The sequence below is a fragment of the Mesoplodon bidens genome (genome assembly GCF_964165515.1).
Source record: "Mesoplodon bidens genome assembly, chromosome: 13".
Classification (NCBI taxonomy): Eukaryota; Metazoa; Chordata; class Mammalia; order Artiodactyla; family Ziphiidae; genus Mesoplodon; species Mesoplodon bidens.
Genome location: NC_138169.1, coordinates 46,961,927 through 47,015,958, shown reverse-complemented (window position 1 = coordinate 47,015,958; position 54,032 = coordinate 46,961,927). Strand labels below are relative to the sequence as shown.

At 37.8% G+C, this 54,032-nt stretch overlaps 1 protein-coding gene across 1 annotated transcript; it reads right to left on the bottom strand.

Annotated features, from left to right (window-relative positions):
- Positions 1–16,170: 16,170 nt before the first annotated feature.
- On the bottom strand, positions 16,171–45,333 carry DSG3 (desmoglein 3; the record flags this gene model as incomplete). The annotated part of the gene is made up of 16 exons (XM_081252595.1): positions 16,171–16,659; positions 17,580–17,848; positions 19,241–19,304; positions 19,606–19,745; positions 23,331–23,594; positions 25,517–25,741; positions 26,764–26,903; positions 28,320–28,588; positions 31,049–31,234; positions 31,511–31,639; positions 32,499–32,665; positions 33,995–34,139; positions 34,727–34,882; positions 36,538–36,669; positions 37,187–37,222; positions 45,286–45,333. The coding sequence occupies 16 exons, from the start codon at positions 45,331–45,333 to the stop codon at positions 16,171–16,173; spliced, it is 2,859 nt and encodes a 952-aa protein (XP_081108721.1).
- Positions 45,334–54,032: the final 8,699 nt, after the last annotated feature.

Here is a 54,032-nt window from a genome sequence, read left to right as displayed (position 1 = left end):
TGCAACTGACTCCTATAGGCAAGTATTTATGCCTCATTATCTAGAGTTTGATCTCTGTTTAGTAATGAAGATAATTGTAGATTCCAGAATGAGAAAAGCTAATGCAAATTTTATTTCTGTTGGAGTATTTACTCTCCCCTGGAGGCCGTCAAAGGCAGTTTCAGGAAAGTATTCCTCTATAAGACATTTATTGTAAGGCTTTGAGAGAAGGTGTCAATACGTGTACAATCCAATGCCATAGTATGTCATTCTTGAATTAGTTCCTCTTTAAAAATTCTGAAACTTATGACTCAGTGAGTTGAAGGGACTTGTTGGAAGTCAGATCATACACAGCTAGTTCTCTAGCTCCTGACTTTTTTCTGCTGGCATGAGAGTCAATCTCTTTCATAAATCTCTTTGCACAAGAACAAATGCCATTCCCAATGAAGTGCTGATTGCTTTAAAATGAAGTGTTAACAAGATGTGAAAGGTTTAACTTGCAGGTTTTTCCCCCTAAATTAGTTGAACATTATGGTAAATGTACTTTTAAGACATGTACTTATAATGCATCTGTTAAAAAACATACTTTGTGCAAATAATTAGCTTTAACATCTAGATATATTCAAAATATCTATCTGGGTTACGTTTCCCAGCATACTTTGTTTCACATGTACACACAGGTGATTAGCTTATTAGAATCATCTCTTAGAATTATCTAAAACAAAAATGTTAAAAAAAAAAGGTTTCATAAAGACCAACAAAAACTGGTTATGGCAGTCAAGAAGCTTTCTCATAGAACGTTGATTAATAAAGGGTATGTGGAACAGGGAATATAGCCAATATTTTATAATAACTATAAATGGAGCATAACCTTTAAAATTGTGAATCACTATATGGCACACCTGTAACTTGTATAATATTGTACGTAAACTGTATCTCAGTTTAAAAAATGAAAAAAATAAAGGGTATGTGGATACAGGAAAAACTATGACATATATCTAGGTAAAGGGAGAAGGGCGAAAAGAGGAGGAGTTTGTTTTCTGGTTTAGTTCTGCTCATTTGTTCATTTATTCAACATTTAGTTTGTCTCTGTTCACCAAACATTTAATTTGCATTTTACTGTCAATACAAAGATAAGTAATCCAAGAAACAAAAATAGATGCTTATGAAATAGTATAGCTATATCTAACATATAGACTGTTATAAGTGCAGTGGTAGAACTATTTGCAAGGTATAAAGCAAACGTAGGGAAGAGAGTACCTAACTCATGCTTTGGACCGCGAGGTTGGGGTGGAGTGGTGTGGTGAGCTAATTCTTAAAGGACGAATAATTGTGAAGGAGACATTGAACCTGTCAGGACAGAGTAACTCAAAGCATAAAAGCTGTTGGTGAAGAGTCAGGGGTTTCAGATTTATCTGAGAAAAAAGCATTTTTTTTTTCATAACGTTGACACAAACAGGAAAGTCAGAAGTAAAGACTTTTTTGTGTGTGTGAAAATTGAATTTGAGATATTAGAGCAATATCCAATGGGAAAAGTCCAGCAAGTAGTTTGAAATGAGAACACATTTGCAGGTAGATTTAGGAGGCAGAAAGAGTCGCCTAATTTTCTTTCTTTTCGACTATTCTTTCTCAATACATTTCTTATTCTCTGCCAACCTGTTAAGCGTTTATGCCTTTTGAGTTCTTTCCTTTCTATCTTTTCTTCTTACTTGGTACCTAGCACAACTCTGTAGCCACTCCCATTGTGCAGATCCATCACAACTTTCTCTTCTGAGCTTCGAACATGGGACATTACCATTTGGACATTTCATAGGGACATCAAACTACCACAATTTTGTAGGGATATCAAATTCAGCATACTGACAAAAAAGATTTCCCTATCCCTCTATACCTCTCCAGCTCAAGCTTGCTACTTCCTCATATGCCTTGTCAACTTGGCCACCCAAGCCAGGAACCTGAGAGTCATCCTCAATTCTCCTTTTTGCATTCTCTCCAATTACTGTACTTAACTTTCCTTTCATTCTCTGTGGCTGTGTTCAAAGTGACTCACACAACCTACATAGCAGCAGTCACACTGTGGTTTATGGTTAGTTCTTTCCTGTCTGCTACTCCGACTGTTTTCCTTTCTCAAGATTGTTACTTCTTTAAGAGCAGAGGCCATATCATATTCATAGTGGGCCCAGCCCCTCGTGTCCAGCACATATTAGATGATCAGTAAAGATTTGTTAGACACACGTAGAGAACAAACGTACAGACACCAAGAGGGGAAAGTGGGGTGAGGTGGGGTGGTGGTGTGATGAGTTGGGAGATTGGGATTGACATATATACACTAATATGTATAAAATAGATAACTAATAAGAACCTGCTGTATAAAAAAATAAATAAATTAAATTTAAAAAAAAGATAAAGCTACTTTACCTTAAGAGAAAAAAAAAAAAAAAGGTTTGTTGAACCAAGCCCACATGGAAGGAACTAATTACAAGTGGAAAAGGAGAGTTACAGGGGGAAGGTGTTTGAAATATCCACTCTGGATGGGTTAATAGTGGATCTGGTCAGAAAATGTTGGTCTGGGATTGTGTGTGTGTGCATGTGTGTGTGTGTGTGAGATGCACATGCATACATGTGCACATACACACATGCACGTGTGTTGGTGGGTGTTTGTCTGTTTCCCCCAACGATACTGGAGCCCAGGAGCTGGAGAGGGGTAGCGGATGGTGGGTGTGAGTCAGAGTTTCACAGTGGCCTGGCTGATAATTAAGAGGTCTGGGATATAGTATCTCCGGAGTTGAGTGCGGCAGAAAGGACATGGACAAGGCAAAGCTGGGCCAGGTTGAGAAGAGAGTGTATTACACTAGGGGTGGAGAAATGGGAGAGGATCATCCTTCCCCTTTGTCCTGGAGAAGGAATCATGGTGTTTTTCCACAGAGGCCAAGGCAAGAGGGACATCACAGACACTAGGTGTCAGGATGTTGAAATTTTCATGGATTCTCCAGTTAGTTGGACCAAGAGCTGCCTCTGCCTTAGGCAGTAAGAGAGGAGCACTGGCTGATTTGGAGGGTGGGGCCTCTAACAACAGGGTGGGAAAAGCTTTGCTACCTTTCTGAGCTAGAACTTACAGAGTAATAATCAAGCCCAGTAGACTGCCAGCCCCGTGGTCTAGCGCAAAGAAGCCAGCTTATCTTTGGTGAACAGTCACCGCCACCAACACCCTGCCTGATAGAGAGCCTCACGTGGTGAGTCACAGGCTCTAGCTGAGCTGTTCCCCAGAGGCTCCTCCTTGTGAGTCAGTAGATGAGGACTGACTCCTCAGATGCAAAGTCCCGAACCAAAATGACTTAAGGAAATTGTCAACAGTGTTCACAGACCAGAGAGTTAGAGGAAGACACTACAGTTGCAAAATGAGATTTGGCTCAGCAAAGAAAACAGAATTGTCTATCCTTGGGTCTAAGTAGAGTGCTCAACCAACATCGTCAGAGATTTTTTTTCGAAATAAATCATACACTAGTTTTACAAGGTGATGAGACTATAATAATGCTGAATTGAGGTGTGTACAAAGCAACGATTGTCGAGAAAACCTCAGCAAGGTCTTCGTGGCCCATCAGAATGCCTCTCCCTCCTACTGACTAAGGTCTGAAATCCGTTAGCTGAAGGTTCCCTTGGCTGATACATGCATATTCCTGGGAGGGTGGCATGCTAATCTCTTATCAGTTATTTACATCGTAACACAACACCACAGATACACCAAGCATGCTCCACCTCAGAGTCCTTGTACTCTCTGTTCCTTTTCCTGAGAAGGTTCTGCTCCAGACATGTACCAGGTTTACTCACTCTTTACCACCCATATAAAAATTATAATTGTTCCCACCCCCAGGGCTCCCCATCGCCCTTTCCTACTTCATTTTTCTTCTTGGCACATCACACTTTAAAAGACTGTGCATTTACTTATTTATTATCTGTCACCATTCATTAGAATGTAAACTTCACGAGGGCTGGGATTTTTCTCTATGAATTGCTATGTATTCAGCACCTAAACAGTGCCTGGATCCATTGTAGGTCTTCAGTATATACTAGTGGAACACGTGAATGAAAGAATAGTGAATATATTGGGTTGGCCAAAAAGTGCCTTTGGTTTTTTGTAAAAATAAAACACGTTTTTCATTTTCACCAAGAACTTTATTGAACAACGTATTCACCCTTCTGCCATTTTTCAGGCAACTTCATAATTCCATCTTCCCCAAACTTTTTATCTTTTTGAGCAAAGAACTGTTCCAGGTGCCTTCTATAGTCTTCTAGGGAGTTGAAATTTTTTCTATTAAGAGAATTTTGTAAAGACTGAAATAAATGGAAATCTGAAGGTGCAATGTCTGGTGAATATGGCGGATGAATCAGAACTTCCCAGCCAAGCTGTAACAGTTTTTGCCTGGTCATCAAAGAAGCATGCGGTCTTGAGTTATCCTGATGGAAGATTATGTATTTTCTGTTGACTAATTCTAGACGCTTTTCATTGAGTGCTTCTTTCAATTGGTGTAATTAGGAGCAGTACTTGTTGGAACTAATCGTTTGCTTTTCTGGAAGAAGCTCGTAATAGAGGACTCCTTTCCAATCCCACCGTACACACAACATCACCTTCTTTGGATGAAGACCGGCCTTTGGTGTGGTTGGTGGTGGTTTATTTCACTTGCCCCACGATCTCTTCTGTTCCACATTATTGTACAGTATCCACTTTTCATCGCCCGTCACAATTTGTTTTAAAAATGGAACGTCTTCATCAGGTTTACGTGGAGAATCGCATGTGGAAATATGGTCAAGAAGGTTTTTTCACTTAACTTATATGGAACCCAAACATCAAAGTGATGAACATAACCAAGCTGGTGCAAATGATTTTCAGTGCTTGATTCGGATATTTTGAGTATGTCGGCTATCTCCCGCGTAGTATAACATTGATTTTCTCAATTAATATCTTGATTTGATCACTATCAACTTCAACTGGTCTACCCAACGGTAGAGCATCGTCCAGTGAGAAATCTCCAGCTCAAAACTTCGCAAACCACTTTTGACACATTTGATCAGTCACAGCACCTTCTCCATATACTGCACAAATCTTTTTTTGTGTTTTGATTGCGTTTTTATCTTTCTTGAAATAATAAAGCATAATATGCCAAAAATGTTGCTTTTTTTCTTCCACCTTCAATAATGAAATGGCTACACAAAAATTCACCAATTTTGATAAGTCTTTTTCTATTTTTTATTTTTTTAACGTCTATCGGAGTATAATTGCTTTACAATGGTGTGTTAGTTTCTGCCGTAAAACAAAGTGAATCAAAAAATATGGAACGCTTCACAAATTTGCATGTCATCCTTGCGCAGGGGCCATTCTAATCTTCTCTGTATCGTTCCAATTTTAGTATATGTGCTGCCAAAGCAAGCACAAGTGTTTTTTTAAATGCACGCTGATATGACAGCTGTCACATACAATCTAACAAAATTGTTTCAATGAAGTTAAAGACAACTAGGTGCTACTAGAGCCATCTTACAGAAAAAAACGAGCAAACCTTTTGGCCAACCCAATATTTTCAAGGTTATTTTGGAGGATAGGTGTGTGTGTGTGTGTGTGTGTGTGTGTGTGTGTGTAAAATTAGGGTAAAGGGGAAAAGAGAAGAGAGCATTATATTCCTGGAAGGACATGAATAAATGTCACCAAACGGAGGTGTGGGTGTGCTGGGAGGCCTGCTTCACTGTGGACAAAATCCCCCTACCTCACAATTTTATCACAGATGGGGCTGCTAAGGCTTCCCGAACAGTATAAAGTTTGAGGTGTTTAGAGGCCAGTGGAGAACATTTCTGTGTTCTTCCTCTTTTTCAAGACTCCCTTCCTTACAGAGGGAACAAAGTGCAAAACCAGAAACCATAAACAATATGGAAAATCCCTTTTCCCTCTGGAGGTGAACAAAGTTAGTATTCATTACAAGAGTGTGCCACTTGACAATGTTGACTTTATCTCTCCACCTACGTTTTCTGAAAAAAAATTCAGAATAAATCTCTAGCTTTGATTTCACCCTAGGGTTTGTTTATAGGAATTCTTGGAAAGATAAGGAAAGTAGCAGTGGCTGGGGAAGAGAGGAGGAGAGTTTGGTTGCTAATAGCAGCCCTGGACTGTGTGACAGGACTTGTAGGGCTTACGGGCAGCACAAGAGTGTTTACTGAGAGTGTCAGACAGAAACCGTCATGCTGACCCAAATGTGACTAATGAGCCTAGGGAGATCCACCAAAAAACCCCTCAGAAGACAGAAAAGAATCCTGGTTTCTGGCAGTTACTTCATTCATTTGCACGTAAACAAGTGACATTCTTGCATATCAAGAAAAAGTGAAATTGAAGGGATGCCATGGCTTGGGAGAGCAAAGGTGAAAGTAAAATACTGGCTTTAAAGACCTTTTCAAAATGATCTGATTGATGATTATAAATACTGTAGTAGAGAGAAGCAAAATTTCAAAAATAAATAACAATTTCCATGTTAAAGAAAAAACAAGGATTCAAAGAAATTAACTGATCTTAATTTGCTTTCAAAACTAACGTTGTTGGTGGTTTTTAAAAAACTTTTGTACCATGCAAGTCGATGCAGTAACTTATTAATTATCAAGTTCTGAAATTTGTGATTGATTTACTTGTTAAAATCATGAGAGCACATTTAAAGTTATTCAGTAATGATGTTACTTACTTGTATTTTTGACATCCCCCTTGGGTGGAGAAAGGGTTGATTCCAGCGGGGGAAGCAAACGGAGCCTGAGGGTGAACTTGTCCATGGGAGGGTGTGAGCTTGTGAATGTCGTTTGTCACACGTATTACACAGAAGAAATATTGGGAACTACTACCCTGCTGAGCAAAAGTTATGATATTGTTATTCTTGAATCCCAAATTTGATATTACGAATGCAAATTATTTCTATGTAACTTTACTTTTATAGCATAAGCAATTGAAAATCTTTTAATATGATAAATAATAATTTAATTAACTCACTTACATCTGTACACACCCAGGAAATTTGAGAGTTGAAGCAGTCTTTCAGATATCATAAGAAAGAAAATCAAAATGTCCCTGGTATGTGAGCATTTCAGGAAAGTGTTCTTAAACCCGTTTTTCTTGAACTGTACTTTTTTTTTTTTTTTTTTTTTTGCGGTGGACCTAGTTTGAGTTTCATCACCTCCTTTAGTTCCCATTTAGAGATTTTATTAGACAGAAATATGTTCAAACATTATCAAACCAGTTAGACAAAACTGTGATACAAAAAAGGCAGTGGGAAAAAAAATTGCTCCTGATATTTTAGTTTTAACGATCACAGTAACCCTTACCGGCTGGTCTGAGGACATTTGTGGTTAAAGATTTTTTTTAAATCATAGTGTTTATTATGAGCATTACCATATACCTTGAAAGCAGACCTCTTATTTTACAAGGGAATTGTCTGCTAATTTGCTATAACATTTTTTTAGGTGGACCTCTCTTAACTTCTACTGAAACAATGTCTGAATGATTCATACCTTTGGAAAGAGTCACACCCATTTCATGCAGAATCAGCTACAATAAAGGCAAGTCAGCCAACAAAGACTTCTTGTGAGTAACTCTCCTGTGGGTATGAAAGAAGAAGAGAGTGTATCCTTGTACTTCTTGCTTAACTTTAGGATTAGAACATTCATCTGAAGTAATCAGTAAATTTATGACCAACAAGTTAAGCAGAGCAGTATTACAGGGAAAACTTGTTGAACAAAGAAAAATCCATGTGAAGGGTCATATGGAAGAATTGTTTTATGGTTCATAAAAGTGCCATTGTGAGTTTCCATTGTTTGGACCTTGGAATTTTCAGTAATAAGAATCTCAAGTCCGTAGAGTATGGTTTATTGTTCTTTATAACTCGGATTTTCACTTTAGAAGAATGAGTAAGCCATCTAAAACCAAAAATTTTTTTTAAATCAGGTGACAATTTTTATTCTAGTCTTCAGGAATAAAAAGATGATGGAATTTCTATGGAACATTTTATTTACTTTTATTTCTTAGAGACTAGATGCATTAGGTCAATTGGTCAGAATGTGAAACCTGAATCTCAGGTGTGCTCCGTGGTCCTATATGGACAGATAGGTGCCACATATGTGATTTGACAGGAAAGTGTCCGTGCACTAAACACTCCACCTCCTGACCTATGACCTAATGATAATGAAATTTCACTTTGTTTTTTGAGTCTGCAGATATTTAAGTATTAAAGGTATATACTCCAAGGAGGAGAATAAATCATTTTCTGTGATTTATACTTTGCTGTGAATTAATTTATCAAACAATTAAAAAACTTATCAACTAGTTATGGTCAGATTTTTAAAGGAAGTAGGAAGTAGTGATTATGAAAACATTAAGCATATCCTATTCTAGAAATAAGGTAATAAAATATGCAAAGATAAAGACAATTTAACTTCCTTCTATTTTATGTTGGGTCAACTAGCTTTTGTAAATAAAACTTCTTTTCACCTGGCACCATAAATCCTATAGAAACTGGATGTAAAGTGTGGTCATTTTATTTGTACAGTAATTACTGTTCTACCAGCATTCCCTAACATGCGTATCCTACTGGAAGTTGGGTCAGTAGCATCATTCATTTTATGCTAATTTTATACTAATTTTATACTAATTTGGAAGTAACTATTTTTTTTGCCCAAAGCCACCTAGCTGCCCTATTTTACTTGGTGGAAATGACATAGTTAGAACTCTTAGGGTAAAAAAGCCTCCCATTCTGTCCTTTTCCAAGGGAGTTCAACTGAAATATTGCAGTCACCTGGTCAAATTCTCATTACTTATTTGGCTACAAGTCACAATTTGATTTGAATGAATTCATCTCTATTTGCTTGTGTATTCAGAGGAATTTCCAGTGCAGAGTAGAGTAGACAGGACAAGCTCTGTGGTTAGGCAAAAGATTAGTGAAAAAGAAATATTATAGTGGCAGTTTGGAATCACAAGAAGAGAATTGGCCTAGTTAATTCCTAACTCTACCTTTGATGGACAAGTTACTTTTCTTTTTAAATTTTATTTATTTATTCATTTATTTTTGGCTGCATTGGGTCTTCGTTGCTGCACTCAGGCTTTCTCTAGTTGCGGCGAGCGGGGGCTACTCTTCGTTGCGGTGCGCGGGCTTCTCATTGTGGTGGCTTCTCTGTTGCGGAGCACGGGCCCTAGGGCGCGCGAGCTTCTGTAGTTGTGGCTCACGGGCTCTAGAGCGCAGGCTCAGTAGTTGTGGCGCACGGGCTTAGTTGCTCCGCGGCATGTGGGATCTTCCCGGACCAGGGCTCGAACCTGTGTCCCCTGAATTGGCAGGCGGATTCCTAACCACTGCGCCACCAGGGAAGCCCTGGACAAATTACTTTTCAGCCTGTTTGAGCATCTGTGAAACAGGACTTAGGATCAGATAATATAGATGTTTTGAGTTTTTATGGTTTCAGTAGTTTTGTATGTCACCACTCAACTTTTTGAGTTCATTTAAAGATTGAAAAAATAGTAATAATTATTTTTATTTCAAATCTTTATGAGTGCTGTGTCCCAAGTGCATTCTTGTAACTTCTTTACAGAAACCTCATGAGGTAGGGAATGTTATTATCTCTGTAACAATAGTCCAGAGAGGTGCAAAGAGGTAAGTAACTTGCCAAAGACACACAGCTAGTAAGTGGTGAAGCTGGGATTTGAACTCAAGTACTTTGTCTCCAAAGCCTGAACTCTTAACCATTAACTTAAAACACACAATTGAAAAACAAAACAAAACAAAAATTTCAAGTTTATCTTTTGTTAGTCACTAAAATATAATATACAGTTATTTTTGATTGACTAACAGATGGAATGAAATTTAATAATTTTCTCTTAGGTCCTCCAGTAGTAAGTTTTCATTTTATGCAAACTAGCAGGTTTTCTTTGCCTGACAGCTCACAGTTTCCTATCAAAATATTCAATAACACCTCCTGACTTGTTCTTTCAGTGGAGACATCCTTCCCTAGCTAGAGTTGGTAAAGGTGGCAATAGCATGCATTGGCTTGTTCTGGAGGCCCTGGGAGAGTGTTGCATAGAGAAGGTCTTGGATCATCCTGACAGCATATGCCTTTGTTGTTGGTTTGCAATTCAAAAGAATATTCAAAGACCAGCACAAAGAGGACAGTTCCAGGGTCCAAGAAAATGTGTATAGAAAGAGTGGCTAGTTAGAAAATCAACTTAGATTTCAAACATTAGCAGCCATAAAATATCTTCTGAGGAAGAATCCATAGCAGTTTATAACAGTTGAGAGGAAAAGGGAAGATGAAGAAAAATATTGTCAAAATTTATTAGACTAAGGGTTTATTATACATTAACATTTTTTTTACATACAAGAAGTTGTACATAATTAATGTATGCAACTTGATGAGTTTGGAGATAAATATAAATCTATGAAACCATTACCACAATCTATACCATAAACCTATTTATCACCTTTAAAAGTTTCCTCCTACCCTTCTGTTTGTTACTGTTATTTTGTGTGTGTGACAAGAACACTTGACATAAGACTTACCTCTTAGCAAAATTTTAAGTATACAATACAGTATTTTTAAGTATAGGCTCTATGCTGTACATTAGTCTCTAGGACTTATCAGTTACAACCGAAACTTTGTACCTTTGACTAATAGCTCCACTTCTTATTTCACATGTTTTTATGAATCAAAAGTTGTGGGTGTCAGCCCTGGATGAGAATAATTAAAAGTTTGGTCAAGCAAGGCCTCTTCGTTGTGTCTTACCTAAAGAAATTTAGGTGATTCTTTTCTTTTTAATCATACATCTAGAGAGTAGACTCCTTGTATTGTGCGTGTGTGTGTATATATATATATATATATATGTGTGTGTGTGTGTGTGTGTGTGTGTGTATAGAAACTTTGTTTCTGCAATACCACTGAGCATTAGTGTCTGGTCCATGGTTTGGATGATGGAAAGACACTGCTTCAGCTATACCAAGCTACATAGTTACTGGAGGCAAATATGTATGTGTGTGTGTGTGTGTATGTTTCTCCTCCTAGTTAGGACCATACAATCTTATTATCAATACTAGTCAGTAGGACATGGGAAGCCATGACTAAGTTAATCTCACATTTTGTGTTTAAATACTCATTTTTGGCTTAGTAACAATGCCTCCTTGCAGGAGTAGAAACCATACAATTATGTCATTTAAATAAATCCAAGATTACCTGATTCTGTGTTGCTTTATAATTAAGAAACTTCTTTGCAATCTTCTCTTGATTATGAAAGAATATAAATACTTCCTCTGCCTTCTGAGGAAATGAGGACATATTCTTCCAATATCAATGTTTGGCTTTTATCATAATTTGATGTTCTGTTTTCATACAAAATTTACTGTTGCTAATTTAATAAAAATTCAGCTCACAGAAAACATCAGAGATGTTCCGAGGCATAAAATTAAAAATACAATGGTCCCATGTCTTTCATGGGAATAAAACATTTGTTGTAGTTGTTAAAATGTGTTGTTTTTCACAAATCATGGAAACACTGAGGTGGAAGGAACCATTTAAAGTTATTATTTTAAAAAAACAAAACAAAAACCTAGTTCATGGATACAGAGAACAGACTGGTGGTTGCCAGAGGTAAGGGGTTGGGAGATGGGCAAAATGGATGAAAGGGATCAAAAGGTACAAACTTCCAGCTATAAAATACATAAGTCCTGGGGATGTAATGTACAGCAGGATCACTATAGTTAATAATACTGAACTGCATATTTGAAAGTTGTTAAAATCTTAGAAGTCCTCATCGGAAGAAAAGACATTTTTTTGTACCTATGTGTGGTGATGGATGTTAACTAGACTTATTGTGGTGATCATTTTGCAATATATATAAATATCAAATAAAAAATTTTAAATATAAAGTTATTTTTTATATCTAGACACATGTCACATAACCTCTTCTAAATAGTGTGCTGTCAAAGTAAGTCTTCAGGAGTTTACCGGAAAAGAGATTCCATGACTTCCAGATAGCTTGTTTCTGTTATTAAATGTGGAGGAGAACTGCTCACTGTGACGTGAAAAATAAACCCAAATATTTTTCAAAACAGCAACAAATCATGTATTTGCATTCTTTCATCTATCCCTACCTTTTTATCTTTCTATCTCTACCTTTCAATTGTATATATGTATACATATATATGCCTACATTGTACTGCTTCTTTAAACTTTAGAATTATATCTAGATTTATAATCTTTTTATTGTATAATTTTCATTGTTTTCTTTCCAATTTTTCATGTTCTACTCAAGTCAGAACTGAAAATAAACAGATTATTCCGAGAGAGTAATAAGTATTATTATTGCTGAATAATATAATTCAGCAATATAATAATATTATTATAATATAATAAATATTATATACTTATAATTATAAATATTTAAGAAGTATATTATAAATAATAATATATTTATTATTATAAATATATTGAGATATATTATAAATTATAATAATTATAATAATACAATTAGATTTGTGTCACTTGTATGACTTTGAGGAAGTTACTTTGCTTCTCTGGGTCTCTGTTTTTGTGACTGTAATCTCAGGGCTACTGTGAGAAATAAATTAGAATATAACTCTCTTGGCCATCTGGTAGACCTCACCAATGTCACGTTTCTTCCTGCTCTGGTAACTGCATCCTTTGCACTTTTAGACCATCATTATCTTGAGTTTTAACTACATCTGCATTGTGCTTAGATATATATATATATATTTTTGCATTTGTAAAAAAAAAAAAAAAAAAAAAAGTCCATGTATAAAAGAAAAAGAAAGCAAAAAGACACCAACCTGGAATGGCCTATGTCTTGTCATGGAGGGAATTGCAGTGCACTCTGGATCAGGCAAAGCAGAAGAAAGCTCAGTGTTCTTTGTGGAAAACGTGTTGTTTCTGGCACCTGGAATTTAAATAATTATCTTCTTTTCTCATCAGTTATCCCCCTTACATAAAAATGATCTCAGACTGTGCTGTTGAGCAAGTCTTAAATCATGTGATCACGGATTCAGAATTACTCTTTGTAGACTCAGTAAAGGAGTTGAGAAAATACTGGATTGCTAATAACAAGAAGGAAAGATCCATAATTTTTACTTAATTGCTAGTTATTTCTTATTTGCTAGTTGCAGTGAAGCTAGTCAGTTGAATGTACTCCTTTACACTCTTACTTGATTTCTGAAAATTAAGATAAGAGAAACTGATCTTGCTGTTTTTATTTGTTCAACTTTCTGTGAAGAAGAGGAACTGGTGATTTTTTTGGAATTTACCTGCATAGCTTTCATTTTCCTGAGATTGATTTGGAAGCCTGAGTTAAGCCATCCACTTTTCTTCACTCAACATTCACTCTAATCCAGTTTCTGCTCCCCATACCCCAGGTCCAGGTTGAATTGTCTGCATTTAAGAATGAGGAGGGTCAACCAAAGCAAGATCTGAGTTCTGAAAGGAGTTGTTTTGTAGCATCCCTTTAAAGGAAGACATAAAAATAACAGGCATTTACTGGGAGACAAACTCACCGCAGGGGCTGATGGCTGTCACCAAGGTCATGGTACATTTTTGTCACCATGTTAGGCTGGAAACCTTACTTTCTCTTTACTTCAACTTCTCTCTGAGTCTTCATAGAATGTCAGTTTTTTTTTGCCTGAGAGACCATTCCAAATTATCAAACAAATAATAAATGAGTTAAATCATCCAGTTAATAAGTCTGCCCTGAACTCGTCCAGCACCTTATCCAGCACAATTTCTACCCGAAGAAGAGATCCTGAGTCTCCCAGTACTTCCTTCCTGCCTGGGAGGATGCAGAAAAAGTATCAACTAGAAAAACAATGTAGAATACTGATAAAAATGCATGTGCAATCTCTTTCTTACATCATATTTCTTAACAGTTATTAACTACAGAGAGTAGTTCAGCTTTTGCTAAATGGTTAAGGAAGTACTCATAAATTTGTTGCAAAACAGTTTTATTATAACAATGTTTGACTGTTAAAGTTTTAGTATATACTGTTTAAAATTATAATACATTAAGTCAAAAGACAGCTTTTAAAAAGCTTTTCTGTTGAAAACAAATTTTATTTTTAGTGAAAAAATACAGATACATTTTTGCTTTGAATTTCATTTACATGGCAAATCAATTTTAGGTCCTCCTAGACAAGATTGATCTATTTTTATTTTAAAACTCCTTTAATTTCAATTTTTCCTTTATTAGTCTTTACTACTATGGCATAGTTTCCTCTGCAGTTTGACAACGAAGCAAAATTCCCATTTCATAAGTTTGATTTTAAGAGGCAATGTTAAAATACTTTGAGGATCCTGAAAACACATTTGAACTTGGCACAAGGGTTATTCTGATTATTAATTTAATTCTCATGCATAAACAAGAGTCACAAGTCAACTCTGTGTTCTAGATCCCAGAGCAAGACCCCTCTATTGAGAAGAGGCCCCAGTGGTAACAGCCAGGTGACTTCCTCAGGACCTGGCAGGCTGCTCCAAAGGGTCTAGCTCCCCTCACTTCAAGATGGGCACCCTGCAAGCTTGTTGCCACAGCTGCCTAGTCTTGGAAGAACAGATTGTCTGTGCTTCTCGGGCTGTCTTAGCACATGCCTTCCTGGTGGTCATGGCACCAGGGAGAGGGAAGAATGTTAGATGTAAGGACATTTAGGGGGTTTCTTCCCCCACAGGAACCCTCAGGACTGGACACTTCTGGGTTAAAAAAAAAACACTTTATTACTTTGCATTCCATCTAAAAAACAAATATAGGTTTTGAATACGGCAAAACCCAGAAAGGATTATTTTATATACAATTAGAGATAATAGAGCATGGAGCCAGGCAATGACCTTGTAAAGACTCAGTTAAGGACAAAAAAGTTGATAAGAGGTAGGGTGCTCTCTATGGGCTAAAGGCTGAAGACCTTGAATGATCAGAAATGATTTGAAGAACTGCGTTGCCATCAGGGTAATACCCCTGAAATGACATATTCTAAGCCATCGCTTACCTAACATTGTTATGCTCAAGAATTAAATTGCAGTAGCACCTTAATTTAAAAGGAGTGAGGCTTAATAAAATAGAGTTACTGATAATTCCTTTCTGTATTGCTTTTTGACCAGAAACACTGTGTATAATACACATTCACAAATTTCACTATGTGTTATTCTAGTTAGAGGCCTCTTTTGCTTATGAGAAAAGCCATGTTTTGTATTCCCATGAAGTCTGTAGACACGGTTAACAAGATAAACATCACTATAAGTGATATGTAAGTTACAGCTACCTACTGACATTTAAAAAATAAAGAGTAATTTTCAAAGACTATTAACACAGGATTACTGTTACTGAGAAGTATGTAGGGAGGACCTTAATGTAAAATATTTTCTTTAGGTAGATCCTTTCAAGGTGATTTAATAAAACACAAAATATTTACACCATACTAAACTTTCCTAAGTTTTCTATGATACTTCTATTTCAAAATTGTCTTATTGAGAGAATGTAAGGAATATAGATGCAGCAAGTTGAATGCATAAACCAGTACCATTAGCTTGAGCAAAAGATGTACACAGGGTCTCCCAGCACCAAGAAGACAGCAAAAATTCAACTGCAACTACTTCTTTTTTTCCAAGCAGCTCAAAATGCTTTAGCAAAGACCTTATGACATATTATTAATGATATAAGAAAAGGTGAAAGATTCAACAACTGGGGCTCTTGACTCCAAGCACTTAATCCACTAAAGCACATGGCATTTGAAGTTTAAAAATTATTAGGAAAATTTCCCACTGAATATGATCTCAAGATTTTTTTGTAAAACATTAAGATTTACAAGGACTTGAACAGTATTTGAGAAGTAAGAGTGACAACACATCCAGTTTGGGGATATAAACTAGACAATTTAGACTAATCATGATCAGTTTATGAGAGTAGCAAATAAGTGCCAAATCAGACCAATACTGTGAGATTTGCTATGCTATTTTGAATAATTTGGTTCAAATATCCATATTTGGCCAGTATATAATTCCAGTTCATTCTGGTCACATCAGAAGGGAACAAGGATCTTCTGTGCAGATTTTACGACCTGACCCTTGTAGCTCTGGCAGACCATGTAGGTTGCCAGGAACACTGGAAATGGGACAAATCACTCTTTCCGTCACTATTACATTTTATGTGAGAAGTGGATCAAAGACTGCAGTGGAAGGCTGCACATAGGAACCGGAAACTGAGCCAGTCTCCATTACCAAATAGCTACCATGCTGCAAAGGGTCACGGATGGAAATGGCTGGCTGGAGGACAGAGCCAGAAGCAGACAAAGCAGACGCTCCCTGGCTGCCTGACAAAATCTGATACCTAACAGATTCTGACTGCTGGACTTGTACGGATTGGCCACGGGATTCAATCCCAGAACCGCTCTCTTTGGTGGGTGGCTGAGAGTTTTTGGCTTCGTCATCCATCCCAAGGCTTATCTCTGCAAGTTTTTTAAATTTGGGACTGAGTGAGTCCAAGCAGCTGTCATCAAACTCATCAGCAATAAAACTGCAACAACCCAGGGAGCCGGTGGGAGAACCAGGGGCACCCATTCCTTCGTTATCATAGATCAGCAAGCAATCGTTTGCTTCCTGGCCATCGTCTTCCTCGGCACAGGCAAATGCTTTCTAAAGGTGGAGAAAAGTGGAAAAAAATGAATCGTAAGAGACACTCAGTGGAAAAATGTAATATTATACCATTCTTAGAACTCAAGGTTTGATCAAGAATGCGTGATTTAGGTAATCCATAGAAGTAAGGGCATCCTCTGTATCAGTAATCTTGTGAGAGCTTGACCCGTAAATAGGGCCCATGCCACACCTCAGAATATTCCAAGAATCCTCATCCTAAACAAGCCCTTCCTGCCAGTCTCTCCTCACACACAGTGTCAGCCTTCATCTGCTCTACCAGGCTAGATGCCAGCAGTTGCCAGTTCTGATACCGAAACTGTAGGTGAGATCCGTTCTAAAGATGCACCAACCAAGAGGCAAGCAACCTTCCTCCCAAAGTCCTCTCTGTTCTTGCACCCTTGTCCCATTTTGATTCTATGCTTCCTGACACTTCACCTAATCTTGGACCACAGCCCTCGCTCCCCCTTTTATGTTTGGGTCATTAACTCAATGGTTCTTCAACATTTTTGGACATGGACTCCTTGACAATGTGAAGAATACTCTAACACTCTCAGAAAAATGTTTGCAGATGTATTCTGACATCCTTCATGGTATTGGAAATAGAAAATAAGCTGCTTTGTATTCCTAAAGAGGATGCTGCTGATCTGAAATGCAAAAGGTTTTGCTTTCTGTTGTTATTCCAGCTGGAGGAATGAGGTGCCATATTCTCTCATCTTATGTCTACCGGCCCCTTCTTCCTTTTGACCAGTAGCTGGATTTTGGCAGCCATCTTAGGTTATCTGTATTATTTTACAAGGAGTCTCTACTTTTTTTTTCTTGTATTTCCCCAAGCTGCAAACAAACGAACTGTAAAACTGAAGTAGAGTCAAGTAGAAAGATCTCTAATGTAAACAAGATAACAAAGTTTTCCACCAAATTACCTGAGAAAAGTAGGAGTCTAGGAAGTTCATGTTTATTGCCCCTTCACCATAGTCCTTGTTGGTTCCTTCCATGGAATACCTTCTTCTCATCGTTCCGGACACAATAGTTGCAGAATAGTTGCTAAGTCCAGCGGCTGTTCCGAATTCTGCAGCGGCTCCAGATCCTGCAGCGGCCCCAGATCCTGCAGCTGCTCCAGGGTTGGTGGTCACTTCCATTCCAGAAGTTCCTTCCACCCCCGTCCCTCCAGCGTATGTATTTGTAAAAACTTCTAAAAACAGGAGAAAATTCGATAACATCTCATGCTGTGATTTGTTTTGTTTTGTTTTGTTTTTTTTCCTGGTCTTTGATATCCGTGAGCAGTTGCCAAGTAAAGCAAGTATGTGGGAGAAAATACAATTTTATGACTCGAGGTGATAAGAACATCCCGCAGTCTGTTATGTGAGAGTAACAGAGGAGGTGAGGACGTAACAGAGGATATTAGCAGATGAAATAGCTCTGAAAACATGCTAATTGAAAAAATATACAAAGGAAATAGATTTTCAGTGACAACGGCCAGAAATGGAAAAGTAAAAACAGAATATTCAGCACACAGCATTGGAAAGCTTCTAATGTAATGCTTGTTTGTTTTCAGGAAAAAAGAAATTATAATTAAGCTGTCATATTGGCTCAATATGGAAACCAAAGAGGAAACATACATAATGTAATCATGCAAATTAGCAGGTGCTAATTTGGTGTCTTGGTGCTTAATGAAAATTTAATAAGCTGTGACTATTTTGCCTGTTACTTTTACATTGCATTTTCATGGGAAGCTATTTTTTCTAGAGAATTCTGAATATAGTTTTTGCTATGTAATTATAATGGGAGAAGCAGGTAAGGATTAAGGATTAAGGTAGCTGATAAAGACAGTTACATTCTTGGGGGAGATCTTATGTGGAGTTTTCAGGCTGGACATTTAAAAACAATCTATTGCTAAGCATGGAATTAAGAAAAAACTGAACATTAGGCATTAGGTCTTATGGTTCTAGTTTACACCTTAGTTGTAGTGTTGAGATAAGATGAGTAAAATAGTCATTTGGTAAACCAAAGAAATAAATAATTTCACCTATATGACAAATAAGCGATTCTTGTCCCATTATGATTAAATATAAGAATTGGTAATTGAACTCAAATCAGGATCCTGTTAGCTCTGGGGAAGGAAAAAGTGCAACAAGACCTAGGATGTGCACACATGAGGCTTTAACTGCAAATATTACTAATGTTGATAGGCAAAGTTGGGTGGTGAGTACATAGTGTTTGTTATATTTTCCTTTACATTTTTCTATATGTGTGAAATCTTTGCTTATTAAAAAATTAATAATTGACCCCCTGAGAGCTCTACTTCAGTTTATTAAAGTTTGGAAATATATAGCAAATCTTCAGCTAGTAAAAAATGGTGACATCAGTGGACAAATGAACTTATTGAAGCCAGAGCTAGGTCACAGAATTGACTGATATACTAACAGTAAACCATTTCATTGAAACCCTATTTCAGGGGTAACATCTCTCAGTATGTGCACAAATATGCAAATTATTAAGAAAAGAATTTAGAACATTTCTTATTTTTCAATATTTCTTATTTAACTCATTATTGCTTTCAAAAATAAATTTTATGTTCACTTACCAGAATTTTCCATGAAATCTACTCCATTGGCAGTTATAGGTGTCACACAGATATTTGCAATTTCCTACAAACCATATGCAAAAAAAAATACATTTAAAAATTACCCAGATTTCACCAATATAAGTAAGATATGCAAATGGAGACATTACAAGAATTTCAAATTCTTCCAGGAGTAACATTTTTATGATTTGACATCTGAAGAGCTAAGATCCTAAAAGGCTCCATTCATTTTAGTACTGACTCTCATGGGTCCTTGAGGGTCAGGAGTATCATTTTTATACCCCATTACCTCTTTATCTATATGAATATAAATCGAATTTTGTTCTGTATGATTGAAATAAATGTTTTACAAAGTGTATCCTCACCTTGTCTTCAGGTTGGGCTCCTTCGATTCCCCACGGACGAATTGTTCCTTCTGAACCATCAGGCACTGGGATGAATCCACCGGTCACTCCCCCGATAGGACCGGTCCCACAGCAACAGGTCAACAGCAGAAGGGGGACCACTAGTATATAGGAAAACAAAATATCAGAACATTTGAATCACTTGGAAACAATTTGACATGGCAATTGTCGGAAACATTACAAAGAAAATACAATAATTTTTAACGCTTATGGATAATCTAATAGAAAGCAAAATTCGCTTCTACAAAATAAAATTTAGTAAATTAAGCATACTAAAATTTCACATGACTATGAAACTGAAGGAGACAGATCAGATTATTCTTGAGACACGTATATTGTTTTCTTAAAATAGGCACTGTTTGATGAATGATAAAGGTGGACATTCAGTTCCTCAATCATTTTCCGTAATATATATTTTTTATTATTGCATTTATTTGTACATGTTGAGGCAATGTGTATCGTGTCAAGTGAATACACACCCGAAGAGTCAAGATTTTAGGTGGGCATTATAGTGATTTGGTAATCTGGTCTCTAATGATCTCTTAGAGAATAGCCATTAACTTGCAAACTCCCTCAGCAACTAGAGTGATGATCTAATATCATTGCACTCTTAATTGTGACTTAGGAATTCTTAGCTTGGGGGGGCCTTCCTGCCTGGGTAATTACCATTCTTTCTGTGCATATCAGTCTTAGCAATAAAGATTAACATCATTCTCAGGCTAATGGGCCAAGAGAGAAAGGAGGCACTTCTCAGTCTAGGTAGTCAGTGACCCCACCTCCACCTTTGGCCTGCTGAGGCCACCTGAATCCTAATGTTTGAATTCTGTTCACTTACTGGCAGCTTAGTGAGAGATTTAAGAGTATATAGCCTCTGGAGTCAGACTTCTAGGGTTTGAGTTTTGGTTCCACCATTCACCAGCTGGACAAATTATGTCATCTTTTCTTGCCTCCATTAACTGATCCAAAGAATGGGAGAATATATAGTATCTACCTCATAGATTGTTGTGAGGATTAAATGAGATAATATAGATAAAGGATGGTACTGAGTGCCATGAGGACTTGCCAGTATTGTTTGGATGGGCTACATCAGTTGTACAAATTAGGTCAGTTTTATATATTTTATATATACATAAATGAAAAAAATTAGGCCAAGTATATAAAATAAAGTAAGTTGGACATAATACATTTTCTCAAAATTTAACGTAATGTTCATATAAGTGATACTTCTAAAGGTTTTCTTTACTTATTGCCATTCTTAATTCTATGACTTTGTTAAATGTGTGGGAAGGGTTGAATATTATAAATGGACAAATTAGTTTTGAAAAGTGATGAATATATATCTGTATGATCAGTATTTTTAGGTGGCCATAATAGTCTTTTAGAAATCTTGTTTATCATTGTGTGTGCAATATGTATTAGGTTTTTACATATGCATCCAGAGAAAGTTCTGTCCTGCACAAAATTCAAGGTACGACATTTTGCAAATGGTGATATTTCACAAGAAGCAAATTTGATTGTGGGAATAATGGAGTATATTACCTCTGACTGTCATCCTGAGCCACAGTCCTAAATGTACAGTAGCCTAGAGGATATATGCATACCTCAAAATTCAACATTTCAAAATCAGACTTATCATTGCCACCCAACTTATCTGTGCTTTCTCTGATATTTTCAATTTCATTTAATGGTTTCAGTAGCAGCCAAATTCAGTGGTGCATATGGACTTCTGTTCCACTCTTCCTATCCATTTGTCTCCAGATCCTCTCCATGTACCCACATCGTGCCTTGCACATCAATCCTTTCCTTTCCAGTCTTATGCCATGGCTCAAAACCTGGCCTCCATCATCCGTTGTGAACTATTACAATAACCTCCTAACTGTTCTTTCCTTTTTAATTTACAGTACACACTGTGCCAATGTTATCTTTCTAAAATACAAATATGATCGTGTTAGTCTTTTATTCAAATACTCTCAGCAACTCTCCTTTCCATGTGTGTGTAAGCTCTTTCAAACTAGTCCCAAAGCATTCTCCAGTTTCATCTCCTTCACTCTCCACAATTTCCCCTTGCTTTAGCCTCTCAAGGCTGTGTGCTTCCTAAAACCTGCCAAGCATTTTCTGGCTTTGGCTCATGCTGTTACCCTTTGGAAACACCTTTCCCTCTTTTTGTACTTGCTATATCCTACTCATTTTCCAAGGCTCAAATGGATGATTCCCCTGAGTCTGTGAAACCTCTGCAATATTCCTTAGTGTTCACTTTTATTTTATATGATATTATTATATATATTACAGCTTTATCATGGTATACGTTTTCCATAGAGTTAGACATGCATAAATCTACTACTACATGAAAACCAGAATCAAGTTCCCTTTCTTGGGAATTTGACTGATCTTGATTGAACTTGATTGATTGAACTTGATTGATCTATATAAAGACTCATATATAGGTACTTGAAAAATTTTTGGATTTGAAATTGACTAATCATGACATTGGAAAACTGAAACTCGAGTGTCAGTTTCAGCTATTAAATGAAATGATGCATGCTAACTTTAGAATAGTAAACACTTAAGGGGAAAGAGGAAGGAGAATATATGGCATGTGTAGGAGGCCACTAAATGTATGGATAGTAATTTATTTCTTTTTTTAAAAGAGATCTGAATAAATATGGCAAATATTAATGTCTGTTAAGTCTGAGTGATAGTTATATGTTATATGATTATATATGTGCAAATATTACTATCTGTTAAGTCTGAGTTGTGGTTATATTTGTGCTTGTCATGGCAATTTTCTGTTCTTCTTTGTGGTTTAAAAATATCTCATAAATTAAAAAAAATACATTAAGAGGCTGAATAATCATTTTAACTCTAAAAGTCTATGGTTCTATAATAAATTAGGGAAGTGACTGTGAATTTATCAAGGATTTCTTTTATTTATAATATAAGAATTTGCCATGAAGTTCTTTTAAATAGAGACTTGTTACATTCAAAATACTAATTGATTCACATGATTTTAAGTGTAATTTTTGAAACCTACCTATTAAAAAAATAAATTTTAGTTTTATTGAAAAATAATACATGTGTGTAATTTCCCTCAATGTGTTCAATAAACTTAATATATTAAGTATGAGAGCCTTACAGGAGTATATTTTCAGGTAGAAAGCTATTCTGAGGAAATTCTGGATTAAGCAATAACTTCTCAGAGTCTGTGATATATTTATGTGCACTGTAAAGCTCAAGGCTTATGATATCTTATATATTTTCCCTAAAGTTATTTGGCCAGGGTTCTATTTTATTTTAGAATTTCATGAGATCTGTATACAAAAAAGACATTTTAGAAAGTGCCACACTCATGGATAAAGTCATTATTTTGACCATGAACATCATGGCCAGTGCGTAGACTATTCATGCTTCATTTTTTTCCTTCTTGAGTCTCTCGTGCTGTTTTCTATATGTCTAACATATACGACTTGCTTTTCTGTATTATAAATACATATTGTTGGCAGGTGACGTGTTAGCTTTAAACATTTCTGATTTTTCCTGAAAATGCCATTTCCGATTCTTCCTGGAAATGCCATTTCCCCCCAGCTTTGCCCCTAAAACAACTGCGGAGATGCATTGTCCATGCAGCGGGAAGGCCTCTGCATGTGCTGACACCCAGTGCAAGCAGGATGATGCTGCGGCATACTCACACAGCAGCAGCAAAAGACCGAGGAACAGCAGGCCAATGGCGGCAGGCCCCAGCCTCCTGGAACTCTCTCCATTAGGGGTCCAAGGGACAGGGGGTTTGGTCGTGCCTGAATCTCTACAGGTGCCACTGCTGTCACACTGACAGACTTCCAGAGTCAAGTTCTCCGGGGTCTTGCACCACATGCCCTTGCTGTCCATGATGATCAGGGGGATTCTGTACACACCGGGAGATACCTGCTTCGTGCTTTGTAGGTTTGCGGAGGTGGCTGAAGGGAAACAACCAAACAAATCAGCAGTAGAACAAGGCGTATCTTGCTCCTTGCTCTGCAAACTACGTTTTTTTTTTTTCTTTTTGGTGAACAGAACCAGAGTTGTAACAGACATCACTGTCACAAATAGTAGGGTGAGGCTTGAGCAGATATGAGGGCTCTTGGAGATCAGTGGGTGTATGGGGCTGTACTTCCTCCTGTCCTCCTGTCTGCCCCAGATGGGCCCATTATTCTCCCCCGTGAAAACTCAGTCCTATATATATATATATATATATATATATATATATATATATTTTTTTTTTTTTTGCGTTATGCGGGCCTCTCACTGTTGTGGCCTCTCCCGTTGCGAAGCACAGGCTCCGGATGCACAGGCTCAGCGGCCATGGCTCACGGGCCCAGCCGCTCCACGGCATGTGAGATCCTCCCAGACCAGGGCATGAACCCGTGTCCCCTGCATCGGCAGGCGGACTCTCAACCACGGCGCCACCAGGGAAGCCCCTCAGTCCTATCTTGATTTTCCCCCAAAAGAGGAGGGGAGATGGGCATCATTTAAATCCCAGGCCTCCTTCTTCTGGGACTTAACCACTCTTCTGTACGTCTGCACCAACCCCTGGAACCTGGTGTAGACCTCTGAATGTATCCCTTCCGCCTCACTCCATGCTTTGGTGCCTGAGTTATCAAGACTGAATTTCTGCTTTGGCTGCTGCTACTTCAGCTGCTCCTGTCAGTACTCATCCCATGAGCCTAATGCCAGTTGTATGGGATTCCCTGCGGTGAAGGCCTGTTGCTTCTCTGACTCATGAGCAATGATCGTACTCCATTCTTCATTGCTATGCTATCCCTTCCTAAGTGGGCTCCAGCAGCAGCTCTCATAAGCTGTAGGGTTGTATCCCTTGAACCATTCTTGACCCTATCATGCCCCTTGACATTGTGCCTGACCCACCTAGTCCAACCACTGCTACCTTGCCTACCCTCACCCACACAAGTGTGTCTAGTGCCAGGTCCTGTCTCTCTATGATGTTTCTTTTGTAGCCTTTTCACTGGACATGTGTCTGGTAAACCCATTTGGCTACATGCACAGTTTGGAGCCAGATCCCTACACCAGGATCAGTAAGACCCCGGGAAAGAAGGCCACGGAGAACAAGATGCCTTTGGTGACTCTAGCAATGGCAGATCCCTATGACTAAGGTACCACAGAGTAAGCACATTCATGAAAGGAAGCAAGAGTAGTTCAGAAAAGAGCTAGAGATAAGTGAGTTCATTTACAAAGGATTTGAAGTGGCCTGCTGGTCATTATAAAATCCTAAAAGGGAGAAGATTCTTATTGTCTAATGGCTTTTTCTGTGAGACTCCTGGAAAACAGGAAATGTGAAATTAGCATGATAAAGGTTCGGAGAAAAGGAAGGATGGATTAGCTTTTGCCCATTGGCTAATAGGTTTACAAATTTCAGTCCACCATGCTCTCAAGATTCCTGACTAGTGACCGACTAGTGACAGCCTTGAGCAGGCTGACCCCTTCAGTGCTTCATGTCTGTTGACAGCCTGCAGACATGAAGGCTGTATTTAGAAACCTAAACAGCTCTGCAGTAAAATAGGTGCCCGACTATAATCTTTTTATTTTTATTTTTTTGGGGTGCTGTGGAGGTACAGATAAAAAATTAAAAATATAAAGATATCCAAAAATTAGAGTCCACATGAAAAGCAGAAAATATTAAATAGTGCTAATATTATATTGTATCATCCCTTTTCTTTCCTGAAGAGAGAAGAAATTCATGAGGCTAGGACCTCATCTTCATTACAAAGAATTTTAAAAACTACTCTTGGAAAGGAACTGCTCCCAAAAGAACTCTCTCTTAACCTTCTGGAAATATAAAGAAGTAGCAACTTTCATTTGCGGAAGCAGCTTTAGAAGTACTCACCATCACGTCTTGTGATCGTCCACACTGACAGTTCTATATTTTGCTCGTCCTGTGAAAATGTGTAGGAGCCAGTATATTTATCACTGTCCAGTGATACAGCTTTGACAACCACGGAAGGTGATGAACTACAGGTTGTTTCCTTTTCCAGGACAATTGTTGGACAATTTTCATTAAGAGAACCTATTTGGACATATATGGTGCCTGTAGCAGTTTCACCTGTTTTTCCTATAAGAGTAACATTTTAGAGTTAGAGAAATATACACAAGTTGTACAAAAAATAACTAAATAAACCTTTAAAATTTCTCTCATATGCAACCAGATTAGCATATCTACTCATGAGAAATTGTATTCGTTATTCCCACAAGTCACCCAATTTCCACACCTTGTTGAGAGCAAATTTAAATTTATCAACTTGGCAGATGTCTTGATTAGAAGCATGGCTATTAATTTAATAAGCTTGGAACCAAGACCTCTAAGGTGATAAGTTCACTGATTACAAATGAAATCAACATAAAAATAATAGTTTTCTTAAATGTATCCTACTGCACGAGCCCAGACTGTGTGAAAGATTTTTGCTTCTAAAGCTTGAGCCAAAGTATTTGGAATAAACTATGATTTATTTTTATTACCCAAAATATAAAGTTTATTGAAGAAAAATTTTTTAATGTTGACAATCAAAAACAATAAAATAAAAATCTCTCAGTGGTGGGATTATGAATTATTTCTGTTGTTTCCCTTAGTGCTTTTTTCTGTTTTCCCAGATAATATGATTTTGGGTGTTTATTCTTTTGTTTTATTTTTATGTTTGCTGATCGCCTTGAGCATAAATTAATTTTACACTTAGGGAAACACACATAGTCCATGAATATTATTTTAAAAACATTTCAAAAGATTTTTATTGTTCAATGATATAAGTGCTTGAGATGTCTATAAGTAACTCACTCTGTGTGTAAGTAACTCACAGAGGCACCTCACATTGGAGCTGAGCTTCCCTGATAGGCTTTATCCACCTTCTCAAACCTAGAAATTCCTGCCCCAACAGCCAACAATAGGACCAACACAGAATTCACTGGTCCAACAAACTCCAGTGAGAAGCTGGGATGCTCAGTCTTCTCCTGGATTTAGCCACCTCAGATAATTAACTTCATCTAATGATAAAGGTAATATGTTAATAATCACAATCATCTATTCATCAAGAAATGCCAGTTGGAGTAACATTTCTCTAAAAATGAAATATTTTTTCTTACCATCTATGGCCAGAACCTCAGCTGTGATTGTCTTGTTAACTATGAAAGTAACATCCCGAAAAGTATTTTTGACAAATTTGATTTGAGCAGTGCTTGAATCAATAGTTAGCAAACCACCATCATTACGTTCCAAGATGTATCTGTTTTGTAATAGAAAACAACAATAGGTTTTTTTTTTCAAACATGGAATGTTACCTATTTAATGAAGATGACTCATTAATATTTAATATATTTATACTTAGTATAAGACTATGAAATATACTTTTATAGAAGCAGCAGAAGCTTAACATATTAGCACAGACAAGCAGTATTTCATAATCCTTAAGTATATGTTAGCCTGGTTTTTCAATTTTCTGCTCTGCTCAGTAAAATAACTGTGTCCTTGTTCTTTTTTTTTTTTTTTTTTTTTTTTTCTTTTTGCGGTATGCGGGCCTCTCACTGTTGTGGCCTCTCCCTTTGCGGAGCACAGGCTCCGGATGCGCAGGCCCAGCGGCCATGGCTCACGGGCCCAGCCGCTCCGCGGCATATGGGATCCTCCCAGACCGGGGCACGAACCCGTATCCCCTGCATCGGCAGGCGGACTCTCAACCACTGCGCCACCAGGGAGGCCCTGTTCTTTTTTTTAATGAAGATTATTATTATTGTTTTATTTTAAAATTTCTTTTTGGCTGCGTTTTGTCTTTGTTGCTGCATGGGCTTTCTCTAGTTGGGGTGAGCGGGGGCTACTCTTTGTTGTGGTGCGCGGGCTTCTCATTGCGGTGGCTTCTCTTGTGGAGCACAGGCTCTAGGTGCGTGGGGTTCAGTAGTTGCAGCACGTGGGCTCAGTAATTGTGGCACATGGGCCCTGAGGCATGCAGAATACAATAATGGTGGCACATGGGCTTTGTTGCTCCGTGGCATGTGGGATCTTCCCAGACCAGGGATCGAACCCATGTACCCTGCGTTGGCAGGTGGATTCTTAACCACTGCACCACCACAGAAGTCCCTGTGTCCTTGCTCTTTATACTGCAGCAGCTACTTTGCATGGTGCTCTACTATTTTAGGCATATGTGTCTTGTATGTGCTGTTCTATCTGACTGCACCACGGTCTTCTGGTGAAATTCTACTCTTTTTTAAGGCCCAACTGAAAGTCTCCATGAAACTTTTTCCTGATCTCTCTAGACAGGTTAAGTCATTCTTTTCTTAGTTTCCACTTTAACTTATGCTTATGCTACCTTTGCTCATAGCATGCCTCTTCTTGAGTTATATGGTTCCTTGAGTTGGCTGCTTTGTATCTCTTTGTATCCTTGGCACAGAATAGTTTAGATGTTATATTGTAATAGTTTATAAATTAAAACTAGTCAAGGTAAACAACAAGGTCCTACTGTATAGCACAGGGAATTATGTTCAATATCCTGTGATAAACCATAATGGAAAAGAATATGAAAAAGATTATATATGTATAACTGAGTTGCTTTGCTGTACAGCAGAAATTAACACAACATTGTAAATCAACTAAACTTCAATAAAATAAAAAAAAATTCAAAGAATAATAAAATATTAAAATAAAATCTCACTTGACAGATAAGGCAGCTTTGCCAGTGTCTTCATCAATGGCTTGATATGATCCCACGATATAATTGATCAGGTTTGTACCGCTTATGCCTTTTGGGACAACAAATGTCTTGAAAGAAGGACGGAATATAATTCCTTCCCTCATATTTATTACTTGGACTGTGAGTGTGGTTGACTGGACCCTACTTTGAGAGACTGATGTGTGAAATTCAGCTTTGTTTCTGACGGCGATAACAAGTTGCACACTTTGTCGTTGTTCATAATCTAGAGACTAGAGTAAAAATAAAATTAGGAGGAAAGAGGCGTCACAAAAATATGATCTGGAAAGAGGACAAGAGAGCTCTATGTTACGTGCTATGAATGAATCCTTTATTTCTATACAGCGAAATGGTTTCACAGATCTTCGCAATGCTGTGATGAGAATCCTTTAGAATTTGTAACTCATGAAACCTCAGTTTGGTAACGGATACTTACAAAGCAGAGTACTTCTTTTTAGACTAACAAAACACCTTTATAGTTTCTTCAGGCTGTGTGGTACAGTGGAAAGAATCACAAATTTTCTATGGTCACATGGTTTGAACCCTGATTCTGCTACTTAATAGCTATGTGACTCAGGGCACAATATTTACTATCTCTGATCCTCAACTTTTTGCTTCTGGTAAAAAACCCTTACCTCATCAGATTGTTGTAAGGACTGAACTAATTAAGGCCCATAATACATTCCTGTAAATGGCAGCTACGCCCATTCACAGAATAGTTATTGGATTCCTGTGCAATAATATCTTTTCTGGCTTTAAAAATTCCCTGTTGGCAAAGATAAAGTATCCTAATAAAATTGGTTGGCAAATAGGCCTCTGCAAAACGATGAGTGGGTGGCCCACCGACTCTTCATAGAACCATTTTCAGATAGTCCTGTGTGTTACCTATTTGTTTGATCCTGTTATTGAGTGGCCCAAATCAAGGCCTGAGGTATCCCAGAATAGCTTTTTCCATTCACTAGTAAATTTTTAAGGGTAATGGGTTAAGGAAATGTTCATTTTGGTTACATTTGTGTATAACTGAAAATAATTAAGGTATGAGATCCAGATTTGAGTTTTAACTTTGCAATGACTGGTTTTGTGGGCTCAAGTGTTTCCTAGTGGAGAAGAAGAGAACGATGCTTAAATAGGTAATTATAATATAAGGGGTAATTGACAAAAGAGATTACAGAGTCTGTGTGTGAAAGCGAGTGAAGACTTGTACTTGAGAAAGTCAGGAAAGGCTTCCGAGAGGTTTTCATGTGAGCAGAGTGATACAGGTTGAGGAGGAGTTATTCAGGCAGAGTGAAAGCACTTGCAAATGCCAGAATTACAGAAGGTGATAGGGAGATGACTGCTGAGAGACCTTGGATGCAATTCTGAGGGGGCTGAAGGTCATCTCAAAGGCTAGCAGGTGGTCATCACCCTGGTTGCATATTAAGAGTCCCCTGAGGAAACTTTAAGAACCGCTTGCTGCCTGGCCTTCCCTGCAGACCAACTGAACCAGTAGTTGCCACAGGCTGGGAGAAGCTGCAGGTGATTCACATGGACAATCTTGATTGAGGGCCATTTTCACAGCCAATGGAGAACAAGGAAAGTTTTTAAAGAGGAGAGGAACTGGTCCAAATTGGCTTTAAGAAAAATGTGGTCGAAGGAGAATGAAGGGAAGTATACACAGGAGGTAGGTACATCCATCAGGAAAGGAGGGGGCAAGGCCGAGAAGAACACAGGCTGTGAGAAGGAACACCAGGGCTAGACTTTAAGGGCAGTTTCTAGGACAGAATTTGATGTCTGGCTCTAGGTGGTGAGAAAATGCCATGACTGAAGGATAAGGCCCAGGTTTCTAGTTTGGGGGACTGGATGACACCAACACAGAAGACTGGGAATATCTCATTCCTAGGCATTGTTGGGAGTTTATAACAAAACCCCTGCAACTGAGGATGGCTGTAACCCACTCTGAAAAGCAGAGTAATAGCAACCACTTATGTGGCTTCCAACAATCTAGAATGCCAGGGATCTCCCTGTTAAGGAATATTATGGAGCTGTCATTCTACTGGAGTCACAGAATTAAAGAGAGAAGCTCCCATATAGTCCAATGTTCTATGGCAAGGAATGTCCTGAAATAGTGGTAATATTTTTCTAGTCTATACAATATCCAGGCATAAATAGCCTTATTTATTTCAGATGAAGGGTCTATTGTAGCCAAGCCTGTTAAATGGAAGTGTTACTCAATTATTTATTTTTTATTTTTCAGATTTAGTTTTTACATTTCCATTTTCTAGAAAATGTCACATTTTTTCCCCCTCTGAGGACCGTAGCTAATCCATTTAAAGTAAGTTGACAAATTCACAAGCAACTATTCCATGTATTCTTGTCTGTTCCCGAGTTTAAGTCAGGAAGTGTGTTTTACTTTCTTGCGCATAAAACAGGCACACTGATAAATATATGTATATTAGTGTGTTTGTGTTTCTATAGAAAGTGTGATAGCTTGGAAGGAAACAAATCAACATGTTAAGAGAATTTTCTTAGGTAATGGGGCTATGTGTGTCTTCAAAATTCTATCTACTTTTATGTGTTTTTTATGTTTTCTATAAAGAAGTGGTATTATTATTCATAAGTGAATAAAGTTTATTTATGACAGTTTTGGTTAAAATATAGTAATAGTTTTGGTTAATACAGAACATTTTTCCCACTGAAGGGAAATCAGACCTTACCTTAACCACCTTCAAGATGCCTTCGTTAGTTTTGGCATCAGTTTGTATTTCAAACCAGTTCCCATCATTTCCAGAGGTAAAGAAATACACTGCACACCAATTATCTGTGAACTCTTCATCCAAATCTATTACTTGAAATCGAAGCAAGTCAGAACTCAAAGTGTTTTCCTCAATACTTGCTGAATACTAAAAAAAAAAAAAAAAAAAGCAAAATTTAAGACTCATCGGCAGGTTTTATCTAAATGAATTATATTCATCCTGAATGGCATTAGTCATTAATTCTCTAATTATGTATTGCCTCCTTGCTGGTTACTGACTTCTTATATTTTACAATAGCTTATTTTAAAAGAAAAGTGCAGAGAGCTTAAATAAAAGCCAGCAAGCAGGCAAATCCTGGATTAAGATGGCAAGGTATAACATTAAAAAAGTATATAGTTATTTTTCAAGGAATGAAAGACACACCTGCAATTCTTTGAAGGTTGGGATATTATCGTTGACATCGTTCACTTTAATGCTACATTCACATTGTGTTTCTAGTCCTTCTCCATCTCTGTCTGCACCACTCACAACCAGACGATACATGCTAACTTGCTAAATTTGGAGAAAAAATAAAGAAAAATGGTTAATCTCTAGTGCCAGAGATACGAATGACAACTACTTGCTTCCTGTGGGAAGGAGGTGAAAATATTCAAGTTCATGGTTCATTCTCTAGAAGGACCACACGCACTGTTCATTGTCCATCATAGAGGAGGTATGTGGGGCTCTGGATGGTTGGGCGGAAGTCTTTATGAGGCTAGGACAGGTTTTCTCTGAGCTTCTTAGGGCAGGATAGTACACTTAGAGCAAAAATGAACAACAAGGATGATGGGATGTTTATCAGAGGGAAACTCACTTACAGAGCTTCCCTGTTGGTCTGTTTGGAAGATCACTTGTATAAAAGTTACACAGAGTCTGATGGGGTAGCATGCATTGATGGAGATGTGGTAGGACAATGGAGCAGAGAGAGGAAGGGGATTCTTTAGTATTCCGGAAGTAGGGGTAAATTTGAAAGAAGTCAGGAGAAGAAGCATGACACCAGAGAAGGCTTTACTCCAGATAGAAATTTCTCCCTCCATCTAAGAAATTTCCTTCTCCTCCATCATATGAGGGATTAACCCCAGTTCAGTCTTTGTCATGCATGCAATGCCTTCCCTTACTCTCCCGCTTTAACTCCCACAGGTATGCTGATACTTGTTTCCTCAGGTACAATTGATTGCGCAGGTCTCAAGTACACATTCCACCCCAGCAGAATCACACTAGGATGCAAGGAGTTTCCCTAGATTGGGCCAAGTGAGTCCTGGGAACCTCTATTCCTTCCTCCTTTCATTCTCAGGTAGAAAGGAGTCACCTCTCTTAGCATTCTTACAACCGAATCCTGAGTTACTGAACGCTCCCCAGTGCCTTGCTTTACCTCTCGATCAAGTGAACTGGTCAAAGTGTAGACTTCCCCGGTGTGTCTGCTTAGGAGGAACATGGATGTGCCTGCAGGTTCCTGAGAGATAATTTTGAAGGCAATTTTAGAGTTCAAGTGGTTTGGTTCATCTGCATCTGTGGCATTTAGGATCATCACCAGTGAGTCTAGGAATACGGAAGAAGTTTATTAAAGAATTGTAAAGATTGACATTATGTTCACATGAAATGTTCAGCACAATTTCAAACTGATCTTTGTCTTTTAAGATCTTAAAACTAGAGGGCTTCCCTGGTGGCACAGTGGTTGGGAATATGCCTGCCAATGATGGGGACACGGGTTCGAGCCCTGGTCCGGGAAGATCCCACCTGCCGCAGTGCAACGAAATCCGTGTGCCACAACTACTGAGCCTGTGCTCTAGAGCCCACAGGCCACAACAACTGAAGCCCACACGCCTAGAACCTGTGCTCCGCAAGAGACAAGGCACTGCAAGGAGAAGCCCACGCACTGCAAGCTGCTCTCCGCAACTAGAGAAAGCCTGTGCGCAGCAACAAAGACCCAACGTGGCCAAAATTAAATAAATAAATAAAATAAATCTATTTAAAAAATTAAAAAAAGGAATCTTAAAACTATCTGTGTGGGGCTCCCCTGGTGGCGCAGTGGTTGAGAATCTGCCTGCCAATGCAGGGGACACAGGTTCGAGCCCCGGTCCGGGAAGGTCCCACATGCCGCGGAGCAATTAGGCCCGTGAGCCACAACTACTGAGCCTGCGCGTCTGGAGCCTGTGCTCCGCAATAAGAGAGGCCGCGATAGTGAGAGGCCCACGCATCGCGATGAAGAGTGGCCCCCGCTTGCCGCAACTAGAGAAAGCCCTCGCACAGAAACGAAGACCTGACACAGCCAAAAATAAATAAATTAATTAAACAACAACAACAACAACAACAACAAAAACTATCTGTGTGCTAAAAAAATATTACATGTCACTTGCAATATCTCTTTCTGTCTCTCTCAATCAGGTGAGCTGCACTGCCTTCCGTAAAAATCCTCCACTTCTCACTAAGCCTTCGTTGGTTGTGTTGAGGTTGGGACTATTTTCTCTTTATTTTTTCCCTTGCTGGATGGCCTTATAATTCTCCCTCCCCACCCCCCACCCCCATTATCCAAGTAATGAGTGTATCTCTGTCCCTTATAATCTAAAAAAGCCCAGCTTTTTAGATGCAGATGCATCCAGGTTGCCTAAAGCCACCTCCTTAGCTTTGTGACTAGGATAAGCTTTGACTTGATAACACAATCACAACTTGGAAATATAGTACACTGGCAGTGGACAAGTAGCTCAACCACAAATATTAGAAAGGAAGACTCAGGTTATCTTGACGAATTTTTCTTCAAAACTACTGATGAAACTAAGAGAATAAATTAGCTTGTAAAAATGATGTACTATAGTGATACTTGTATCTGAACAAAAAAATTAAAAATGGTAGTTACTGCAAAAGACTTACTCGAAGCACTATTTTCTTCAATTTCACCCATGAACATACTTTGTGAGAACACTGGAGCATTGTCATTTATATCTAAAATTTTGACTGTTAGTATAAGCAGTTTCTCTACATCTTGTCCCAGGACACTGAGAGCACGACAGGTAATCTAGAAAAGGAGGGGAAATGTTAATTAACATTCTACAAACTTTAGTTTGCCTACTATTAAAACTTGTAGAGATAAGGCCTCTCCTGGCATGTACAGTGTTTTTGTGCAAAGAGGAAAAGTATTTCCCCAGAGAGGAGACAAAGCAGGAAGAAGTGTCAACTCTGGGCATACCAGTTGGGCAAATTGCCCCTTCCTGCAGGCTGTTATGTGTCTCCTGGCAGCATGAAGCTCTTGGCAAGCAGTGTGCTGGAGTTGAGCGCTCATGCACCCTCCTGGGGTATTCCTTCAGGGGCACAGCCATAAGGGGAGGCTCTTTGTTTTATTTTATTTTTTAATTTTTGGCCATGCCGCGAGGCATGCAGGATCTTAGTTCCCCAACCAGGGCTCGAACCTGCGCCCCCTGCAGAGGAAGCACAGCGTCTTAACCGCTGGACTGCCAGGGAAGTCCAGGGGAGGCTCTTTGTAGAGGGACTAATATTGTTATTTGTTGGTGGATGGATTCATGCACTGATGTCTCTTCTAAATTAACCTCCTAAAGCCACTGTGCACCAGGGGAAGGGTGGCCGATATAGAGGACACAAACTTACCTGGAAGCTTGGGGTTTTCTCACGATCAACTATGGCTGTTATGTTAATTTCTCCAGTGTGTTTGTCAACAGTGAAGATTCCCAAAGGGGGCTGATCAATTCCTATTCCAGAAATGTGGTAGGTAATATTCTGGGTTGCTTGGAAGTCTGAAGTAATCTGTAGCCCAAAATACCCAAAATGTTAAGGTGATCATCACTCAGGCCTAATCCTTCCCCTCCTCTCCTCCATACTCTCAAGTCATCTATTCATTTTATTCACACTTTCTTGACACTGTGCTGTTTACTTTTTTGCCTTGATAGATAGTAGGAATGTGAAATAAATTCAAATTTTTGCTTCTGTTGACTACTATGGACCAATGTGTCGTTAATCATTCTGGCTTTAGAATATTTGCCCAGATTGTGGTCACCATGGTGATGTTAAAAGGTTGAGAGAAAGTCAAGGACACTTAATATTGACAAGGCTACTTCTGAATGCTCCCCTCCTTCGCAGGTAATATTAAAAAACCAAAAAAGACATTTATTTTAGTTTAAAAAGGAGGAGCTGGAGAAAAAAAGGGAAAGGGATTACATAGTAAGTGTTAATATTAGAATGCATTGCTTTTATTATTTTTTTAAAACTTTTTAATAGGGAAAACTTCAAATATATTATAAAGTTAGAAGAGTATAATGAACCTGATATATCTAATCACCCAGCTTCAACAATTCTGAATACATGGCCAATCCAATGTTGACTCTCAACCATCTTTAATTATCTTATTGCTGTGTATTGGTATGGTATGATTTCAAATCCGCTTTAAAAAAAAAGTCTAAGAATAAAGTAGTTTTGTTCTAAGAGTGAAGTTGCTTACGCTGAGGAAGCTGTGTCAGGATGTCGTCATGGACATCCGTGGCTGTCACTAAACACTCAGTAGCTCAGCTATTGGGGAGCAATGTTGGGGGCTTATTGATACGAACATGTGGAGCAGCCATTATGGCTGGGGGACATTTAAGCTTTAAATATCAAGAGATTATGAGGACCTCTTGAGAGTGTTCAGTCTGGGCAAGGCAACTCTTTGCTGATCTAAATAGCCCTCTTGAAGACCTTGGGGCATTATTAGCTCCTGCCTGGGCAAGGCAGCTCTTTGCCTGGCAGTGGTGAAAACCACGATGTTGCTTGCCAGTACCAATGCCTTTGTTCCCTAGTAACGTGCTCTAGTGATAAGGGACTTGTGCTTTTGCACTGGACATCAGCTTGTGGTTGACTAAACTGACTCTCCCAAGAACCAACTCGTAGAAGAGTACAACTCAGCTACATTTGTACTCTATTCCTTTAACCTCTCCCTTGCCTGGAACAATAGTGTGATTAATCTACTTGTGGTTAGGAGTACGGTATTTATTGGTTTATTGAGAGACATTATCTTATATATTACTGGCTTGTGAAATTATTATAACTCCTGCAGTGAACCCGTGTTAAATAAATTACTGATAAAAATCTTAATCTCTGAGCATAATTTGCTGCCCCAAACAAAGCACTTTCCATATAATTTTTCTATTTGTTTGCTAGAATCTGAATCCGAAAAGGTGTATCCATTGAAATTGATTGAAATGTCTCTTAATTATGTTTTATTACTCTAGAAGCTATAGCTCCTTCATCTTTCTCTCTTTTAAATTGTTATTACTAGTATTACTGTGTTTTTTGTTTTGTTGAAGATACCAGGTTATTTGTTCTGTGGACTCCTCAGTCTGCATTTTGCTAATTGGAATTGCCAGATTATTTTAATTTACATCTAGTACATTTATTCTGAAAACATTACTTCTGCTCATAAGACTTACTGTGGCAATTGGATTTCTTTTCGAGTTGTCTTCTTCTTCTCTGCAGGGTCTTGCAAATTTCACCCAGTCACGTTTGTATCTCCTTTTGCCTTGTTGTACCGCTGTCTCATATTCTCCATGTTGTCCTTTTGTCTTATGTAAAAAGGGATTCCATTTTATTATGCACATTGTTGGAAATTTTTGCTTTGAGTATTAATTATAGACACTTAGGTTGAGGAGCCTCCTATGTTTCAAGATCTCTAAGACTGTTAAATATCTAATATTCTCTCCCTCACACTGTCAAGCAAAGAAGAAATATTAAATAACTAGAATAGCTACAGAGCTATATGATTTTTAATATTAGCATCTAATCATATTTTATATTTTCTATATATATTCCACAACATCTAACTATTCTGTGCATAAAAGACAGGTTTAATGAAATCCTGTTGATTTAAGATAAGAAGAATGCATGAGATAATTTACAATAATGACACTTATTCTTGCTAGTATTTAAATATTATTAGGTTAGCAATTAGAATTTTAATTATATTTTCACGATTAAATTATTAAATAATTTAAAACATTAAATATTTATTTTTCCTGAGTACAATTTTAATTTTTTAACTAAACTATTATTTTAATTACAAAAAACTTTTTCATACTTTACCTCTATTCTCCATTCTCCATGAACCAAAAGGACCACCTGTAGACATTTAAATAAAGTCAAATTAAATGTGAATTCTTCAAATAAGTAATTATATAAGATAATAATCCTGGTTTTTACATTCTGCTGTTCATATTGTAGTTTGTTTCTATTTCAAAAGAAGTAGATTTGGAGACGCAGTATTCAAAGGGCAAAATCCTTCCAAAAAAAAGAAAATACTCTTCGTATAAACAAGTTCTTTCAGTTCTTTAATCTGACTATAGCATTTCAAAGATACACAGGAGAATCTAAAACTTTTAAAAATTCTAACAGTTGTTGCAGCAACCAGACATTTCTTACCTGACTGCTCCATAAACACTTCCCGGGAGCTATGGAAGCTATTGCTTTGGGAAACAATGATGAGCATCATTGTGATAAGCTTCAGAAAGTGCCATAGGAGATTATTAAAAGTCATGACCTATGCTACTGACTTGTACAAAGGCAATGCTGTATTAGTTAGTTGCAATTGCAGGGTAAGGCATTTTCGTAGTCATATAAGAGTGGAGAGAGTGGAAAGGAACCAGTCTAATTTAGAAAATGAAACGTAAAAGATTGGGATATGCTATTCCAACCACTAGTGGTGTTTACTGTGGGACATGGATCTGTGCATCTCCGCCTTACTAGTTCAATTTAAATTTGAGCTTAATATTCATACTGATCTGAAAAAAACTAAAAATAAAGATAAAATGAATCCAAGTGGGCCAGGGTCTTCACTTTCTCAAGAGCATACAGGACCTTCATCTGTGCCATTTTCCCCCTGGAATGCATTTTTCTTTCCCTTCACACACTTAAATATTACTCATCATTTAAGATCATTTCAAGTTCCAACAGTCTCCATGAAACCGTCCTTACTGATGTCTCCTTTTCTGAGTTTGTACAACACATATTCTATAGCATGCAGTTTTGCTCATAATGGTTTACCACGATTTATTATTTCTTATGGCTTTATGTGCATTGTGATATCAAGCCATGAGAATTGCAAACTTCCCAAATCATTGCTTCTGTATTATTTTTCTTCTTGCAATTCATACAATACCTGTCCCTCAGCAGATGTTTAGCCACTATTTTGTGACTCACTGATTACCTAATCTGAAGAGAATCTGGTAGGGAAAAGATTGTGAAAAATATATCAGAAGAAAAAAATGATTATTTTTTTGTGTCAGTTGCTATTCATAGAGCTTTATGTTTACTATCTCACTTTGTATGGCAGTCAGCTGAAGGAGATTCTATTATTGTAAAGCCTATTTCATGGATGAAGAAATGGGGACATGAGAGAATGAGTACTTTGCCCCAACTAACAGCCCCAGGAGAGCCAGGATTTGAACCCCTGCAGCCTGACTCTAAAGCATGCACATCACCACTACACTAGATTCTAACCAAAGTCAATGTAAATAAATAGAAAAAAAACTAGTCATAGAAAGAAAGTTATATGATAGTCAGTTTAGATTTCTTCCTGGCAAAGGCTGCAGTTATTCCTGAAACAATGTAGATTTATTACATTGTTTATTTTGGAAGGTTATAATAAAGAGGCAGGTCCCAGTCTGAAGCAAAGGAATAATCATACCAGACATAGAATGCCAGGACCCTTCCATTCTAAAAATTTCAGTAAAATCTTTATTTCAAAGGGTGTTTTTTAAAATTGTCATGAAAAAGAACCATTACTTGTGGTTCTAACAGGTCTCAAAATGATTTTACAGCTTTGCTGCTCTTTATTAAACAATATCATGAGTTACTTGGGAGAAAAGACCAGAGCAATGTAGTCATTGTACTACTTTCTCAGTTCATAAGAACAACCCAGCCACACGTGAGAGGAGGGATGGACCAGGCACAATCTCTTTTACAGGAAAACCAGAAAGAGTCATCCAGAAAATACGAATCATGTTTATACTAGCCCCATGGAGAATGATTCTTCTAGTAGACATTAAGACATGATTTCTGTTTTCCTGGGAAGCAAAGGAAGGACAAACCCTAAACTATGGAAAATGAGCATAGCAGACAGGTGTTTCTTATTTGTTCAATCATTTCATTGAATCAGAGCCCTTAGAGAAGTTACTCAGCCAGACCTTTACTGTTTCCCATCCTCTCTTTTAAAGTCAGACCAACAAGAATGTTCTCCAATTTTAGGGAATATTGTGAAAATGGGATTATTTTTGTATTTCTAGGAATATGGGGCACTTCTGAATAATGCAGTGTTCTTTATACATGTATTGAGACATATAATCATAGGCTTACATTATTTCGAATAGTGTTTTAAAAAATCTTTCCTGTTTTAGTTAATTAATACTTATATGTGGCTACTTAGATGTTTTACTTTGTTCATATAAGTATTTTGAATATGTAATAAATATTTCAATAGTTTCTTGACAATGTAAATCAACTAAGTTTTCTTTTTTTGGGGCCTAGAGTCTAGGAAATACCAATGTGGAGAAAACACTCCATATCTTGAGAATTTCTTTACTTTTCTTTCTTCCCTTTGTTTCCTGGTTATTTTTATAATTTTTTTTTTTTTTTTTTTTGCGGTACGCAGACCTCTCACTGTTGTGGCCTCTCCCATTGCGGAGCACAGGCTCCAGACGCGTGGGCTCAGCGGCCATGGCTCATGGGCCCAGCCACTCCGCGGCATGTGGGATCTTCCCGGACCGGGGCACGAACCCGTGTCCCCTGCATTGGCAGGCGGACTCTCAACCACTGTGCCACCAGGGAAGCCCTATTTTTATAACTTTGACTACATGATTTTTAAAGCATTGATATGGTCTAAATACCTTGGCATATGTAAGAATTAGAAATATTTTATTAAAAGCAAATGAGATTATTAGGTTAAAAAGCATATGACATAAAGTGATTTGATATTCACATGCCCTATTTGCTAATTAAAATGTATGTAGTTATATCATTAAGATTCCTATTGAGTATGGTAGGTCTACAATAAATGTATTTTGAGGATATGGGTGACTGGATTTTTAAATATCATATATAATAACAATTGCTTTTTACTGAGTTGGCCAAGGTTTTGTTTAGAGTAATCTGATACTTTAGTGTGGGGAAGGACAGACTGTTAGACTGTGCATTGGATCCACGGAGATAGTCTTAGCCAGGCTAGGGCATGGCCACTCTTCTCAGAATGGGATAAGAGTGGATCACACCCACTCCCCTCTGGGAAATTTATAGAATGAATTGGGTAATTCCAAGAAATCATTACAAATTTTAAACTTGATTTTTTAAAATTATTAATTATTTTTGGAAAAATTCATGAAATATATATACATAGGTTGGTGGTATTATTTTTATAATTGGTTAAGTACAATGATTATTTGTGTGTCAGATCATAGAGGTCATTCAATACATGTTGGAATAAATTTCATATGTACAATTCAGAAGAAATGAGTGATTTATATTTTATGATACCTCATAACTTTATATATATATATAGACTTTTTTTTTTTTTTTTTTTTTTTTTTTTTTTGCGGTACGCGGGCCTCTCACTGTTGTGGCCTCTCCCGTTGTGGAGCACAGGCTCCGGACGTGCAGGCTCAGCGGCCATGGCTCACGGGCCCAGCCGCTCCGCAGCATGTGGGATCTTACCGGACCGGGGCACGAACCCGTGTCCCCTGCATCGGCAGGCGGACTCTCAACCACTGCGCCACCAGGGATGCCCTATAGACTTTTTAAAATTAAAAAACCTGGAAGTATTTTAATAAGCTTTGTATTAATCAAGGCAAATTCTTTAATTGAAAAAAAATGATATATGTTTAATTACTTAAAAATTAATTTAGGATGGTTCAATTTTTAATAACTGATGTTTAGAGTAAGCTCAATTTAGAAAGTTAAGCCTCATATCATGATAGAGGTGAAAACAAATACCCATGGCTGTTTTAAAGAGCTCATTTTAAATACTGTATAGGATGCAGTCAAAAGTAGCAATAGAAAATTGGACACTGGATCCTGAATCCCTGAATTAAAATCCCAGTCTCACCATGTACCAGCTGAATAACTTGGGAACATTACTTAATTTTTCAGTTTCCTCATCTGTAAAATAGAAATAATAATTCTGCTTACTTTATAGGTTTGTTGTGAGGATTAAATGAATTAACACGTCTAAAGCATATAGATGATCCCTAGCCTACAGTAACTGCTTAATAAGTATTAATTACTTTTGTCCAGACTTTAAAAATACGTGTAAAAGAGCCACTGTGATATTAAGTGGCCTTTTATTATTATTATTCATGTCAAGGCACATAAGGACTTTCTCTTTCTTGAGCATCAGAAAAAGACAAGAACCAATGCTCCACCGTACAACTGAGTAGGTTGCTCCTTGCACAGCTCCAGGGGGCACTGTTCACATTGTAGTTTATGTGAATGCACTTCCTGGCATTGTGCAGTGTACAGCCTGGCCAACTGTGCAGTGCCCATGCAAGAAAAATGTGCATATTATGCAAATTCAATTATTCATAGTATAATTATTGATAGCAGCCAATTGCCTATGTAATTGTTTCTTGTGATGAACTTCCCAAAGCAAGCCCTCACCTTAGGCTATCAGAATGACTCTTTTTTTTTTTTTTTTTTTGCAGTACGCGGGCCTCTCACTGTTGTGGCCTCTCCCGTTGTGGAGCACAGGCTCCGGACGCACAGGCTCAGAGGCCATGGCTCACGGGCCCAGCCACTCTGCGGCATGTGGGATCTTCCCGGACCAGGTCACGAACCCGTGTACCCCTCATCGGCAGGCGGACTCTCAGCCACTGCACCACCAGGGAAGGCCCAGAATGACTCTTCACAGGAAAGGAAGAGACAAAGGCTAAGAAGTTTATGAGAAACGTCATGGACACTGAGTGTTCTAAGTGAAAACCGGTTTCGGTTATTAAGTAAGTGGGAGCGGTAATAGGTGTGGGAGCGATAATAGGTGGAAGTAATGACATCTTTCCTAAGTTTTGCTCAAGTCAGGCAGGGCTGGCTGGAATTTCTTGGCAAGGTTATTCTGATTTTAGAATCTTAACTTTTGGAAAGGCTCAGGAGGAAATTAATTTTCATATATTTATTAGTACTGGAAATTGGATTGCTTCATCAATCAAGATTCATCTTTATTACTAAAATATCACAACTAATAGGAATTAGAGTCTTACAAAGCACTTTATGTTTGCCAGAGCACTTTCCTGTGCACATTGTTCCTTTATTCTTACTGGGGTCATGCTCATTAGTCAGGGGGATATGATTATTCTTATTTGACAGCTGAGGAAGCAAGGCCTGGAGTGAGTCAGTGGTACAGGCATAGATTGAAGTCCATGACTTAGCTTTCATATATTACCTCTCTAGGCAACCCTTGTATGGTCATAGGTTGGTGGCATTAACTCAAAACCTCCAAACAGGTCTTCCAACTTTCAGACCCCACCCTTTAATAACAAAAGATTTGCTTTCCCACTCCACAGTGCTTTTAAAAACGTTGTTTTTTCCCATCACCAAGCTATTTCGAAACTCTGGGTGGCTCCCCACTTCTAAAAGGGTTTCATTACCCTTCACAGAATGCACTTTTCAGTCTGACTCTCATCTGCCTTTTTAACTTCATGTCCAGATTCTCCAATGCAGACTATCATTCCAGCCAAATCAGTGTGTCCATTACCTCTAGGCAAGTGCCGTAATTGCGCCTGCCTTTGCATGTGCTGGGCTGACAACCGAAGATATCTCCCTGTGGCCCATCTATACTTATCAAAAAGCAGTTCAAATCTCACCTGGTCCATGGAGCCTGGTTTGCCTACCTCACCTCTGACTGACACTGCCTTCCACTAATAGCATTAAGAGTAGACCAGCACTATCCAGTTGAAATATAATAACCACAAATGTGAGCTGCATATATAATTTTAAATTTTCTATTATTCATATTAAAAAGGTTAAAAAGGTGAAATTAATTTTGTTAACATATTTTAAACTAATATGTCCAAAATATTGCCATTTCAATATGTAATCAACATAAAAATTATTAATGATAAATTTTACATTTTTTTTTCATACTGAATCTTCAAAACATGGTGCATGCTTTATACTTAACAGCACATTTCAATACAGATCAACCACATTTCAAATGGTTGATGGCCACATGTGGCTACTGGTTACCATATTGGAAAGAGCAGGTCCAGACCTCTCAGTATAACAATTATGTATGAAGTTATATTGTTGTTTAAATAGCTTGTGTGTTTGTGTATGTGTGCCTGTAAAATTTTCCTGAGGGGAGCAAAATGTTCTAACCTCTCATAGCTTCTTCCATGACTAGCATTATAGAGGCACCGTGAGGGGAAGTTATAGTTGAGAGAGGCCTCATTTAATCATTCATCTATCCATTCTTCAAACAATTGTGCATCCACTGTAAGACAGATATTATGGTGGGCATTGGGGATACAAAGATGAATAAAACAGCCCTCAGTATAAGGATCTTACAGTCACTCCAGAACCAGAAGGGTAACTGAGAGTGGTACATGTCAAAGCAGGGAAAGAATCTCCTCTAAGCCTGTGGCCGTCAAACTCCGTGACAACACTATTCCGACATTCCCTCCCACATATCACCTAGCTTCCCAGGTTGGTCATTGGCTTGGACAGATGGGTTATGAGGCTACCTGCAGTTCATTTAGTTCAGAAGGGACCATCTGGAAAAGTGGGAAGTCATTACAATTGTCACATTTCTTTTTACAACGTTCCTGGGTCAATTAAATTCATTAGATTGCCAAAACAATTAGTTACACTGTCATAATAGAAACAGACTCAAACAGAAGGGCACACCCAATTTTTCTGCTTGACCATTGCCATGAGAAGGAAGGCTGGGAAACTGGCTCACAGGCAGTCTATTCTAACTTTAAACATATTTAATTTTTAGAATGTTCTTCCTTGAGAACTATCTCCCTATAACTTCTTGAAGTTCAATTATCTCAATTTTTTTAGATGAGGAAATGAGGGAAACTGATGTGTAGGCCAACCCAACTTATTATTGATAAAATGAGGAATCAGTTTTAGGAATTTAAAAAATATTCATTATGGTATATTTCACTATTTTGATATCTTTGTGTAACTGATAATATTGTGACAAGTTTTCTTCTTCACTAAAACAACACATTTAAGGAAAAAACTAGTCTGTAACATCCAGGCTAGTGCTTTGCTCTCCAGATTCCACTTCTCTTTTATGTAATGTTATATAAAACTTTCCCAATCCACAAAAGTATTACTCTTCTGAAAAACTGGCTTATAAAATATTGTCTTCTTTTGCAACCAAAGGTTGGATGTCTTTTGCACATAAAGGCTAAACATAAAACAGTGTTTTCAGGGCTTCCCTGGTGGTGCAGTGGTTGAGAGTCTGCCTGCCGATGCAGGGGACAGGGGTTCGTGCCCTGGTCTGGGAGTATTCCACATGCCATGGAACGGCTAGGCCCGTGAGCCATGGCCGCTGAGCCTACGCGTCTGGAGCCTGTGCTCCGCAACGGGAGAGGCCACAACAGTGAGAGGCCCGCGTACCGCAAAAAACAAAACACTGTTTTCCTAATAACCCTCCCAACTTCTCTAGAGTCAAATATTGCTTTGATTTTAATTCCATGGTCTTTGACTACTTAAAAACATGTCTGGTATCAAGACCAGGCATGTACAATTCTTAGCCATATGCTTAAGAGATATAAAACCTTGGAAAACAGACCTCGTTCTCTTTTATGTGTTTTAGTTTGTGTATTAGAATAAAAGCATGAATAAAAAGATGAATAAAAGCATTACTTTGAAGAAAGTGATGGTGTTGTGGAAAATAGACTTGAGACCAGGATTATTTAATTCTTTAGTTAATTATTTACCTAAAGAAATGCTAAATGGCAACTTTCAAATTCATTTCTATCATCTGCCTTATTTTCTTATGTGAAAACACAACATTAGAAAAAGCAACAAAAGGGAGAAATTGGTAATCTTTACAGTTTCGTTTTAAAATGTTTATTTCCACTGAACTCTTTTTAGAATTTATAATAGGGATTCAGCAGTCAAATATAGCATTCTCTAACAAGGAGGGAAACAGGGAAAGTTTGCAATTATTACAAAAAAATAGGACTTACCATTAAAATGGCCAGAGCCCCTGTGGTTCTGAAAAGGAGCCAAGCCATTGTCTCTGATTTCCTTGGTGAACAAATCCTAAGGAGCTCCTGCTTTAGTCCTTCCAACCGCCTGCATGCGATGTCTAAGGAAAGCCCTCTCAGCGGCTCTGTTGTCTTCAGGACAGAGTCTTCAGGAGTCTGCAGATGGCCTGTTATGCAGGTCCTCCCCACCCTAAACCAGAAACGCTTACATCACTTTTGCTCCCAGGTAAAAACTTAGACACACCTCAATTCCTGAAGCAATGAAATCCTCTGTTGGAAGCTGAAAGAAAAGTTCACAGGCTAAAAACCAGTTTTAATAGGAAGGTACCAGATGATAAATTAACCATGGTGTGGAAGTGAAAAAGTTAACCTTGACTACACTGAAAAAGGATCTAGTTGGCTGCTTCTCATGGTGCCAATTAAAACTGAAAAATAAAACAAAACCTACAAAATTCCCCCAAATCTAACTTGTGGAAGAGCATATTTTTTTAGCCTGAGTGTATGTGAGTAGATTTAAAGTTAAGCAAAATATATTTTAGGTGTTAAGCAATAATATGGCTTTCAATTTTATTGAAAGAAACTACAAATCTGAAGAAGAAAACCGTCACATCAAGCAGCTATTAATACAGGTTTTGAATGAAAATAATTGGAAATAAAATTGGACTAAACACATATGGTGCCTTGGATGTTTGAAATATATAAGTTGTGCATTGCAAAATCAGATCCCTGATAATACTCAGATGACATCTTTCTATTGTATTTCTCTTCATTTATAAGTTTTTTTAAAAAATAATTTGCCTAGTGAAGTAGGTTAACTCTGTGCACTTTTAATTACATTTCCTCTAGAGCAGATTCCCTGCTCACTGCTATTTACTTGTGCACTTCTAAACTCCTGGACTCCAACTCAAGTTATGGGATGGGGAAAAGCTACTAAAGCACCTTTTTAGTTGGCTTATAACACTAGAGTTAAGAGCACTCTTAACATTCCAGAATATTTTTTTAAATGTTTGGTAGAAAAACAATATTATAAGTATTTGTGCATCAGGTTTTGGAAGCTTTTTAGTACCAGGGAAACCAGAATATTTTAGACAGAAAGGATTTTATAGTCTAGGAGTTGGAAAAAAACACCTTATAGGTAAAAATCTTGTGGGATTTTTTTTTGTCTTTTTAAAAATTGTGGTAAAATATACATAACAAAATTTACTATTTTAACTATTTTTAAGTTTCAGCTGAGTGGCATTAAGTATATTCACTAGTCTGTGACTGGACTAGTTAACAAATGTAAGGGGATAGAAGCTGGGATGAGCTTTATTGAACTTAGTGATTTGTATAATGCAGAATTCAGCAATTGAAGTGTTGGTTGCTTCTGAATTTACTATCTGAATTTGTTTAACGTTGGTGAGAGTTTTGGGTTTATATGTATGTATACTGGGGCTTTTTTCTTATAGCATAATGAAAAATATGTACACATGGACAAAGACTGGAATGAACCACCTTAATATACTAGAACTTATTTTTTGAATGAAGTGATTATGGATGTATTTTATTTCTTCATTATGGTTGTATATATTTTCTTATTTTTGGTAATGAGAATGTATTAGTTTTATAATTAAAAAAGAAACTTCTTTAAAAATAATGTGAGTACAGGAAGCTTTTATGAATAACATTCTAAACTTTGGGGCAGGGAAAAAACAGAAAAACATAATGAACTTTCAATTCCTTCCTTTTCCATAATTTAATATCTTGCAATTTCTTCAAAGCATTATTGTGTTAAAGACAAAAGAAATTTAAAAAATGATAGCAGTGAATTATGATATTCCTAGGAATATCATAGTTGCATTGTGGACTAAATTCTACATATGACTCAATTTTTTTTTTTTCTGATCTACCTTTCCTAAAACTCCAGTTCTTTGACAATTATATAAATAAATAAATAAATATTTATTTATTTGGCTGCACTGGGTCTTAGTTGTGGCACGTGGGATCTTTGTTGCTGCATGCGGGCTCTTAGTTGCGGCATGAGGAATCTAGTTCCCTGACCAGGGATCAAACTTGAGCTCCCTGCATTGGGAGCATGGAGTATTAACCACTGGACCACCGGGGAAGTCCCTTCTTTGACAATTTTAATTAATTAGACTTAAAAATGTTGATTATCACTTCACTCTTTCCTCACCTGAACACAGGTTAAGGACTTAACTGGTATTTCATTTTTGTATTTTGAAATACCATCTAAGGATTCTTGGTTGGGTGGTGTAAATAGGGTATGGGCACCCTTATAGGAGAGTAATGTACCAGACTTGGCCTGATTCAGTCTGGCTCCATCTACTTGTCCCTGTTAAGGAGGGTTGTAGAAAGCAAGGACTGATCCCATTGTCCATTCTGTAGGCAGACAGGACTCCCCTAATCTTCTTTCTGTGTGCTCTTGACAGTGTTTTAAGCAAACACTTCTTTTTCTTTGCAGGATTGGGAACCTCAGTAAGGTAATGAAGCATGCTTGTGTTGGGGCCACATTTACATGGTGATAGGAAGGTGGCCTGGAGGTTACTTCTGCTGGGGAGTGCATTTGCATTGTGCCTTCAGTGTTTTCACTTGCTATTTTTGTTTATGTTTATGTTTGTGAAAAGGAAAGAAGGGAGGATTTTCCAATAGTTTTTGTTGAGTAGTTATGTTATTACTCTCCAGATAATGGCTTTGGAAACGTAAGCCCAACTTGAAACTGGCTTTTACTCAAGAAGCTGAAGTAAAAATGAGGATCATAACAATAATAATCATAATCATTAAAAAGGAGCTTCATTGTATGTGTGTATTTTGCTTCATTTTATGTATCATATTAAAAATATAAGAATTGGACAATAGATACAATACATCGTAGGTTTTTTTTTTATTAGTTTCTGCTTTATAACAAAGTGAATCAGTCATACATATACATCTGTTCCCACATCCCTTCCCTCATGCATCTCCCTCCCTCCCACCCTCCCCATCCCACCCCTCCACATCGTAGGTTTAAGAAGAGACCATTCTTCAATCTGCTAGAAATTGAGCCATGGCATAAGAAGTGAAGCAATAAAAATGAGTATTTATTTAAGAGGCAGTGGCTTCAGAGGTTTCCATGATTCTAATGCTCATTATCTACAGCAGTTCTACTATTCACCAAGTAGAGGATGTTAATAAGACTGCTTTCACTGGTAAGCCTTCACTGGTTTTTGTTTGTTTTGACTGGAAACATGTATATAATATATCTTATATGTCAGACATCACTACTTCTTGATATTTAATTGTTCTTGAATGTCCACAAATTCACTAATTAAGGTATGAGTTCCACAAATCATGCATTAACAAAATGATACATACATCCTGAAAAGGCCTGCCAATGTAGGGATACATCACTTTTTGTTATTCAAGATAATGGAAATCATACACTTCTTTCATTAGGATCATCACTTGAAGACATCCAGAAATGTCAGAGAATGTAATAATTGTCCATTTGCAGAGAACAGTCTGCAGCTTTAAAAATCAGTGAAAATAGAGCTATTGATCTAATTTTCTATTAGAGAGTATGCAACATGGTCACCATGGTTCTGTAATTCCTGGAATTCTTTCTTTCAAAAGATTTGTGCAATTTTTTATCGTATATTGATTCTAGCCCAAATTTCAGAAGGGTAAATATGGATGAATGCACTTTAAAAATTTTTTTTTACTTATGCCATGGATTAGGGTCAACATCTTTTGGCTTTGTTTAGTCTGATTAGGGAATTGCTTATTTGTGGGAATATTTTTATAAGGTAATAAAGAGTGTGAATGGAGGGATTTTCCAAATGAGCCTCATGTTCACTTCAACAATGTGTTTCTTTAGGAAATTTTTCTTTGGTTCTTGTGGTTGGTTGGAGCTAAACTTGACGAGGTGGAATCTACTTACAAAATCTATTTTGAATCCATCTAGTTCCCTCCTTCTCTGGGAATCCACACTCACCAGATTCCTGGCATCTCTCAGGCAGCCTAGGCAATGGGCTTAGGACTGAGCTCCTGTTCCCTTCTCACCTCTCACCCAATCCTCCTCTCTCAGCAACCTGACTGCTATTTTTGAAAGGATCGTGGCTTCCAATGTACTTGGAACAGAATCAAAACTGCCTGTTGTGGCTTCCAGGGAACTGCCTGGTCCATTCCCTGTGTTCCTCTCCAGCCACTTTACACACTCCTTCCTTCTCACATGCACCTTCTTTTGTTCTTCAAAAACCACCAGTTCTTTCCTGCCTCAGGTTTTCACTCAGTTTCTCCCCTGCCTGGTTGGCTGCTTCTCATTCATCAGTTGGTAGCTTATGAGACCTTCTCAGAGGGGTCCTTTCTTCCTACTCCCTAATGTGGGCACTCTCATCCCCATTATTTTATCTGTCATCCCAATTTGCTGCCTATATAGGGCTTAGTACCATGTGTCCATTGTTATTTCTTAGTTGGAGTGCTTATATTGCCTTTCTCCACTTGACTGTGCACTCTATCTGGGAGGTATCATGTCTATTTCATTTAGTAGCTTATTCCCAGCAATTTGCAGGGTGAATAAATGAATATGTCTTTAAACATTTTGTGCAAGTATATCTGCTGGATCAAAGTGCACATGTAGTACAGTTTTTAATAGGTCGTCATGACAGAAGGCTATACCAGTTTACATTCCCACTGATAGTGTAAGAAATTGTCCTTCCTCCCTCCCCTTCCCCAGGCATAATGTTTATTATAGGTAATTCTTTTCTGCTTCTTGTATGAGAAAGTACTACTTGTATAAAAAATATATTTTAGTTCTACTAAGAGATTTAAATGTTCATTTAAATGTTAATAATTTATCAGATTATAATAAATGGAAATAAAGTTAAGATTCTGAGCATAGCAATCTAAGAAACTGGACCCAGATATAAGTAACTTCTGGATCTTGGTTAGATCCAAAAAACCTAGCATCCCTCCTGGATCTAACCTCATCCTGGCCTTTTCACCATCTCAGGTGATATAATAATAAGATTTGAGAGAGAGGAACCAAGATGGCTGAGTAGAAGGATGTGCTGTCACTCCCTCTTGCAACAACACCAGAATCACAACAAGCTGCTGGACAATCATTGACAGGAAGACACTGGAACTCACCAAAAAGATACCCAACATCCAAAGACAAAGGAGAAGCCACAATGAGGCAGTAGGAGGGGCGCAATCACAGTAAAATCAAATCCCATAACTGCTGGGTGGGTGACTCACAGACTGGAGAACACTTATACAACAGAAGTCCACCCACTGGAGTGAAGGTTCTGAACCTCACATCAGGCTGCCCAACCTGGGAGTCCGGCAATGGGAGGAGGAATTCCTAGAGAACCAGACTTTGAAGCCTAGTGTGAACTGATTGCAGGACTTTGACAGGACTGGGGGAAACAGAGACTGCACTCTTGGAGGGCACACACAAAGTAGTGTGCATATCGGGACCCAGGGGAAGGAGCAGTTACCCCAGGGGAGACTGAACCAGACCTACCTGCTATGTGTTGGAGGGTCCCCTGCAGAGGTGGGAGGTGGCTGTGGCTCACTGTGGGGACAAGGACACTGGCAGCAGAAGCTCTGGGAATTACTCCTTGGCATGAGCCCTCCCAGAGTCTGTCATTAGCCCCACCAAAGAGCCCAGGTAGGCGCCACTGTTGGGTTGCCTCAGGACAAACAACCAACAGGGAGGGAACCCAGCCCCACCCATCAACAATCAAGTGTATTACAGTTTTACTGAGCTCTGCCCACCAGAGCAACAGTCAGCTCTACCCACCACCAGTCCCTCCCATCAGGAAACTTCCACAAGCCTCTTAGATAGCCTCATGCACCAGAGAGCAGACAGCAGAAGCAAGAAGAACTACAATCCTGCAGCATGTAAAACAAAAACCACATTCACAGAAAGATAGACAAGATGAAAAGGCAGAGGGCTATGTACTAGATAAAGGAACAAGGTAAAACCCCAGAAAAACAACTAAATGAAGTGGAGACAGGCAATCTTCCAAAAAAAATTCAGAATAATGATAGTGAAGATGATCCAGGATCTCGGAAAAAGAATGAAGGGAAAGATTGAGAAGATGTAAGAAATGTTTAACAAAGACCTAGAAGAATTAAAGAACTAACAAACAGAGATGAACAATACAATAACTGAAATGAAAACTACACTGGAAGGAATCAATAGCAGAATAACTGAGGCAGAAGGACGGATAAGAGACCTGGAAGACAGAATGGTGGAATTCACTGCTGCAGAACAGAATAATAAATAAAAAAGAATGGAGAAGAGAGAGAGAAAGGACCAGAGAAAATATTTAAGAGATTATAGTTGAAGACTTCTCTAACATGTGAAAGGAAATAGCCACCCAAGTCCAGGAAGCTCAGCGAGTCCCATACAGGATAAACCCAAGGAGAAACATGCTGAGACACATAGTAATCAAACTGGCAAAAATTAAAGACAAAGAAAAATTATTAAAAGCAGCAAGGGAAAAACGGCAAGTAACATAAAAGGGAACTCCCATAAGGTTAACAGCTGATTTCTCAGCATAACCTCTACAAGCCAGAAGGGAGTGGCATGATATACTTAAAGTGATGGCATGATATACTTAAAGTGATGAAAGTACTCAACAAAGAGTACTCCACCCAGCAAGGATCTCATTCAGATTCAATGGAGAAGTCAAAAGCTTTATAGACAAGCAAAGGCTAAGAGAATTCAGCAACACCAAACCAGCTCTACAACAAATGCTAACGGAACTTCTGTAAGTGGGAATCAAAAGAGAGGAAAAGGACCTACAAAAACAAACCCAAAACAATTAAGAAAATGGTCATAGGAACATACATATCAATAATTACCTAAATGTGAATGGATTAAATGGCCCAACCAAAAGACACAGGCTCGCTGAATGGATACAAAAACAAGACGCATATATATGCTGTCTACAAGAGACACACTTCAGACCTAGGGACACATACAGACTGAAAGTGAGTGGATGGAAAAAGATACTCCATGCAAATGGAAATCAAAAGAAAGCTGAAGTAGCAATATTCATATCAGATAAAATAGACTTTAAAATAAAGAATGTTACAAGAGACAAGGAAGGACACTGCATAATGATCAAGGGATCAATCCAAGAAGAAGAAATAACAATTATAAATATATATGCACCCAACATAGGAACACCTCAATACATAAGGCAACACCTAACAGCTCTAAAAGAGGAAATCGACAGTAACACAATAAGAGTGGGGGAATTTAACACCTCACTTACACCAATGGACAGATCGTCCAACAGAAAATTAATAAGGAAAAACAAGCTTTAAAGGACACAATAGACCAGATAGATTTAATTGATATTTATAGGACATTCCATCCAAAAACAGCAGATTACACTTTCTTCTCAAGTGTGCACAGAACATTCTCTAGGATAGATCACATCATGGGTGACAAATCAAGCCTCAGGAAATTTAAGAAAATTGAAATCATAACAAGCATCTTTTCTGACCACAACGCTATGAGAGTAGAAATGAACTACAGGGAAAAAAAGTAAGAAACACAAACACATGGAGGCTAAGCAATACGTTACTAAGTAACCAAGAGATCTCTGAAGAAATCAAAGAGGAAATCAGAAAATACCTAGAGACAAATGACAATAAAAACACGATGATCCAAAACCTATGGGATGCAGTAAAAGCAGGTCTAAGAGGGAAGTTTATAGCTATACAAGCCTACTACAAGGAAAAGAAAATTCTCAAATGAACAATCTAACCTTACACCTAAAGGAACTAGAGAAAGAAGAACAAACAAAACCCAAAGTTAGCAGAAGGAAAGAAATCATAAAGATCAGAGCAGAAGTAAATGAAATAGAAACAAAGAAAACAATAGCAAAGGTCAATAAAACTAAAAGCTGGTTCTTTGAGAAGATAAACAAAATTGATAAACCATTAGTCAGACTCATCAGGAAAAGAGGGAGAGGACTCAAATCAATAAAATTAGAAATGAAAAAGGAGAAGTTACAACAGACACCACAGAAATACAAAGCATCCTAAGAGACTACTGCAAGCAACTCTATGCCAATAAAATGGACAACCTGGAAGAAATGGACAAATTCTTAGAAAGCTATAACCTCCAAGACTGAACCAGGAAGAAATAGAAAATATGAACAGACCAATCACAAGTAATGAAATTGAATCTGTGACTAAAAATCTTCCAACAAACAAAAGTCCAGGACCAGATGGCTTCACAGGTGAATTCTATCAAAACTTTAGAGAAGAGCTAACACCCACTTTTCCTTCTCAAACTCTTCCAAAAATTACAGAGGAAGGAACACTCTCAAACTCATTCTATGAGGCCACCATCACTGCGATACCAAAACTAGACAAAGATACTACAAAAAAAGAAAATTACAGACCAATATCACAGATGAATATAGATGCAAAAATCCTCAACCAAATACTAGCAAACAGAATCCAACAACACATTAAAAGGATCATACACCATGATCAAGTGGGATTTAACCCAGGGATGCAAGGATTCTTCAATATATGCAAATCAATCATTGTGATACACCATATTAAAAAATTGAAGAAGAAAAACCATATAATCATCTCTATAGGTGCAGAAAAAGCTTTTGACAAAATTCAACACCCATTTATGATAAAAACTCTCCAGAAAGTGGGCATAGAGGGAACCTACCTCAACATAATAAAGGCCATATATGACAAACCCACAG